The 72,089-nt window shown below is 36.1% G+C and overlaps 2 protein-coding genes across 2 annotated transcripts; both read right to left on the bottom strand.

Moving 5' to 3' along the window:
• Positions 1-24,521: 24,521 nt before the first annotated feature.
• On the bottom strand, positions 24,522-47,436 carry efnb2a (ephrin-B2a). Its single transcript, XM_056465335.1, has 5 exons — positions 46,590-47,436; positions 38,406-38,689; positions 30,746-30,838; positions 30,202-30,309; positions 24,522-28,530 (listed from the first exon to the last, which is right to left on the bottom strand). The coding sequence occupies exons 1-5, from the start codon at positions 46,700-46,702 to the stop codon at positions 28,127-28,129; spliced, it is 1,002 nt and encodes a 333-aa protein (XP_056321310.1). The 5' UTR covers positions 46,703-47,436; the 3' UTR covers positions 24,522-28,126.
• A 6,207-nt stretch (positions 47,437-53,643) lies between these two features.
• On the bottom strand, positions 53,644-64,132 carry arglu1a (arginine and glutamate rich 1a). The gene is made up of 4 exons (XM_056465334.1): positions 63,653-64,132; positions 60,582-60,807; positions 57,299-57,382; positions 53,644-54,851 (listed from the first exon to the last, which is right to left on the bottom strand). The coding sequence occupies exons 1-4, from the start codon at positions 63,931-63,933 to the stop codon at positions 54,687-54,689; spliced, it is 756 nt and encodes a 251-aa protein (XP_056321309.1). The 5' UTR covers positions 63,934-64,132; the 3' UTR covers positions 53,644-54,686.
• Between the last annotated feature and the right edge of the window lie 7,957 nt (positions 64,133-72,089).

The raw sequence follows: 72,089 nt of genomic DNA, 5'->3' as shown, positions 1-72,089 counted from the left end.
TGCCCTAGACGCTGCATTACAAACACCTTGCACAAGCGGTAATTTGTTTTTTGTAGTTCGATGCAAAGATGATATAAGACATTCATTCATTCCTTCATTTTCTTTTCGGCTTAGTCCCTTTATTAATCAGGGGTCGCCACCGCGCAATGAACCGTCAACTTATCCAGCATATGTTTTACGCAGCATATGCCCTTCCAGCTGCAACTCATCACTGGGAAACATCCGTACACACTCATTCACACACATACACTACGGACAATTTAGCTTACCCAATTCACATATGCCGCTTGTTTTTTGGACTTCTGGGGGAAACTGGAGCACCCGAAGGAAACCCACACGAACACAGGGAGAACAGGCAAACTCCACACAAGACATACATAAATATATATATATGTTTTTTTTTAATCTAATTTACATTATAAACACTGGGATTAAACTGTACTATTAAATATTAAACAGTGCTACCTCAGCAGCCCTTTGTGCTTTGTACCAAAATTTAATACAAGTTTAACAAATTCAGACTTAAAAGTCATCTGTTCAAAATAACTTACTCTTTATAACTGCATACCACATTCTGTATCATGTCCTTGTATTTTATCATCTTTCTATTTTTTTACTGTCGGTTTATTTTTAAATGATTGAATTGTGTATATGTTGTACAATTTTCAATTATTCAATTGTGTATATATATATGTTGTACAGTGACCTTGGGTTTCTTGAAAGGTGCTTTAAATAAAATGTATTATTATTATTATTAAGTTCCACCAGATTTGTAACAAATGGATGGTTGCCGTTACCGGCTTTTAAAAGCTGTTATGGACAGAGATCTTTCTTTTACTTATTCACAAAAGCCTGGAATGACATCCCACAACATCTAAAAACAATCCAACACTGAGACTTTTTAAAAAATCCCATGCTCGTCATCTGGTGGTCAAATATCGCTGTAGACACTGACATAGTAGCCTGTTCATCTTCATTTTGTATGCTTGATGATTGTTTCTACTGTTATCATGTGTTGATGGATGAGATGTTAAGGGTGTCTGTATGTTTTTATGTTTTGCAGAGCAAGAACCTGCTGAATAAACAGCATTCATGATGAGTCAGGCCTGATTATCTTTTAATCTTTTCCTGTTTAAAAAATATAAATAAATAAATAAATAAATAAATAAATAAATAAATAAATAAATAAATAAATAAATAATAACTTTATTTAAGATGTTAATGACTGTTAAACATACATTTTTTGAGAGGTGCACATCAGCATCGCCAATGGCCACGTCGAGGGCTGTGCGTAAACGCAGAGCTTGACGCAGAAGTATAAATCAGCCATAAGAGAGAGAGTGAGACAGAGAATCTCTCATTATCAGCTGTCCATTCCTCTGTTTTTCATTCACACAAAAGCAAAACAATGCTGAGATATTTAGGGCACACTTTACACAATTGCTCTTTTGTAAAACCTAGCTGCCTTGTGTGTTGTCAACTTAGCAACATGCCAATGCCAGACTCAAATTCAGCTCTGCAATAAACCGTAAGTCAGTAACATTGACAGACAGCTGCTTACTCAGACAACTGACAGTAGAACAGCTCAAAAGAGGTTAAAATGTCAACCGAAATCCTCAATGATAATTTCGTTACACCTTATTTTTGATGGCCCCTATTAGACATTCTGTTGATTATGACTAACTTTGTTACTTCATGTGCGTAATGCTTGCTAACACTTATTAGTCATTTATTCTTTGTTAGTTTGCAAACACGTCAACTTATTCCACTAACCTCAAAGTCGAATATTCTAATGATTTCATCAATGACACGTACAGTAGTTATATGTTATTATTTGAGAATCTGTAACAGTTTAAGCAAGTATTTTTCAAGTAAATTGCTCTTTGTAAGTAACATCAACATCAAATCAATGTGCCTTGTATTGTTGCTAATGTTCAAATGTGAGGCAATAATTTGTGAATTATATTCAAAAGTTGAGTATATTTTCACTAATGAACGGATGTACGCTTTAATGGGCTCAATCGATGAGATGAAAGTTGAAAGGATGAAAACCTCCCAGTAGACCAGATTAGTTTGAAAGCGCCTGTCAGCAGTAGGTCTCAAACTAATGCAACATAACTAGACCTCGGTGATCGATCATTAGCAGTCAGAGATATTACACGCTGCTCTATTGATTTACAAAAGCCACAGCACACACCTTTATAAGCATGTGGTTGTGTGTATGAGGGAGACACAATTTTGTTTATTAATGCTGGTGGTACATGCTTCATTGTTATCTATGGCTCCATGAAGAAAAGCGATAGAGGAGAAATGTTCGTTAGATTTCTAAAATGTTCTATGAAGGAAACAGGTCTTTCAGGAACTGATTACTGAAGTTCAAATATTATATTTTGGATGTCATTTACAGGGTTTATACACATTTTTACTACTAAAATTCCATGACTTTTCCAAGACTTTCAAGTAAATTGTCCTGACCTAATGTTTTATGCAATGTCTACATATGCGTGGTAAAAGAAAAACAATGCATGTTCAAATTTATTACAGCATACCGTAAAACACACAACAATCTATATATTTTCAATTTATATTTATATCTATGTAAGATTTATTTAGATTTGCTTACACCACACTAATAACGTGAGAGTATGTTATTGGCTAAGGACAGAAAACAATTAAATAACCTATATTCAATTACACAGATATTTGTTTTTCATGACTTTTCCAAAACTTTGTGGTTTTTTTTTTGTTTTTTCCAAAACTTTTCCAGTCCTGGAAAATGCCATGTCAAAATTCCATGACTTTTCCAGGTTTTCCATGACCGTATGATCCCTGCATTTAAAACATGAAAAGTCATTAAAGTAATTCCAGATGTTTTTGTTCCATCCAGCCAAAACAAACAGCATTTGTCAATCACCCTTCTTTAGTGCTGCCATGCCATCTGTGAAATCTAATTGGACCAAAGTCTTCCTACATTTATAGAACAAAAATCAAAAGTGGTAACACTTTACTTTGATGGTTCATTTGAGTATTAGTAGAGTGTCTGCTTAATATCTGTTGATACTGCTCCTTCAACAGACCTTTAACTGACTATAAGAAACTTAGCAAGGACATGTCAACTTACACCAACCCTAACCCTAACCCCAACCCTAACAGTCTACTTAGAATGAATGTGAGGCGACAGTGCTAACCACTGAGCCACCGTGCCACCACGGCAGCAATTTCCAGCCTTCTAATGTCCAACTTCATGAGCACACTTGAGTTGCAGCCTCAGTTGTTTTTAGCAGACACATGAAAGGCATCTATATGAGTGTCTCCGCTGTGCTCTACTTCTGCTGCTGTAGCTCATCTGCTTCAAAGTTTGACATGCTGTGTGTCTACAGCTGCACTACTACAGACCTTGTTGTAACATGTGGAACATGACATTTTCACAGACGAAACTGCTGCTAACTGGACATTTTCTCCTATTTCTGGCCACTCCCAGTAAACGCTAGAGCTGATTGTATGTGTAAATCCCAGTAGATTTTCAGTTTCTAGAAATCCGCAGAGCAGCCTATCTGGCCCTAACAATAACCAGCCTGATCCCACGAGGAAATGTAAGTATTTTATGTTTTGTCAGTTTACTGGCTAACTTGTATGAATTCGTACGAGTTCAGCGTTACCAAAATGGATGATTTTAAAATGGAGGCGTGGCACCTAACCCCACCCCTAACCCCAACCATCATTGGGTGATTATCAAATTGAACTAAATTGTACGAATTAGATTGTACGAATTCATACGAATTAGCCACTAAATCAAAAAGTTACGAATTGCCGTGAGATTGTGTTGCAATAACACCACATTCAAAGTCACTTGAATCACCTTTCACTGATAAAAAAATTTCATTGAATTTACTACATTTTTTAAGGTAAGTGGCTGCAAACAATTTATATGGGCAGAATTTAAACAAACAAATTAAATTGAGCATTAGTAAATTTAATATGTTTGTTTAAATTCAGTGTTTTCAACTACTTACTTTAAACAAATTGCATAAATTTAATGAATCATTTTCTCTGTGTTCTTTCCCATTCTGATAATGCTAAAATTGATCTTCAGCAGCTCATCTAGATCATTGCTATATGCCTAAATGCACTTGAGTTTCAGCCATGTGATTAGATCAGATATTAATGTCAATGATCAACAGAACAGGAGCACCTTAATAGGGTGAAAAGTGAGTGTATATATCATATTTATGTACATGTTCAAGAGAGATAACAATTTATTTATAAAGGTTCAATAAGCCGTTCTGTAGAAATGTGAAATTCCAGTTTACAGTTTCACACAGACTGCAGGTGTCATGACATCAGCTCTTTCACTCTCGTGCTGTAAATGAACTTGAGTTGTCTACATGGAAAGAGAAAGGCAGATGCTTCCATGAACACATGAATTACTGTGCAAAGCATTCAGACGTGGATGATCCTAATTCCTGACCACAAAGCTCTCTCTCTCTCACACACACACACACACACACACACACACACATGCACGGGTGAAATAAAAAGCTCATTATGTTCATGGACCTGAAGGTATGGCTGTATTCTCTCATCTCATCTCAAGGCTGTGAATATTAAAGGATTTCCCTCTTTATTTCTCTCTCTCTCTCTCTCTTTTACCCCACAGGCTCTGAAGTGGAAATAAATTGCAATTACGCCCATCCAGTTTCTTTTTTTCTTTCCTTATTAATTCATTTTCATGACAACATTTTATTGGTTTATGTGTGTGTGTGTTTGTGTGATGAGGTGTAGAAGTTCAGAGGGGCGGGGGGTAAGATATCGATCTTAACTTGAGAGTGATGCTCTTCTGATCTCTGCTGGGTTCTGGGCGCGCACGCAAACACACATACACATGCACACATGCAAGTACGCACATGCACACAAACACACACTCACTCCTGGGGTTGATTCCACAGTCCAAAGTGTACCCATGGCAACAAGAGAGGCATAAGACCCAAAGTTGAAACATAGCCAAGGGTCTCATTTGTGTGTGTCTGACTCTAAACATGAAAGAGAGCACCGTGAGCATGGTATGAAATATGAGTTTGTGTTGTAAATCATAAAAATTTATTTTGCAGCCATCCGCTCACCACATAAGAAACTTTGAGCCATCTTCAGGTGTGTGTGTGTGGTTGCGTGTCAGGGCTCCATGCGTCAGTAACAGTGTCTCATTAAGGCCAATTTTAAAGCAGCTGCTTCAGTTTTACCGTTCAAGTCTCCTGATGTAGCTAACACCCGTTTTAGCTATTAAGTGGCATTTCTCCAGCTGAATTTATAACGCTGGCGAGATGGAAATAAAGGGAAAATGTATACGACCCTATAGATTAAACTCAGCGCTTTTGAGATGCTATCTAAGCACTGAAATATAAGCTAAAGCTGGGAGGCATTACGGCTCTTTACTGTAAAGTTATTCATCATTTCGCCCCCTCCTTTCCTCCATCTGTCTCTATTCACCCCTGTTTGCATATGTATATTTCTGTTTGTGTGTGTGTGTGTGTGTGTGTGTGTGTGTGTGTGTGTGTGTGTGCACGCACATTTACAATGCTGCCCATTGTAAGACTGACATTTATAGCCTGGATTACACAAATACAAAACAAACTAGCATCTTCTCTATGAACCACGTGAGAGATACTAAAACAAAAATACAACAGATCAATATTAAATAATGCGAGAAAGGTGGAAAAATGAGGATGAGATATTGCTTTTATATAAACAAGAATAAACATGAAGTTCTACTAAGAAACTTACAAACTGTTTCTGTGCATTTATCTAACATAGTTCCAAAAAATCTGCAGCAAAATCGATCATCTCATGGAATCAATGTAGCGGTGACATTTCATTCATCAATGAATCCGTGTTCTTGAATAAACTGCTTTCATATTGACAGCAGAAGATCTTGGCTGCTTTGAATGGTCAAGATCAACTCAAGAGACCTTTTGACTAACAGGTTAAGCAACCAATCATGTTTTGTTTTGTGTTTTGTCATATGAAGAGCCATGGAAATGTCCCACAATAGCAGTCTGTTGTTCAACCAGTAATTCATACTCATCAACTCACAAACATCTCAATGCTTTTCAACAACAATGGTGCATCAGTCTCCAAAAGCATCACATGTTACGCTTTAGTTTAAATACTAATTCCCACTATTAACTAATGGCTTATTACCTGCCTATTATTAAGATGTTGGCTGTTTATTACTATTTATAAAATATGATCTTGTTCTACATCCCTAATCCTACACCTACTTTACTAACTATTAATAAGCAGCTTTTTAATGTTTATGGAGCTACATGTCATATTTAATGGTTTAATAATAGCAAGAATTGTACCTCAAAATAAAGTCTGACTGGATCCTTTAACTCAATCTTATAGAATCAACCATTTTAAAAGCAAAAAAATAATACATTTGTGTGCATGAAATGATTTTGTAGGGTGTATTCATTCATTCATTTTCTTTTCGGCTTAGTCCCTTTATTAATCTGTGGTCGCCACAGAGGAATGAACCACCAACTTATCCAGTATATGTTTTACGTAGCGGATGCCCTTCCAGCTGCAACCCATCCCAGGGAAACATCACACACTTATTCACATACATACACTATAGACAATTTAGCTTATCAAATTCACCTATAGCGGATGCATGTCTTTGGACTGTGGGGGAAAGCAGAGAACCCGGAGGAAACTCACACCAACATGAGAACATGCGATCCCCACACAGAAATGCCAACTGACACAGCCGGGGCTCAAACCAGTGACCTTCTTGTTGTGAGGGGATTGTGCTACCCACTGCACCACTGTGCTGCCCCTGGAGGGTGTATCCATTAATGCAAACCTTTAAAGTGAAAACAGCAAGCATCTGAAATTTTGAACCAAGATTTTTAACTAGAACAGACAGTTCTGAAGAACCAAACACAAGACTAAATCATCCAAATGCCATGTCAGCATCTGTTTCTTCTTTCCCACATATGCAGCGATATATGTGAAATCCCCTTCTTGTTCAGGTATTTAACTTTATCTTTCATCTAATAGATGTTAGAGGTCAAACAACTAGCTGAACTGGGTCTTTAGAGAAAGCTTCAGAATTCAGAAATACAGCCAGGCTTGAAAAATAAGATTCTTGCAATATACAGTCTTCAAATAAGTGAAAATATCTCTTTTAGATTCCACTAAGCCCCTCAAGCAAACTCTTAGATGTCTTTTCAATAGTTTATTTTTATTATTTAGATCTTTTCTTTATAAAATCCATTTTAAACAAATCTTTATGATTCGGGAAGAACAATTTGTCTTAAGGAGTGAATTATTCATTTTATTATTAAACTAATCCAGTATTTAGTCATTTGTTTTAATTAATGCTCATTGTCACTGATTTAAACATGACATCTTTGTGTTTTTTTTTTTTCAGATGGACTGCTGAAAAATGCAACATACACATCTCTACAACATCCTATAGAATTCAACCAGTCAAAGAACAACTTCAAACTTCAAAACCAAAGGGTTTCCAGTCATGTGTGCCATTGGCATCAGATGTTAAACCAATGGAGTGATGAGGCCGAGACTAATGATTCAATGAGTGCGTTTACATGGACACCAATACTCTGATTTTAATGCGATAAAGACAATACTCTGATTGATAGTCTACCAGGTAAAATCCAATTAACGTCAAAATTAAACTAAACAGAAAATTGAATTAAGACATGTGGAGTATGCCAATTTTAGTCGCATTATTGAAGTGCAGTACAGACATGTAAACACCTTAATCAAACTATTACCATCATGTAGCGTGGTGATCCATGTACTATAAGATGTAAAACTGGATCATGAAAGTAACAAAAAAAAAAACAACTCATGTACACATCTTAATCATATTATTGTCTTATTCAGATTAAGGCAAATAAATGGATTACTGATGTCTGTGTAAACGTAGTCCATGACTCATTCAAATCTGTTGAATTAATTATTCATTAACTCAATGTGATGAGTAATGACCTTGTTGCCACCTACTGACATGGCAAAATATCCTGCAACTTTTATATGAGGTTTGGCTTCTGGTTTACATTTTATGGACCTGAAAAAATAATTTTTCAAAAACAGATTTGAAAATGCAAACTTTAATAAATACATTTATCTTCTCCGTGTAAACTACAATGTTTGGCATATGTAAAGTTCAGTCTTTGTAAGTATGCTGGAGCACCCGACAAATAAAACAACATGTTGTCTGAACACAGCTTGTACATTGTGCGAAATTTAATCTAAAATGAATTTATAATCTTACATGCAAATTCAAATGCATTTAGATGCAAATGTGAATTTAAGTGACGATACATGATGAAGGTCATTTAACAAAACAAGTTAGAAGCATAAAAAACTTTCTACAATATCGATTTTGTTTATACCACTAGCAATCGGATTTAATGTAATCCTGCATTATAATTGAATCCTACACCATTGCTTTCCCACATGCAGATTGGATCTTCCACAGGTGTCCTTTCATTCCATTAGTGTGTAATCTAGTACCATCATCTTCAGCATTCTCTCTCTCCCAGTCTCTCTTTTCCTGGCTAATGTCCTGTTCTGTGAATCTTTACCCAACAGCCCTGACATTGTTCTCCTCTCCTCCTCTCACACTCATCTTTCAGAGCATTCCCTTGCTCCGTTCCTCTCTCTGTCTCTGATTGTCTTCAGATGAGCTGCCATGAGATGACAGACTGACAGAAGTGTGACAGGAGTATGATAGTGATGTCCATCACAACAAGAATGTGAGAAAAATTCAGTTAAAGGTTCAAAGTATCAAGCTTCAGAAAAATCTAACTGGTTTGCAGACTGAAAGGTGAATTCAAATACAGAATGAATGGAAGTGTTAATATTAAATATCTATTTATGTTTCTACGATTTCTTAACCAGAAAATGCATCATCCTGTCCGCTTTGATTTGTTTATCATACAGATTTGATAAAGGTCAACAATAGTGCTAATGTTTCTAAAATTATTCTAAATTACATTATATTAATTTTAAAAACAAGCTTTCCCGGCTAGGTAATTTGGCCTTTTTTTACTTTCACCTATTAGGTGTGCTATGCCCAATGATGCATTGTATAAATCACGGTATTAACTTCTCTGTTGAACTGTAAAAAAAACAAAAAAAAAACTGAAATATATATATTTTTTTAATTGAGTACAATAAGGCAGCATTAATCTCCTCGCAGTTCGTTTATTGAATGTTAAAAGTAGACAACTAATAACCCTAAAAACACTAAATAGGCAATTATATGGATGTATATTTAATATTCACAGCACTGTAGGGAATACAAAAAAAATAATCTCTTTTGGTCACTGATATGCTTGTGATACTGAAGTCACATTAAAATATCCAGCATAATGCTGTTTTCCTGATGGATAAAAAATAAAGCACAATGTCAAGCATACCTCTTACTCAATTTTAATCCATACAGTGCTCAGCATGAGTACACCCCTCACAAATCTTTCATTTAAATTCAGATTTTATGTAGGACGCATTCAAATATTATATATGTGCATATACATTAGATTAGTCAGTAGTGAAGCCAAATCTGGAGCTAATCTAAAAAAATAACTTACGATAACGATCCAAAACTTAGTAGCTTTAAATGTTATAGAAAAATATTAAATACAAATTTAAATTTAAAAAGATTTTGTTGAAATTTAGCAGTTTGTAATTTATTTTTTGCAACATTTTTCATGAATTTAAAAGTATTATCTTTCTATTTCTAAATATGTTCAGTGAATAAAATATTATTTTAATAAATATATCTGTTTTGTTCAAATGCAACAAAATATGACCTATATTCACAGAAAAATATATATTAAAAAATAGTCTTATTTGTCTAAAATAGTCTTATTTGTCTAAAATGGTCTTATTTGTTTTATTTCGGCTAGAATAAAAGCAGTTTTCAATTTTTTATGAACCATTTTAAAGGTCAAAACTATTATTAGTTAAGCCTTTAAATGTCACTTTAAGCTGTATAGAAGTGTCTTGACAAATATCTAGTCTAATATTATTTACTGTCATCATGACAAAGATAAAATAAATCAGTTATTAGAAATGAGTTAGTAAAACTATTATGTTTAGAAATGTGTTGAAAAAATTTGTTCTCTCCGTTAAATAGAAATTGGGGAAAAAATAAACGGGGGCTAATAATTCTGACGTCAATTGTACACACACACACACAAAAAAACCTTGTAATAAGCTGCCCGTACATTTTCTGTTATTTTACAGATTCATTTGTTTATATTTTTTCTTATACCATATATTATTTTAAACTACTAAAATGTTAATAAAAGTCCAACTGTAGAGTTGAATTTTCAACATCAAAAGTAGACAGTGCAGAGATCAAGGTCTCATTATGAAATTCACAAGCTAAATAGACATAAAACACAAAATAAGGAAACTGTTAATGATTTTTTAGTGTGTATATATGGAATAATTTTACTGTAGCATCATTATTTAAAGTGATTTGTTTCAGTTCTTTTGAATGGAAGCTCACCAAAACAGAAGTGCAACCCAGAATTTTAGATGCATAAGCTCTGACAGACAAAATGTGGATAAGCTTACTTTTTAAACAATGATATATTTTATTAAACTGACATTTTAACAAAATAAAAGAAAGGAAATTGGGTTCCAGTCAAGCTATTTGACTGTTCTTCAATGACCTATTACGTGTGTCATTTCTCAATAAAATTAACTCCCTAATTTTGCTCTCTCATGACCAACTCCACATTCTGTGGTACTGTAGTCTGACCATGACTCAACTTTTGCAGACGGGAGGAAACAACTGGAAACCTATTTTTTAGGGAGAGACTGGAGGTTTAATCTAACTCAACTTAAGATCACCATGAACAAAGCGGGCGTCATTCTTTCTGTAAGAAACACAAATCAATCAACACTTCTCACACACATCACGGAAATTGCAATGTCATGGACAGACCGCAATAACAGGGCCGATAAAAAAAAAGCAGAACTAGGAATGAAAATGAATTTACAGGTTTTAACAGTTAAAGCAGAGATTATTAATATAAAAGCATGACATTTAAAAACTGTGACGTTTATTAAGCACAGTATTTTTCTCTTTTAATGTGTCAATGATCAATTGCTTTACTGACATTTCTTATTTTTATCATGCAGGTGTATTTCCTGAAATGAGTAATTAAGCCCTGAGGAGGTCAAGCACATTTGAGTTTGACAGATTTTTTCCCACCCTGGTGAATTGAACATTTCTCTCTGAATGTCAGAAATCTCAGGTCTGAGCAGGTATTTGAATTGTATTCCTTTTTTCCCCACAACATATCTGCTGATTTGCTTTGACCTTCATTGAATACCGTGACTAAATCTAAATATCTTGTAGAGCTGCCCGGTTCACCTTCATTATGGATTTAGACTTTTCTGCCAAGTTTGAGTGTAAAGTAGCACATGGTGGTTCAAGTACTGCTGGCATACTATCCCTCATAAAAAAGAAAATGAGATCAATAAGGAGAGTCTGTTTACAGAAACTGCTCACATGAACTTAATTCCTTCCTTCCACTGTTATATTCATAATGCAATAGTTTCTACACCAATGCCATGATAACACTGTTCAACAAACACTTAATAAAAACAAAAATGCAGGACACTTTATAATAGTAATGATAATGTCACCTTTGCAACTTCTCACTTTTTAGTATTTAATATTATTATTTATTTATTTATTTATTTATTTATTCATTTATTCTTTAAGTGAAGTTTATTTATAAACTAATTGAGAGGATCGTGTGATTATGATTGTCCACGGCGGGTCCCGCATTAGCTTACACATGATTCACCAATCAAACGATTCCTAACTCACAATAAATAACCAGAGTTTCTTACCTCAGTATCTTCGTTTTGAAGAATTCCCCCTCCTACCCCTAATCCTTTCTAGATTGGGTGACACAACGGCCCAGGCATAAGCAATTAAAGTCCCTACTGAACCAGTTGACATTTCGGTGTGGATTTTGCTTGTTCTCTCCGTGTTCCTCCCACAGTCCAAAATCACGCAACCGAAGTAAATTTAACATTCTAAATTGCCATCATAGTTGAACACTTAGTAAGCCGTATATCTCTCTTTAGCCATCCCTTTATCTGTCATTAGCCAGGAATAAGTCAGGGAGTTCATCGAGATCTAACTTAGCTCAAACTTCCCTATTGCCCTGCTATTGGGAGGGAGCCCCGGGCTCGAGGATCTTATGAGCTCAGGACTCTCTCCCGGATCAGCATGCCAAACAAGTTTATTATTAATCATCAGCTAAGTGTGAAATCTTAAATTTTTCTTCGGTGTAATCCCTTATTTATCAAGAGTCCAACAATTCCGGCGTGTTTTACACAGTGGACGCCCTTCCAGGTGCAACACCCATACACACACATTCACTATGGCCAATTTAATTTATTCAATTCACTTATACCGCCTGTCTTTGGAATTTGTACTGTCTTTGTGGGGGAACGCATACACAAGGAGAGCATGCAAACTCTGAATATGCCAACTGACCCAGCTGAGAGTCAGTTGTATTCAGTGCTAACCACTGAGCCATCATGTCACCTTTATTTATATTTTATTATTTATAATTATTTTGTGTGCATAGCACTGATGTCTGTTGTATTGTCTCGTTTAGACTTTTTATAGCACTTGTAAACATGACAATAAATTACTTTTGACTTGACTTAAAATGATTTCACTTAATATATCATTCCTGTTTAAGAGCTTAGATTCCATTTATCCAGTATTCATCTTGAGTAAAATTTCTACTTTTTAGCAGTTTGAATCTTTCATTTTTTTCTGTTTTACTTTTTTCGATAATTCTTAAATAAGTTTACCTGTTACTTTTAATCAAACCTAAGTGTGATGTTGTTTATGAACATTCTATCAAATTTTCTATTATTTTCTATATAAATAAAAACATTTTTTCTTTGAAATATTCTGCTTATTTATTTTTAAACTAATTTCAATGTGTAAAATTTATGAAAAAAAAAAAAAAAAAAAAAAAAATATATATATATATATATATATATATATATATATATATATATATATATATATATATATATATATATATATATATATATATATATATATATATATATATACTTAAAACCATTTTTAAAATGAGATCAATAAACAAATTAACAAATAGATTCAATTTGTGTTGCAATGGCATCACTGTCCGTTTCCAAATCCATATTCAAAGTCCAAAAAGTGACAGATATCAGATAAACTAGATTAGATATCAGATATCAGATAAACTAGATTAGATATCAGATATCAGATAAACTAGATTAGATATCAGATATCAGATAAACTAGATTAGATATCAGATATCAGATAAACTAGATTAGATATCAGATATCAGATAAACTAGATTAGGTATCAGATATCAGATAAACTAAATTAGGTATCAGATATCAGATATACTAGGTTTCGTGAGGATCTTCCATAAAATTCACATCAAGACGGACACTCCCATCTCATGATCCCGATCTCATCTGAATCAGCACATAAAATCACACATTTTCGCTGCTCATACGATTACTCAAACAACTTTGCAAAACTAATCTCACCTAAATAGTGCTGATGTTTAGCTTTATTGTATCATTTATCAATAAATCATCATTATGGTTTTAAGTTCAGACCTGCTGATGTGACAAAAAAAAAACACAAATCAAGTGTCTCAGAGAAAATGAATTTGTTCAACTTAAAATACAGTTTTCGAAGTGAATCATGCAGTTTAAATGATTGCACACAGTTAGCTACATTTCACATTCATATAAACTAACTGCACTTTCATATGATAAACAGTGAGTATATGTGTGAAGAGTTCATGTATACGCAGATTGAGAGTAAGAGTTCAACAGGTCACTTTTTAACAGAATAAGTCCACACACGATCAAAGTCCTTAATGCTATCTAATCACAGAGGCGAAGAGCTAATTCGTCAATTTATATTTATGTATGCAAAGATCCACCGCCGTTATTCCAACAATGCAAATGAGCGGAGAATCAGTGTGTTAATGCAGATCTTTTACACTCAAACCCCAGCGTGGCCTTGAATCCCGACCTCAGCTTTAGTCACACATGAGGGAATTCTAGAAATAAAAATGATTTTAATAAATGCATAATTCTGCCTGAATGTGTCTGCGCTGGGGGACGGACAGGCAGAGCGTGTCCTGAGCGCTATTTGAGCGGTAGGGTGCTCTCACGAGGGTTTTTCAATGAAATGTTATGATTATTGTTGTGTGTGTGTGTCTGTGTATGTATGTGTGTGTGTTTGCGCATCAGCTGAAGTTCCGTATATAGCTGAAATGTAATTGCTATGGTAACGTTTTGATGGACAGCTCAAAGCTTCTTCAGTGACAGAGGGTGGGGTCTCTCTTGTGACACGCCCCATTGAGAGCTGTCAATCATTTTGATTGATAGGCCTCAGTAAGCTGAAGCTCTCTTGACGTTTGGTGGTTTGACAGTCAGTGACAGAGGAAGAGAGGAGAAGCCACAGGGGGAATGAGGTTGATAAACACTGGTGTTTAGTTTAATAATAAGCCTACATTAGGAGTCTGTGGAGCTGTGTTTTTGGGAGCAAATCGGAATATTCTCTGAGCACATTTTGAGATTGATTAATATAATATATAGTACTATTAAATATTGTTAAATTGTGGTATTGACATTAAATTAACTTTACAAAGTTATTTTTATATACATAGAAGCCATATTATATACAAGTAAAGTTTTATATAAATTTTGTGGAAATAAAATACCAACATATGGGTGAAATAACACTGTAAAAATGCAAGGTTCCACACAATTCCTCCATGTTGTCCCAACACAAATCGATTAGGTTCACTTATTCATTTTTACAACTTTAAATATAAAACAATTAAGTTGTCCAAAGTGTAAATGAGTTGCTTGAACAAGCAGCAAAATATATACATGTAAAAGAATATGATATCATATAAATGTTACTATATTTTAAATGATTAAAAACTTATCTTGACAAATGGATTGGTTGGCAAAATAAAGATTTAAAAATGACAATTAATCAGTATTGTAGATCTGCAATCTGTTGCTGAAATACAGTTTTTAGAAATATGTAAATACAAAAAAATGTTTATATTAGTTTTTTAAAAGGATACATTGTGATGCACTTCTATATTTAGTGAATACATATTTAAACATAGACTACCATTAAAAAGTTTGTAATGTTATTTTAATTATTCATTAATTCAGTCATTTTCCATAGGCTTACTCCCTTTAATTCATCAGGGGTCGCCACAGCGGACTGGACCGCCAACTTCATTAATTCATTCATTTTCTTTTCGGCTTAGTCCCTTTATTAATCCGGGGTCGCCACAGCGGAATGAACCACCAACTTATCAAGCATATGTTTTACACAGCAAATGCCCTTCCAGCTGCAACCCAGTACTGGGAAACATCCATACATTCTCATTCACACACATACACTTATTTTAGTTTAGTTAATTTAGCCAATTTAGTTTATTCAGTTCACCTGTACTGCTTGTCTTTGGACTGTGGGGAAAACTTGAGCACCCGTGGGAAACCCACACCAACACGAGGAGAACATGCAAACTCCAAACAGAAATGCCAACTGACCCAGCCGGGACTCGGACCAGCAACGTGAGGTGACAGTGCTAACCACTGAGCCACAGTGTGGCTGTTTTTTAATCATTCCAATAATAATTTCATAATTTCAAGGCTAAACCAAGGCTGCATTTATTTAAATTAAAAATAAACAAATTAAAATAAAAGTGGTCACACACACTGTAAAATGTTTTTACAATTATTTTACTGTTAATATTTTTTCTTCTGTAATATATTTAAGATAAAATTTATTCTAAAGTCAAAGCTGAATTCTTAACAGCATTACTCAATGGTCACATATTTACCCAGAAATCATATAAATAATTTAATGCTAAAGAAATCTTGAAGAACTCTGAAGAATTAATTAACAATGTTAGAAACATTGCTTATATTTAACTGCATTGCATTTTCCCACTATATTTTCATGGGTAGAAAATAGCATTTATTTGCAATATCTTTACTGTTAATCAGATTATTTTACACCTGCTAAATAAAAAAAATAAAGTTAAACGAAATTTAAACGTGACGTTTTAATAAATGTTTTCTCTTTGATAAATTCATTTTTAAAAATAAACCATATCCGCTGACCTCCAAAGTTGCTTTAAAATATGTTACCATTCACCAGTACTAATCTTTTCAGGTCACAAGGTAATTGCACAAAGTTACAAATTTGACAAATGGTGGGCTGTTCCTCAGATCCTATGGGATTGATTTTGGTGTATTTATTTAGTCATATTTAGACATTGATGTGTCAGCATATTTTAGTGGCAGATCATCATTTTTTACATTGACCAACCTGAAACTTCACTGAAAGCAAATACTGATTCACACACACCCAAAACACACCCAACGCACCTCTCACACAGGCCGCGCGCCCAAACACACTCGACATTTGTCTTCCATAGAGGAGGGCGTATGTTTATGCGTGTTGTCCTGTCCAGGTGCACAATAGCGGTTAAACAGGCTCAGGATTCAGAGTGAGGTGAAACACAACCAATGGCTATAAATAAAGACAGCCACGTTCCCTGCAAAGCCGAAAGGTGTGCCGAACACCCACATTCCAGACCTGAATCTCGGTTCATCCCAAACCGCTCCATTGACTCCTCTCTCACTATTTTACATTGAGTTTTGGTTGTCAAAAACAGCGGATTACTCATGCAGTGATGACTCTTGTCAAATGGGAATTTTGACATTGTCTATGTGTGTTTAGTGTAAACACTGACAAACAGTTTTGTCATGAACCACATGTGTACGGACAAGCTTTCAAGTTGAATCACAGAGCATATTTGTATGATATTAAAAATAATGTGCTTCGGTGTCACAAATGTTGACCGCGCTGCACCTCTGGTTCTCTTGGAAACAATACGGTCATTGTTTCCCAATTTGCATCCATCCCAGACCTACATTTAAGTCCTGAACTATCAACACATCCAGCGATAAGAGAACTAGACACTCCTTGAATGGCAAATCCCTCTCTAGTGATAATCCTATACAAAGACAGAATCAGCGTTTTGAAACAATAACATTATTATCTTACTCTCAGTTTGATGTTTGCTCTGTGTTCTTCCCCACAGAGACTTTGCCGGAACAAAGAGTTCAACGGCGACATGTGGCTCCTCCAAAAGCGTGCTAGTCGCAGTAATCGGCAGAGATTATTTTCGAGTGGATCTCTAGAGACTTCAAGCTCTCTCAAAGCCTTACACCATGTTTACACCATGACGTGACTAAAGACAATAAAACTCCAGCTCTGGAAGTCAAAAAACTCCATTCATTTTCTCCATAAGGAAATTGATGTTTAACAATATCTGGTTTAAGGCTTTAAAGACAGCCCGGTGTGAGCTCTGAGGATGTTAATCGATTATATATGCTTTTGTAGAACACATCTGTTCTGATTAATTCAACGTATTTTAAAACAATCACGTTTAATGGCTGAATTCAGACTGAAAACTACATTTTCCTTGATGCTGTACAGCTGAAGCACCACAAATAATGAAATCTAATCAATCCTTATGCTCTAAAATACTACGAACCAAACATAGTAAAGTTTTGTCCTATTTATATTATTGTAATACAACACCATAGTTTACTGTAGTAAAGTCAAAAGTATGCTACAGTATTTACCTCAATTAATCAGGTCACTAATACTATAGTATGTTGGAGCGTTCATTGAGAGTGCTGTCGCCTCACAGCAAGAAGGTCGCTGGTTCGAGCCTCGGCTGGGTCAGGTGGCGTTTCTGTGTGGAGTTTGCATGTTCTCCCTGCGTTCGCGTGGGTTTCCTCCGCGTGCTCCGGTTTCCCCCACAGTCCAAAGACATGCGGTACAGGTGAATTGGGTAGGCTAAATTGTCCGTAGTGTATGAGTGTGAATGAGTGTGCATGGATGTTTCCCAGAGATGGGTTGCGGCTGGAAGGGCATCCGCTGCGTAAAACAAATGCTGGATAAGTTGGCGGTTCATTCCGTTGTGGTGACCCCAGATTAATAAAGGGACTAAGCTGACAAGAAAATGAATGAATGAATGAATAATACACTTTCCTATAGTATGAAAAAATAAAGAAATAGTATTTATCTACTAAATTACCATAGCAATTTTTTCACATGGGTTTTGCAACATAACATCCATTTCTTTATAGATTATAAAACACATTCTTGTACCTTTGTCTTCTGTACAATTCAAATCAAAATCAAAACATTGTATTGTCGCAATTCTCCTTCCAGCTGGTTAGTTTTGGTTAGTGTCATTCATTCATGCATTTTCTTTGCTGCTTAGTCCCTTTATTAATCAGGGTTCGCTACAGCAGAATGAACCGCCAACTTATCCAGCATATGTTTTACGCAGCAGATGCCCTACCAGCTGCAACCTATCACTGGGAAACATCCATACACTCTCATTCACACACATACACTACCGATAACTTAGCTTACCCAATTCAACAATAGCGCATGTATTTGGACTTGCGGAGGAAACCGGAGCACCCCGAGGAAACCCACACGAGCACGTGGAGAACATGCAATCTTCAAATAGAAATGTCAACTGACCCAGCCAAGGCTCGAACCAACGACCTTGCTTTGAGGTGACGGCGCTACTCACTGTGTAGTGTTTAACCAAGATTTTTTTTAAACCCATATGGAAGAAAAATTCATAATAATAACAACAACAGACACTAATACAGTGTAATCTTGGCTATTCACATCCTCAAAAGTATGCATTTCTATGTAGGGTCGAGCAATTAGGCCAATCTCCCACTGGCATTCCATACATCCAAAAACAAAATTTTATTAGAAGTTGTATACATGGCATAAAATAACTAAAATACCAAAGATATTATAAATACAAATACAATATAACAAATAAACCTTTCATACCTGTTCTGTCATCAAACTTCCAGCTATAACTGTGTGACTGCTGCTCCAGATAGTAGTTGACCACCTTAATGTGCAAAATAGCTCCCTAACGTTTCAGTCACACAGGTGGGCTGCTTTTATTTTTTAAATAGCTTTGTTTTCAAGGCTACAGAAGTACAGTGACTACATAAACCGAATTTTTGTAATGATTTCATACTTAACATTAATTTTACTAATGTAACTAAAATATAACACAGATATCATTTAACAGCACACTGTATTTTGAGGAATGATGTTACTGCTAACAGTTGTAAGCAGTTAGTATTAAACTGACGAACACATTAGAAAAGATGATGAAACTTACCCGTATTTGAAGCGTTAAACAGGTCAACACTTTTCCGACAAGTTGCTTCTTCCTCGTGGAGAGCCCTTTTCGCGCCCTTTTCATTCTGCTTCATTTGTGCTGCTTTGCTTACTGTCCCTCTCCTCTTGTCTAACATCCGTTTTGCATTGGGCGCGCTCACGCGGATTGGACGTGACTGTGGCAGTAAATAACAAAGATTCCCGATCCCGTTTCATGATAAATATATTACTCATGGGTTTTATGTTTAACTTAAAGTTGTAAGTTGTTAATACAAAAAAATTGGTTTTGGTCATGGATCGTGTTTTATTATTATTATTATTATTATTATTATTATTATTATTATTATTATTATTATTATTATTATTATTATTAGTATTATTATTATTATTATTATTATTATATAAACTACAAGTGTAGGCTATTACAACCTTAAAAAACACAGTGTAGCCGATCTAAAATCTTATGAAATTTAAAAAAATAAATAAATAAATATACTGGGAAAATGATCTGATCAATAAATCATCACTAAAAAATGTTTTTATATTGCTTTAACTTCTTTCTTTTTTTATTGATACGATACAATATTTTTGGCATTTTTTTCCACAAACACTTTTTATCCTAGGTGAACACTATTAAATATAAATGCCAACAATCTCAGCATTAGCTTCACTTGCAAACCTAAATATAGCTTATAAATCTAATTTACCCATACTCAAGTTTTCTAAGTTCACCTCTAATTACCTCTAATAGCTAAGTGATTGTCAGCGCTAACACGCTAGCAAGTAATAAAGAGCTAATACTTGCTCAATTTTAGGCAACTGGTTTACTCAAGTTTTCAAAGTAGAGCCATATTTGTAGTTATGCTAAATTACTAAAAATGTGGTTTAACAAGAACGGTTTAAACAATGCCACAGCTAATCTCTGTTTCACCATTGAACAAGATATTTAAATCATGTTTCATCTTGTTTGTATGACACACAGATTGGATTTCCAGAAGCTTCTGCTAGTCATTCTTTTGAGAGACTAACTATAAATGAACCTTCAACTCATAACCTCTTGAAAATCGTGTTTCATGCTTCACAAAAGTAAAAACACTCTCATAAAGACCTCTTTGATTCATTTTCTACCAGTTTTTACTTCAAAAGCGCTAAAAGATATGGAAGAATGTGTAGAAGAGCGGTGAAGAAGCTCTCCTGAGTGCTGGAAGGAAGTGCTTTGGGGAGACCACCATGCAGATCCTACACCGATTCACAACATGGAAAAACAAGAAAGAGAGCAGGACGACAAAACCCAGCATGCAGTCAAAGAAGTGAATGTTTGTTCAGCCTGAACGATGATCTTCAGATAAACTTGAGGAGAGAGAAGGAACACACTTCTATAATCCCTCGCTTCCTCTTTTGTTTCCACTTAAATGCTAAAATACACATATGGTACACATAGAGTGAACTTTGCCTTAAATAATGACAACAAAGGACATGATAAAAATGACTATAACATTCAGCCTCGGGTGTTGACATTTGATAGCTGACACTAAAAACTACAATTGATTAATTGTGGTCTAAAATTTCAAGATATTTCTTTATCAAATGTTTCGCATATTCGTTTGAATGGTGGTTTTAAATTCAACTGTGAAGAAGATAGCGTTTACCCCAATTAGTCCTAATTGAATGTGATCCGAAAAATGCCATGTATCCGGAAAGTATTCACAGCGCTTCACTTTTTTTTTTTTGTTACAGCCTTATTCCAAAATGGATTAAATTTATTTATTTCCTCAAAATTCTACACACAAAACCCCATTTTGGCCATTCCTCTTTGCAGTACCTCTCAGGGTCTATTAGTTTGGATGGGAACCGACAATGTACAGCCATTTCAGATCTCTCCAGAGTTGTTTAATAGGATTTAGGTCTGGGCTCGGGCTGGGCCTCTCAAGTCATTCACCGAGTTGTTGTGAAGCCACTCCATTGATATTTTGGTGCTGTCAAGAGTCATTGTCCTGCTGGAAGATGAACCGTCGCCCCAGTCTGAGGTCAAGAGCACTCTGAAGCAGGTTTTCTTTTAGGATGTCTCTGTACATTGCTGCATTTATCTTTTCCTCTATCCTGATATCTATCCTGACTAGTCTTCCAGTTTCTGCTGCTGAAAAACAACCCCACAACATGATGCTGCTGCCACCACCATGCTTCCCTTTAGCAATTTTAGTGTCATCAGATCAGAGAATTTTGTTTCTTATGGTCTGAGAGTCCTTCAGATGCCTTTTGGCAAATTCCAGGCAGGGAGTGGCTTCCGCATGGCCACTCTACCATACAGGCCTGATTGGTGGCTTGCTGCACAGATGGTTGTCTTTCTGTAAGCAAAGAAGAACGCTGGAGCTCAGACAGAGTGACCATCAGGTTATTGATCACCTCCCTGACTAAGGCCCTTCTCCCCGATCACTCAGCTAAGATGGCCGGCCAGCTCTAGGAAGAGTCCTGGTGGTTCCAAACACCTTCCACTTATGGATGATTGAGGCCACTGTGCTCATTGAAACTTTCAGAGCAGCAGAACTTTTTCTGTAACCTTCCCCAGTCTTGTGCCTCGACACAATCCTATCTTGGAGGTCTACGGACAATTCCTTTGTCTTCATGCTTGGTTTGTGCTTTGACATGCACTGTCAACCCTGGGACCTTATATAGACAGTTGTATACCTTTTCAAATCATGTTCAATCAACTGAATTTACCACAGGTGAACACTAATTAAGCTGCTGAAACATCTCAAGAATGACCAGTGGAAACAGAATGTACCTGAGCTCAATTTAGAGCTTCTCAGCTTCAAAGCTTTGAATACTTATGTGCATGTGATTTTTCAGGTTTTTTATTTTTAATAAATTTGCAACAATTTAAAAAAATCTTTGTTCACATTGTCATTATGGGGTATTGTGTGTGGAATTTTGTGGAAATAAATGAAATGAATCCATTTTGGAATAAGGCTGGAACATAAACAAAATGTGGAAAAAGTGAAGTGAATACTTTCCAGATGCACTGTATATGAGGCAAAATAGCAGCATGACTAGTGTGGTCCAAAACAAATTAAAGTTCTGAAGAGGTTACTTTCAGTGAATCAAAAACATACTTAAGGTGAAAAATGTAAGTGCACTAAAAATATACTTAAATAAAAGTACATTTTAAGTATCTTATTGTAGTATTAAATAAAAATATACACTATAAAATACGCTAATTAAAAGTATACTTAAGCAGTACTTAAGTACAATTGTGAAAGTACTCAATAATATTTCAATAGATTTTTAGTAAAGCAATAAAGTGTACTGCTTCAAAAATATTCATCCATTCATTTTCTTTTTGGCTTAGTCCTTTTATTAATCAGGGATCGCCACAGCGGAAGGAACCGGCAACTTATCCAGCATATATTTTACGCAACAGACGCCCTTCCAGATGTAACCCATCACCGGGAAACACCCAGTGACTCTCATTCAGAGACATACACCACGGACAATTTTTGCTTACCCAATTCACTTATAGCACATGTCTTTGGACTGTGGGGGAAACAGGCGCATCCGGAGGAAACCCACGCCAACAAGGAGAGAACATGCAAACTCCACACAGAAATGCCAAGTGACACAGCCAAGGCTCAAATCAGCGACCTTTTTGCTGTGAGGCGACAGCGTTTCAAAAATATGATCCTAGTGTTTTTTTAAAGTATAATTGAAATGCAATAATTATGAACCTATCCTTTGTTTTAATTCATTTATATTTTACAGCACAAGCATGTTCTGATTCCTGAACATATTAATACTTTGACATGGTGATTTTTAGTGAATCAAAAACAGTCAGCACAGCCAAGATAGGAAATTCCATGATTCATGAGCTGATACTTTTTAGTGAATTCAAATCATATGGCTATATGCCCCATTTCTTGAACTCCTTTACAATGAAACTGTTAGATTCATGGTTAGATTCATGAACACGACGCATAAACATTAAAGTGGCCTAAATATATTTTGAATCCTGACCACAGAAGCTGTATTTACTTCAATGAATTTGAGATATAACGTGCATCCAGTGTAGTCCTTTTTGTTTGGAACTGGCTATTTTAATCAAACATTTACTGAGTAGGCTCTGTAGTTCGATTGTTGAAGATGTCTCATGACCCTATGCTTTAATGTGGATTAAATATATACAGCTAAACCAGAGTGGTCCAATTCACAAACTTATTATCTTTCTTGTGAACTAAAATATGTCCTATTAATGATTGAATAACTCATAGGTAGGCCCACACAGAATCTGCAGATTTCAAAAATTTTCAAGCCATCATTGAGTCTATTTATTTACTTATGCAAATTTGTGTACATAATTATTCAGTTTTTATATTAATTTTGGTAATGCTATTAAATAATATACAAATTCATATTAATTATTTCCAATAGTCATTAAGTAGATTTATTATTTGAGAGACTTGCTTCTAGATCTACCAAACAAGTAGATCTATTTGGATTTTCCTTGTAAACCTTAAATAAAAGTGTTTAAATAAATAAAATGTTTAAATTCTGCATAAATCTGCAGATATTTGACAACTTTCTGCAAAGAAATAGCAAAAAAAAAACATCAGCAGATTCTGTCTGACCCTCCTCATAGGTCACATAACACAATGAATAGATTAACAAAAATAGAATAAATATCACCAGAAGAACATTATATTGTATAACTGCAGATTAACTGTAATATAATGAACTAACAACACAAACCTTTTGCAAAGTGCTCTGTGAAAAGTGCTATACAAATACAGGTGACCTAAAATGTACAAAATCAATATAGTCTCTTTAACTGGAGTCTATAAGTGAAATGTTTCTGGATTTATAACTTTCATAGTCAAGTGATACATTAATACTATTGAAAACATGCCCAAATGAATCAGAGTCAAGTTGATACTTATGCCAAGCCTGATGGTATTACTTGAAGCCCTCTAGACTTTAGTATGTTTGTGGTTAAGCAGAATGATCAAAAGCTGAACAAGAATATTGTTAACAACTTGTGAACCAGACTCAAATGTGTCTGGGCAGGCTTTCATTCATGAATCGCAGTCATAGTTTATGTTAGGAGATTTGGCGGTATTGTAAACGGACAAAGCCCAATGGAATAAACATAAAGGAGAAGTGAAAGTTCCATAGGAAAAACATTTTATTGAAAAACATTTTCAGTTTGTAACAGACTGGTGGAATGTGTGCCATTTCATTTCTATGACTTGTATAAGGTTTGCACGTCCTGACCAGATCTTACTGCGAGAGAAAACGGCCGCATCGGGAAACGATAAACAGAAAGATTACAAGAGGTGGACAAGTCGGGGGGGAAAAAAACTCAAATGGTAATACTGAGGTTGCGTACAAACTGGGTAGAAAAAATCCAACAGAAACAAACAAAGAAGAAACAAAAAGAACTAATTAAATAAATATCTATGGTACACACGTATGGCACAAATATGCAGCAAGCAGTCAGTTTGGCAATTCTCTATCTCATTTTCATTCTTATACCAGATCGCCATTGGGAACAGTGCAAAAGGGTTGAGTGGGAGGGGTCTGACGAGTGCTAGCTAAAATACATAGCAAAAAATTCCAATTCTATACAAAACATCTTACTTAAGAGTTTATAAAAAACGATTTATTGGGTTCGTCGTCAATATTTACACAAGTTATTTACCAAAAAAATTAGTATGCTCTCTTAACTGAAGTGATTCATGTTTTTTTTTTCCTTAACTTTTTTTTTATTTGCTAGAAATGTGAGAATAAGGCTATCGTAACAACCGGGGATCCATATACAATACAAACAATAACATATTTACAGCCTCTTACCTACAGATGTACGGTGCAAAAACTAGAGTCTTGTGAACTCAGGGTGACCATACAAGCAAGGCATTTTACAGTGGCCCGAAGACACTTGTCCCTGCGTTGCGCAAACCTTCCGCCCACATCGGTGCAACATCTTACGCTACTAGTTAAGTCCTACCGCTCCTAAAATGTTACGGGAACGTTTGCAACCTGCTTGCCGGGAAAGTGTCTTCGGATTCGAAGAAACTAAGGAGATTGTCATATTTAGCCCATATGGGACAGCAACCAAACAGCAACATGTTTGTAGTTTTTTTGTAGTATGTGTGTGTGTGTGTTTGTGTGTGTGTTTTAGAGTTTAAAACAACTGCTCAGTCTTCAATATGTATGTGTGTGTGTGTGTGTGTGTGTGTGTGTGTGTGTGTGTGTGTAAAAGTGTTCATGTTTCACAGTTTACCTCGAACCTACAGCACAAAGTAAAAAATAAAGTAATAATAATAATAACACACTGGGGTTGTAGTGTTTTCGGATGCTGTATTGTATCATTTAATTTTCAGTGGTTAAGAACACTTTTCCATAGGTGAACGTATATCATCTTTTTTTTCTCAATTGTTATAAAAATAAATAAAAATTGCATATTTGCAGATTTTGTGGCCTCTTACAGAGGCACAAAGCTCCGATCACACAAGGCTTGGCTTCTCGGTGAGATTCAAGAACCTCCATGAACAAGTGAAAACAATATGGATGAACAGGTAATGTGCCACTGCGACAATCCACAGTCAGCCGGTGGACATCTCTCAAAGTCCACCGTAGGTGAGCGATTTCGATTTCAATGTGAGAAAAACAAAAAAACAAATGGATTTAACCGTCTACAGGCTGGCATTGCTCACGAAATAACGACACACGTAAATCTTCTGGGAGTTGCTGGTTATGGGATACGCTGGCCTCTGCTTGGTGACTTCCTCTCTAAAGCGCAAGCTAGGTCCACTTGTGACCTCCATCGATCATAATGTGTTTTTCTCTTCTTTTTTTGGTTTTCCCCTCCAGAAACCTCCCACAATTTGAGCCCGAAAGATCCCATTTCATGCAATTTACTACATTTAGCCTCTGCTCGTTCTCATCTGGTATGCTTGCTAACCCACGTCTACTGCTTTCCTTCCAGATTAAGGGGCCTAATTTCAACTCAGAGCACATCTGAGCTTCATCAACTGAGACAGGCAGGCTGGAGAAGTTGGTTTAGTCAGGACTCAGTTAGACGTGCCCTTCCTTTGGTCCGTTTCTGGCCCTTCCCTCTCATTCCTTTCGGCTATTTTAAAACCCAACATGCTGTTTTCCCTGAGGGCTCCTTCCCAAGCCGCCCCTTCCCTGGCCATGAGCGCATGTGCTTTTTGTGCGGGTATGTATATGTGTGTTTGTGGTCGAAAGGCAGCTATTCGTGTCGGGATCGATGGAAAAAGGCAAATGGCGAGGTGGAGGAATATCTGTAAACGAAAAAGAAAGTTGCATAATGTGCAGATTCGCCATAAATTATTCATATTCTTGCTGTTTCACACTGACTTGTCTGCATGCTATCATAAAAATGGGTTCTATGTGCAATCATTTTTATCTAGAGCTCAACGAATCCATAAGAAAAGGCTAATGAAATCTTTTGTTTCATTCTAAACGAAAAAATCGGGATGTGATTAGATGTTCCTGTGCTTCTGAGCAAAAACAATAGAGCACTTTTCCACTGGCCACCGGTGAACGAGTGTATGTTTGTGATGGCAGCAATACTAGAAAAACAGGAACCTCTGCAGCAACATGGCTGGGAAAGGCGGCCATTTTGTGTCAAAAATGACAGATTTTGCTAATAAGCCATGAGCGATTTGCTCCCTGCTATCTCTGTCTGTTTTGATGCATTTGTACTCCATCGGGCAAGGTGTTGAGGCTTTCAAAGTGCTGCTAAAGTGTTCATGTGAGTCCTCCACCTTCCCAGCTGTTAACAGGACAGCAACTGTACCAAATATTGACGTTCTCTCATTATTTGTCTCGTTTTTTTCCAGCCTCGACAGCAGATGTATACGAAATGAAATGTGAGTGTGTGTGTGTCTTCCACGCTACTAAACGGCACATAAACCAGCACAAAAGGATATCTATGACGATACCTATTAATCTTCTACCAAACAAATCTGCAAAGTGGACTGCACTGGGAATGACAGAAAGAAATGCAAGTAAGACGAATGACCATACAAAAAGACTTCAAGTAAAACATGGTGAGTCGTTTTGTAGAGGTGAGCAAATGAGGAGAGCTAACGTAAATGAAAACAGTACGAGTGAACGTGCAAAAACAGATGATGTCCATTCAAATGTCCAACACTACGCTCCGAAGAGCATCCTCAATAAATCCACTTCCTCTGACCAATGGGCTGTGTTCACTTCCTGTTTTGCGACAGATCAGCCGATCGGCCGAGCTAAATAAACAGCTCAAGTTCTTATTTGTGGTTGTGTGATACACGCCGCTTCTCTTCTCCATCTCCACATGTTGTGTCCTTAAGGGAGATGATGTAGTGGAAAAAAAGAGGAAGAATCATTTTCTTGACCTCTCTTTTCGCGCCCACCCCCTCAACCCCCCTCTCCCCCGTTCGTCCACACACGCTACCTCGTACACACACTATAGTATCCATTATAGTGCACATCAGTCCCCTCGGAGGGTTTCCGTTTTTGTCATTTGTCGATTAGTTTGTTTCGTTTTTGCAGGTGCAAGAGCAGCGAATCAGGAGTGTCACTCCACCATCAGCAACATCTATACTGAGAGTAATAATATTGTAAAATAAACAAGAACAAAATAAAATAAGAGGGGGCAGAACGAGGGTGAGCTCAGGCATCGATGCCGCCAACAGGGGGTTCATCGAGGGGCATGTGAGGGGTTAGAGTTAAAACGTCTGGGAAAAAATAGCGTGTCCATTTTCACACCTTATAATAGATGTTTGCTGGGCTCTGTGGCGGCATTTCCTGTACGATGTAAACTGGGTGTCCGTAATCGCCGCTCACTTTCTCGTAATGCGGGCAGAAGACGCTGTCAGCAGTCCGCAGTGGGATGATGATGTCGCTCGGCTCTGAGCCGTTGTTGTTGCCGCCGCTGCCGCCCCTCTTGGGCGTGGCTAATGTGCTGAGTGACAACGTGGTGGCGTGTTGAGGAGAGTGTTTGCGATGACGTCGACGATACTTCAGAAGAAGAAAAACTAGCATGATGATTATGATGATGACAATGACGCTTGCTGAGGCGATGCAGGCAAAAAGGGCCACCTCTGAACCGATGACTGATGAGGATTTATTTCCATCTCCCTTATCTTCTCCATGATGAGATGCATCTAAGAGGGAGAAAAAAAAACAATGAGAATTTAACAAAAGAACTAGAGCAGTGGTCCTCAACCACCGGGCACCATGTAGATCAATTGGTACACCACACTACAAATTATGAATTATTTCCATTTTATTTATTATCTTAGTCTGAATGATCTGTTATTTTAAAAAGTCTTTTATTTTGAAAAATGACCATTTTCTCTCGCTTTCATCACGGTCAGTTGAGCGCCCTAATAAAAATAGTAAGAAACACACGTCTTTGGAAAGTTTCTTTTCCAAGGGGAAAAGGCCCAATGGAGGACCCACGACAGCCAAGGAATGAATCCGCAACCCATTTGTCAACAAATCAGGTGAATCCACCATGTCTGTGCAAGAAGATCAACTGCTGGAGATCGTGAATCACGTCTTTTCTAGAGTTTGCACAAGTTTATAGTTTTCAATGGAGGTGCGCGGCTTGCGAGCACAATCGGCGTGGCATGCTCGTGCCTTCCAGATGCACCCAGTTAAATGAATCCTTTGAGCGCACCGCGAGTCACATGACAAGAGCTGACCGATCAGCTTCAGCTTGTATGGAATATACACATTTCGGTAAGACTAATTATCCCAGACAAACAGAACACCCAAACACTGCAGTGCTTTGTTATTTTCTCCATAAGTAAAACTTGTATCAGAGTGACAGCAATGTTTTGTCAGCTGGTCATTCTCTGAGAAAACGGTTTATGGTTGCCTAGCAATCAACAACCCCCCCTCCCCCCTTTCCGCTGTAAAATTGTCAAGCGCTGACTGGTCCATGGTGATAAAAAGATTGAGGACCACTGAACTAAAATATTTAGAGCCGTAGATGACAAAACTGCTGAGCGCACACACACAAAATAATCGTTCATTGGTGTGAATGTGCCTTTAGACTAGAGACAGGAACTGGCACGCTCTTGAGTAATTAAAAAGATGCCTTGACACTAAATGAAACGTCTTTTATGTATGGTGAAATAAATTTACATGTATTTATTTGCTAGATGCTTTTATCCAAAGGAGAGAAAACACAAGCGATTGATCATAAAAGAGCCGACGGTATTAGCAGTGCTGTGAAAAACAAATTTCAAGACGAAACCGGAGTACAAAGCTTGAGCAGAAGTGCAGTAGAGGAAAGAAAGATATTCTTTATTAAGAACTGCCTTCATCTAAATAGCTTAAATGAATTAGTTAGGCGCTTGTTGAAATCGTCAGCTTTCTGAATGGCATTTTGAACTCTCTAAAATGCATATAAAGGATATATATCATCTCCGAAACAGTTATGAAAAGCTGCGGACAGGGTGACCATTGGATTTTGGACTTCACTGACTTCGTCCAAGGATTGGCAGAACAGATGAGCAGCTCACACTCACACTAAGGCTGTTGTACAAGTGCATTATTACACCTAAGACTCCATATGTCCATATGGTTCTACACAGAGGGAGAGAAGTTGACTTCTACAAATGAATACGTTCCAGCACCTCCATCTTGCTCTGTCACATTAATAGTTTGCTTGTCAGAAGGATTTTATGAGAACGAATCAGTGTGTATGCCATTGTGACAGAGGACTGGCACTTGCTCAGCAAAAAAAGCAATGCAATGGCAGGGAGACTGATGAATCAGAAAGCGTCCCCTTAAAGGTGTGTGAAGTGATAAAGTAAGTGACGTACCAGGCTTGTCTAGTACTTCATTCGATTTGCTGTCCTTGCCCCCAAAGTCAGGGTGTTTGGGAGGGTAACTGGTAGGGTAGTCTTTGGGGGAAATGGGATCAGAGGGGTCTGCAAAACACAGATAAGAAACACATTCATCACTCTGATATATGTACGCATTTTCATGTGGAGAGCTATTACTTTCACGCTGCTCAGCGAAATAAAAGTGTGCGTGTGTGACTGATAGCAGCCCTGAGTGTCTGTGTGTGTGCATGTGTGTGTGTTCGTCATTAACACACAAGCTTCCATGATTAATCTAGTGACCTTCAGCATGCGTCTGTATATTCGTAAGAGAGCCAGAAACTCAGTGGCTGGTGTTGGTGGGTGTGGCTTATGTTAATTACTAGAGATGCCACTGGTGAGGTGATTTATGAATAATCACTATTAATTACAGTGCAAGCGCTGCATCAGGTTCGAAGTGCTTTGCTATTGTTCTACACCCCCAAAGTAAAACACTTATTACATTCTCGCATACATTCAACAGCAGGGTGAAAATAATACTCACTTTGTCCAACCTTCATGATGATTTTCATCGACTTGGTTTTACACACCCCTCCTTCCTGATTATCCAGCCCTTCCATTGTTCCATTAGATGTAGCTGGAAGAAAAAAGCAAGAATTTTAACAGGCATACTATCAACATGTGCTGCTATTACACTTACCGGCCATTTTATTAGGTACACCTGTCCAACTGCTTGTTAATGCGAATTTCTAATCAGCCAATCACATGGCAGCAACTCAATGCATTTAGGCATGTAGACATGGTCAAGATGATCTGGTGCAGTTTAAACCGAGCATCAGAATAGGGAAGGAAGGTGATTTGAGGGACTTTGAATGTGGCATGGTTCAAGATGGTCTGAGTATTTCATAAACTGTGATTTACTGGGATTTTCACCTACAACCATCTCTAGGGTTTACAGAGAATGGTAAGAAAAAGAGAAAATATCCAGTGAGTGGCAGTTCTGTGGGCGCAAATGCCTTGTTGATGCCAGAGGTCAGAGGAGAACGGTTAGACTGGTTCGAGCTGATAGAAAGGCAACAGTAACTCAAATAACCACACATTACAATCGAGGTATGCAGAAGAGCATCTCTGAACACACAACACGTCCAACTTTGAGGCAGATGGGCTACAGCAGCAGAAGACATTAAAATCTCTGAGAAATATTTACAGTACCTTGTTGAATCTATGCCACGAAGGATTAAGACAGATCTGAAGGCAAAAGGGGGTTCAACCCGTTACTAGAACGGTGTACCTAATAAAGTGGCCGGTGAGTATGCAAACGCATAACTAGGGCTGATCAAAGGCGATACAAGCTATCTGATGATGTAAATGCAATTTTTAAATAACTGATGAATATTCATACAGCCTTATAAAACAGTCGAGTCTCTTTGCTCAATCTTCATAAATCATGTAACTAAACTTTAGTAGTCCCAAAACTGCCATTTTGAAACTCAGCTTTGCAGCGCAGGCCAAAATTGTGTTTGTTTTGGTGTTGCAAGACGAAATGTTCAAGACCCCCGCCGAAAGTGTGCTGTTGCTCTTTAACAATTCAATAGGAAATAAGAAGGATTAAAGGAATAATAAAAAGCTGATTTTGTTCACCAGCAAGGCAAAGGCCTCCAGCACAAGGCACAGTTGTTAATAATTTAGTGAATAAGGCATGGAAAAAGAGCGAGAGAGAGTGCTATTAATGAATGTGAGGTTTGGAGCGTGTTTAAGAGCGCGTAACGCTTTAGCCACAGCAGATGTTTGTCAAGAAACAAGCGAGTGAGAACAAAATAGACTAAATAATTAAAAATAAACAATATAGTCCTCCATTATTTGAACAGATGTTGGACTTGCTGCAAAAACGGTGAAAACTACTTTTATATGTGCAACACAATTACAATACGCGGAAATCAAATCGTATTAAGTCATGTTTTATGTCATTATTTGCCACTAAACAAACTATCAGCGGTATTCTAGCCACTGGTTCCATCCCAGCAAACTATTTTGCGTTTAATAGACGTCTAACAGAGATCTAAACGTAGACAGCTTGGCAAAAACAAGGGTAAACTTGGGCTGGCGGGGAAAATCTAATAGTCGTCAAATTAAAACAGATTCGACAGATTTATATGTATAGTCATACATTTCTGTTTATTTGATGACTAGTCTAGTTTTCGGCCTATATGTCTTTTAGATTTTCACTGACAGCCCAAACTTAGCCTTGTTTTAGCCAAGATGACTATGTTTAGATGTCTATTAGACATCTATTAGACATCTTTTAAAAACAAAAAATGCTCCCAAACAGGCTTTTAACCCAAACAACACAGCTATGCCATGTATGTGTGTTTGCGCGTGCATGTGTGTGTGTGTCCGTGCCCGGCAGGCTTGCGGTCTATTGGGTCAGTAACACAGAGCTAACGAGCTGCCAAGGGCTTAACGTCTGGTCAGCGTCCAGAACAATGTGGCCTGCATTCAGAGAAAGAGAGAGAGGACAGGGGAGGGCCGTGGTGATTTCGGAGTCTATGAGGCGCCTGTCGCCCCATCATCACTTTTTTCCCCCCAGTGCTGCCACTTTGATGAAGCGGATGGAGTGTGTGTGAGTTTGTGTGTGTGTGCCATGTGACGGCTCTTTCTGATTCAACTTTTGTCCCTTTATCTGTTTGTAAGGCTTGCAGCATGACACCATCTGACTCTCTGTTGGTTCGCTGACCTGTGGCTTTTTAGTGTTGAGAAGAACACAAGCTCATTACATGTAAAGCTCCTTAAAAGCTTGCGTTCCTTTCAGTGCGTTCATTTCATAAATCAAGCAAATGAGCCTACACAACCACACACACAGACTAAAGCAAAAAAACAAAAACATCAATAAACAATTATCACATGATGAGCTCACATTCCAGGTCAACAGAATACACAATGCTGCATAACATTTAGTTTTAGTATCAGTGACTGTTTGAAAGCTGATTAGGAAACGGAGATACTTCTGAAGAACTTCTTCACAGAAGAGTTGTAACCAAAATAGGCAACACACACAGTCAGATCTAATCATATTTCAGTTGGAAAATAATTCATAGTTACATAAAAAGTAATATAAAATTAGGGCTGCACAATATATAGTTTCAGAATCGATATCGCAATATACGCATATGCTATAGTTACATCGCAGGATCTGTAGGCCTGTAGATGTCACGATATCTATTTTTTGTGGACCATTTTGACACTATAATAACATCATAATGCAAGAACCCTCTTTCAAAGAACACATAATATTTTATTCTTAAGAATATTCCATTTAATTATAGTCATTTAAACAATTTAATAATTAGACATTGGAATCAGAATTGGAAAACGCATATCCTAAATAAATAAATAAATAATAATAATAAATGTTAACAAAAAGGTGCAAACTAAAAAAACTAGAAAAAAAAGTAACAAATCTATTTTCAGTTGTCAGGCACCCCCATGAAATATACTATATTAATTTATAGTGAATACTATAGTATTTTTTAACTATACTGACACTGACACCTCCAATAGAGATAGAGATGTTGGGCAATCAACTAAAATGTGGTAAGAATTGTTTTTTATGTATGGGCGATATATATTGCATCACCAAAAATTATTGCGGACATGTCCACGTGTTGTGCGATAAGTCAATATATTGATTACTGTGACAGGCCTAAGTATCTGCAAAGTCCAACCAGTATTATAATTGACCAGTGGCCACATTTGAAAACATTCATGATTTGTGGAGTTATTGCAATGTTTAACTGTAAAGTTACCAAAACATGTGTGATTTTATAATTAAAGTCAGTTTAAAATATTCAGGCATAAGAAATCATTACAATGTACAAAAAAATTAGAGCTATTCATTTAATCTGGTGAAATTATATATTCAGTATCGCAATATATATCATAGAAAAATAAAATATCGCAAAACAAACAAGTAAATAGTCAATTATAAATTTACATATATATGATTTACATATACCACTATACATATCCCAGCAAGCATTTTGCGTTTTTAAAAGATGTCTAATAGATGTCTAATAGATGTCTAATAGACGTCTAAACATAGTTGTCTTGGGTAAATCAAGGTTAAATTTGGACTGTCAGTGAAAATCTAATGGACGTCTAAGAATAGGGCAAAACCAGACTAGTCATCAAATAAACAGAAATGAATGACTACACATATGAAGTCTGTCTAATCTGTCTATTTGACCACTAGTCTAGTTTTGGGCTATTTTTAGATGTCTTTTAGATTTTAACTGACAGCCCAAGTTTAGCCTTATTTTAGCCAAGCTGCCTACGCTTAGATGTCTAATAGACATCTATTAAACACAAAATAGTTTGCTGGGTATATAATTTCTATACAGTGCAGCAGTAAAAAGGCTTGTGTCCTGATTCTGAACTAGATAAATGTGTCAGTGTGTTGCAGGAGGTCATAAAACACCCAACACTGACACTCGTACCTGCTTAGTGAAACTCTATCAAGCTCAAACAGGCTGCGGGGTATGTAAAGTCCTGCCATGACAAAGGGCCAACCAGTGAGACAGGACCAGAAAATGACACCGTGCAGTTGGCACCGAATATTTACAAACATTTACATAGTATTATATTTAAACTTACATTCTTATATTCAGATTTAAGTAGCTGTATATATAAAATAAAACTTTAGTAATTTAGTAATGACAAATATACAACAATAATATTAATAATCATAATAATTACTATTATTAGTAGTATTATTGTTTATTATTATTATTATTTTGAAGTTGCAATGCATCTACTTTGATGTTATTACTTTTAAACGTTAACTATCCAGATTCAAGCAGCTCTACTTTAGTAATGTTAAATATATACACAATAACAAATATACAACAATAATAATAATAATAATAATAATAATAATAATAATAATAATAATAATAATAATGATTACTATTATTACTATTATTAGTATTTATTATATATTTAATATTTTATTTATTATATATTATTATTATTATTATTATTTTGAAGTATAGCAGTGCATCTATTTGAATGTGATTACAAGTAGTGATGAGCTGTAGCTGTTGTTGTGGAGTTTGACCTGATCAACATGGCGTCAGGGTCACTGGGGAACTGCACTCAGGCCAGTAATGAGAGCTGACACACAAACATTGCACATCTACTCTAATAAGATATGGCACGGCACCTCAAAAAGCCCTCAGTGTCTTTGAAAATAGGCAAAAAAACAAGTCTCTCTCTTCACGTCTTTCTCAAAGTCCATGATGCTGTTTAACATTTATAATATTGCCAAACCATACACATTACAGAAATGGCAAAAAGGAAGACTAATAAAATGGAGGGGGAATGTTAAAAGATTAAAACTAGAATAGATTGCAAACTCGATGTATGATTTAATGTCATAAGTCATTTCACACTTATCATTAATAAATGTTCATTATTGGTAGTGTCTGCTGACACATTTTCCCTCAGGCAACGGCACAACGCTACGTAACCAGAAGCTCAGGGGCATTGTTTTAATTTTTCATCATCTGTCAGTATGAGGAAGACTTTAAAAAAATGATTTGTGAAATTCTTTCTCTCTGAAACGGCAACTCGTATAATGTTTCTGCCAGTCCCAGGACACACAAAACTTTCCTACTGTTATATTCAATTTAGACAATGGATTTTCTCCGAGAATAACCAGTCACAGACGGTCTAAAATTGCAATTTATGAAACAATAATTACAACAGCAGATGGAAATATCAGTCAAAATCACCTATTTTAGATTCTACTCACTTTTCTATTACTTACAAACTATTATTCCATTCTTCAGGGGCAAAATTACCAAGCACACCTCTAAGATTTACATAGATGTTTCTGCTTCATTCAATTATCACATCTTTTTGCAGGCTGTTGTTCCTTTTCTTATGAAACATTCCTGTTCTCTCTCTCTCTTTCTCTCTCTGCCATATTTAGATCATGTATCTCTCTTCTGGCTCCCAGCTCGAGGGCAATCTGTCAGACCAGATCACATCAAGCTCATATTCACACAGTCGCACACAAACACAATCATATCAGAGTCATCAGCATTAGGCTGCAGATGAACAATAGAGGAGACTTTTGAGAGTTTGAGACGCACAAACACACACCAGGGCTCAACAATAACGCAATAAAGATAGACGATGACCTGAGGTCAGTGTCAGTTGTAGGTCAGCTGACTGCATGTTTGTATCACGTACATATTTTGAAACGGTGAAAGTATATTTATATTCATCTGTCAGATAAGTATGATTTATTTTATTATTATTTACATTTTTAATTATGCTTACCTGCATGTTATCTTTATGTTCAGACAGCAGTGATCCGAAATAAAACAAATAAAACAGTGATGTGGTTAAATATGATTACAAAGAAATAACTATGTGTCTATTTTGGCGGTTCATTCCGCTGTGGCGACCGCTAATGAATAAAGGGACTAAACCGAATGTGTTTATTTTATTTTTTATTTCAAATATCATTTATTCCTGTGATGATCCTTTAGTAATTGTTCTAAAATTACGATTAATTGATCAAGAAGTGATTATCGATGTCGAAAATAGTCAGGATGCTTCATTATTTTTGGAAACTATAATTATATTTTCAGGTTCTTTGATGAATAGTTCAAAAACAGCTATAATTTATTCATTTATTTTAACAATACAGAAGGTTTTCTGTCTTTTTTTAATAACATATGTGCTTACTGAGTGGAAGTATTAATTTAAAAACGAAACAAACAAGTACTATCAAAGACTGTAGAATACACAAGACATGTCCCTCATATTGTTTTCAATGAGGAAAAGTGTAACAGTTACTATGGCAACTGAAGCCCCGCCTTCTAGTACATGAGCCAATCAGCAATCAATATAGTGTGACGATTCTCCAGACGTGAGTTTACATTTAGAACATTTAGAAATGAAACTAAAGATGCAGTCATTGTTTAATTTTACTGGTGATTCCTAATATGAAATTTAATCGTAAGCTTGGCAAGCAATTCTGGAGAATTTGATGTTTCACCATTCAAACATAATGCCATTCAAACATTGGCCATGTACAAAGATGGCCGCAGAGTAAAATGACTTGCCTTAAAGGGACTTTGGTACTATAGACTTTTGAATGGTTCTATATATATGGCTGATTACCTTATTACTGTGAAGAAAGAAAATACTATAAATCTAAAAACTACTGGGCCAAAGAGAAGGAAAAAAGTCCCGCACACACACACATACAGACATTTGGCTTGCTGAACACATTTACAAGGGACCGAAATCACCTGATTGGTTTCTGAGCAGATCCAATTGATAAAGACAGAGTGATTAAACTGAGCTATTAGGATAAAACTTTTTAATTAATGACTTATCGAATAAGCCCCACACACACACACACACACATGCGGCAGACATATGTCTCTGTGCTTTACCACTTCACACACACAGACAAATCCAGCTGTACACCAGGGCAATTATCATCTACAATGCAGCAAAATGAACTCATTTCTCTTTCTCCACCTCCTTTTTCTCTCTTTCCACAAATTAGAGTCGTTTAAAAGAACCTGAGAGAGAGAGACCAAAATAAAGGAGAAGCACATTTTCCCAGAACTGCAGAATTGGATTTTCTCCTTATGCTGGAAGTGAGCACTGTGAGAGAGATGGAGAGGACGGCTGAGGTCTGGGCGATGAGATTGACGGCGTGTTTCAAAGCAGCCGCTGTTTATGTGTGTGCGTGCCTTATTCCATTTGCTAGATCCCTGCACTCCTCTTCCACCTCAGCTGCTGTTTATACAGCTTGCTTTGAGCCTGGTGAGCCAGGTGAGCCGTTATTGTTCTCGCAAATGTGAAAATTCAACCCACATGCAAAACGATACGAGGCAAATACGAGAAGTGGTGTGTTTGTGTACAAACGCACTGCACTGGTCCAATGCCACTCACAAACAGAAACTTTCCGTCTGTCTAACTCTGGAACTAACAATCATTCCAGCTGTTGTAAACAAACACAGGTCGTATAAACGCGTCATTATTTGCACCGCGACCAACTAAAACATAACTAATGTAGTTCGCGCCACAATGTCAACATTTCCCGATACTCGAAACCACATAAACAAAAGTAATTGGCCAGAACAGTGCGGCAAATGGTGGTTTACAGATATCATACTCACAGATAATGTAGTAGTCTTTCCCTCTGAAGAACTCCAGGCCCCAAAGGTTTGGGCTGAACTCCTGGAATTTGAGGGTGAATTTGACGTCCTGGTCTGGCTTGATGCAGTTGAGTAGAGGCGTGTCTGCTTTTGTGACCTGACAGGACTTTAGCTGTTCCAGAGGAACCATATAGAGTTTATAATACTCCACTCCTTCCATTGAACCACCTTCCACACGTGGGCAAACTATGTCCATCTTATCCCCAATCTGCGGATACAGCACCAGACCCTGTCCCGGCACAAACCTTCAGGAGAAAAAGAGACAGAAAGAGAGAGTCAGACACATGGCGGATGATGAATCACACTCGCACTGCTCTCTGGATCAAAAATGGATCATGAAGCATGGTGTTGATCAATAATTAAAAGAGGGTGATTAATTATTCAGCTGCGATTATAAAGGATAAAACAGGTTCTGAACAACTTGCTGGATCATAAAAACGGAGGAGAGCAAGCGAGACGATCTGAAACTGCATGCGCAAGTGTTTTTTGCAGGGGTTTCTTGTAAAGAAAATGGAGCAGTGAGAAGCAGACAAAGGTGTTGACTCACAGCTCATACTTAAGAATAAAAGCAAATAGTCTCTCTGATGCCAAGCACTCAAACAGCGGCGCTGCAAAGAGAAGTGATGTCATGAGAAATAAGCTGGAAAAGCGCAGCAGCTCGCATCAGGCGACGCTCCCAGCCATGCGCCTCCAGGGACTAAAACAGGAGTAGCTGGGAAAACTGCTCCAATGTGTATGTGTGTGTTTGACGTGCAGCGGGTAGCTGTCAGGACTATCTGTGCGACAGATCTAGCCACGCAAATCCTCTCGAGCCGAACACTGGATCGCTATCTCGCTCATGTCTTATCTCTATGCTAGCTTATTTGAAAAGCCGAGAGCAGTTTGCTCGCATATGTGTGTGCTGTGTTGGAATATTTGCCTTGGGATTGTTCAAAAGAAGAGGGCGAGACTCGTAAATTCCCCAAGTAAAACATGTTCACACCTTAAAAGTTTACACACACAGTTTAAGTGAGATGCAATTTAGTGCGATAAAGTCTTTTTCACAAAAATAAAAATGCTACAAAAACATGATGCCATAGAAGATGTATTAACAACAATGGCATTAATCACAATTTATTAAAAATCTGTTGTTATTTTGGAAAATTGAGCACTGAAATGGTTTATGGATGTTAAAGTTTCTACATGGAACCACCAAAAATAACCATAATTACATAATTAAATAATTAAACAAATTAATTACCTTTAAATGAAAATAGTCTGCTTAAAAAGCTAAATGTTTTTCATTTTTATCAGACAACAATCTTGTCTGCCATGGTTGTTTTAGTTGTCAAGTTCGCCAATAGATTGAACATGTTTTTGTATGAATAATCAACTAAAACATACAAATCGGCGACAGAAAATTAATTTGTTGTAGAAAAAAAAACACTTGAAATTTAACATGAAATTACACTTTTGTTTTTCTTTACATTTTAACTCTTTCCCCCTCCCTCCCCCAAAGCATCCAAATTCAGTTGAACAGGTAAATGTTTTGTTATGCATGGGCTAAGGCAAATAAAATACTGTATTCCACATACAAAAATACACACATATACACATATCAATCAATTAACCAGTAGCGTGAGAGGTATTTGCTTGAGCCATTGTATGGTTTTGTTGCAAAAATTGTTTAAACAGATCCCAAATTTTACGGTACTCCTTTAATTTGCCCTTTATCCTGTAGGTGATCGGTCTGACATTTTTAGTTGAAAACTATATTTTGTAAACAAACCCTGGGTTGTTTCTAGGCATGGGCTGGTATAAGATTCTGACGGTATAATAACCTTGGATAAAAATATCATGGTTTGACGGTATTGTGATGGCTGCTGTCTTCATTGATTTTAAAAACAAAGATTTTCTACAATTTAAAATGCCATCTTTGGATATCTTTTCTGCTGGAGATACTGCTGTCCTAAAAAACAAAGCAAAAAATTTTTGCGGTTTTAAAACCTTGACTTTTCTAAACCGTGGTATACCTTGAAAACAGTTATCGTCTCATGCTAGAAACAACTAGGCATGAGACGATAATCATTTTCAAGGTATACAGCGGATTGAAAAAGTCAAGGTTTTAAAACCACCAAAATGTTCTGCTATCCAGTTCTTGTGTAAGATTTTTTATTGTTTAAATTTTTGTTAGATTTTTTTTGTTGTTTTTTAGTATCTTACCAGCAGAAAAGATATCAGAAGATGCCATTTTAAATTGTAAAGAAATCAGTGTTTTTGAAACCAATGATGACAGCAGAAGTCAATGATTTATTTGAATTATTTAGCCTGACATGTCTACTGTTCCAAAATATCTTAAATGTTTCTCAAAATAAAATTTGTTTGTTAAAAAAAGTAAAAGTTTTTTTTTACCCAGACATTTAAAAGAACATATATTAGAGCAGTAATCACAAAACCCTGAAACTGTGATATTTTATTCAAGGTTATCATACTGGCAGAAACTTATACTGGCCCATGCCTAGTTGTTTCTAAATGAATTAGAGGTAAAATGTACTTTAAAGTAATTTTTAAATTTAACCAAATGTTTGGCTTTGTCCATATTTGACCAAAATTTGGACTAGAACAACCCCTTATTTTTTAGAGTGCACATGCTAATTCTATTAACTGGGGAAACACAATTGAGCAGTGAAACAGGCTATATAGGACAAACGCACCATAACAGTTGTGATACACTTGATTGTAGCCCACAGTCAGTCATTATCCTAAACCACAGGGTATACAAGGTCACCCCACAGCCCAACACACACATTCCACTATTAAAAGGGTGTTTAACATGTCTGTATTTTACAGGAGCTGCTGTTAAAACGGTCTAGTTTTAGTTTTGAGTAGGTAACAGGGTGTAAAACTGGGGGCAGTTGAACAAATAAAGCCAGAGGTCAGACTCATGTTTGTAAATGGCTTTAATCCTTGTCTAAAAGACACACTTTAACCCCCCAACCTTAGCCTTGGTGATGCTCCCAGTGGTCATAAATATTCCGGGACATGTGAATGTGAAAAAGAAAAGGATGACAGAATAAGGGTTTGCACACGTTTAACACAGACCGCTCATTCTGTTAACAAGACTGCAGCTGCACACAGAGAAGCCATTAAGTCAGAAAAATGTGTGTGTGTGTGTGTGTGTGTCTGTGTAAGAGCGAACGGTCAGGGCATGTGCAGTACATCTAAAAAGACATGGTCGTGCCACTCGAGGACATTTCTCCTCCGTAATTTTATTTGTGATCCAAACGTATCCCCTTTTATGTTCGTTTTTATTCGCACAAGGCATCTGTTTCATCTTTACTCTTTGTCTTCTTCCCACTGACTCATTCACTCAAAAATCAGATTGAAATATTCAGTTTTGGCAGCTTTTCTAAAAGGACTTTAAAATCAAGCCATTTAAATAATGTTGGCCTTAGAAAAGAGACGAAAAAAAAATGACTAACAGCGGCTAATGGGTAAGACTTTCAGGACGCTCTCTGGTAACTTAAACACAATAAAAACGATAAAACTAAAGCCGAGAAACAGGTGGGTTTAAGGAAAAGACCTTTTATTTTCATATTTTATATCGGCCCTTTGCTGAAGGACTTCTAAGGGTCAACATACAGGATCATTTGCTTAAAACGAAAACCAGCCTGTCCTGATAAACTGATAAAACCGTTGAGTATTTCCCCTCCAGTGTTTTCATATATCTCGCTTTCTTTAACTGCTGATTTTGCATATGAATCTTTGTCCATCATCGTTTTTCTCCCAGTTAATCTCTATCTGTGTGGGCCGAGCTGTGACACGGTGACAGCAGTAGTCTAATCCTGCCCCAATAGGAACACGGCGCTTTAACCCGAAAATCTGAAACAACACAGGGCGACGTGCACAAATGGGCGGAGGAAACGTAAGCTGTTTGACTTTCAATCATCAGACCAATAAAGAGGTTCATCAGGCATAGAAAGACACAAACAGAAGACGCGGAACTAATAAAATGAACAGACATCTCAAGGTTTAATCGCTCCATCATCTCGGGTGAGAGGCCAAAGCGACCAGACAGGCGCCTTATTCCTTTGTCACCCAATATCCCTTCATTCTTCCCGGTTTTTCTCAACTATTCAAGATGTAATCACAAAAGACCTCGTCGTCACATTTCAGAGCAACACACATATCATTTTAAAAATTTACTTTGCTTTTTTTAATCTCTTTGTTGCAATGGCTAGACGTTGCACTTTTCCCTCAGTCCGTTCCTTCTCCTTCTCTCTCCAGGGTTTCTGCAAGTTACATCAAGTCAAATCTAAGACTTTTTAACACCCTTTTAAGATTAAGAATTATATTTTAGACTATTACAGGGCTAAAGACTAAGGATTTTTGCTAATGGCCTGGTATTATTAAGTTTTTTTAATCTGTTTATTTTTATTTAATAACATTTTAATTTTAAAAAAATAATAAAAACAATTTAATTTGGGAATTTGCTTTAAAAAATGTCTAACCGCTGTTGTGAATTGTGTTTCTTTGCAATAACAAATTTAAATCTAAAAAAATTAAATTTTGTTATGTATTGTTGGGCATTGGATGGATGTCGGCCAGATTGAGTAGCTTTACTTGGACAAAGCAAAATTAAGACCGGTTTAAAATGATTTAAGACCTACAACACAATACTTCAGTGAATTCAAGGCTTTTTAAGGCCTAAAATTTAATTTTTGACATTTAAGACTTTTTAAGACCCAGCGGACACCGTGTCTCTCACAGCGATGAAGCAATCCCACCCATCTGCTAATTTGGAAAATGATTAACTCAGCATCTAAATCATAACAGCCTTTCGCTAGCAGTCTATCATGAAGTTCCTGCGCCCCTAGACACAGAAGGGGGAAGGGGTAGTTATTATTCATGGCCCACTCGTCCTCTCGTTCATTCATGCTGTATCTGCATGTGTATGAAGCCATGGATGTGCCCCCATCAGATCCCTGCTAAGCGATGTAATCTCCTAATGAAGAGAAGGGGGAACCTCCTTTGGCGGAAAACGTGTAGAGCAGACAGCTTTTGTTTCTCCACCTTCCACAAAATGGATTACCAGAAGGAACAAGAAAGAGGGGGGTGAGAGTCTTTACATGCCTGATTCAACTGAAGTAAAGCAGTGGAGGGGTAAACAGCAGTGCAAACTAGACTGACACACATTTTTGAAATGGGAAGAAAAAAACAACAGCTATCGTGCACACACACTCACACACTCGCTCAATGATTCAGTAGTGGGAGTTGGTGACGGTTGTCTCATGTACAGAAGGCCATAGGGAGTCGAGTACAGATTTTAAGCACGCTCCTTGCATTATGCAGAACTGATATTTTAGATGAAGGCACGTCCCATAGCGCTGCTCGATACTCATAAACATAGTACCTACGGGATTTCTCTGGAATCATTGTACTTTGTGTTTGAGTATTCGTGTTTCTAAAATGAAACTGGAGTCGATACAAGACGTGAGTCAGGTTCTTCAGTTCATCAATTATTGAAAAATAAATTCATATTAAAAAATGATGCAGCAAGAAAGATGAAAATGCAGGAAAAAATAAGATTCCTGCCATGTCCTGACGTTCTGCTCTGTTTATTTTGTCAGGTGTTAAAAATACAGCCGCCAACGCTTAGAATGCTATCAGTGGCATCACCCTTTAGTCACGCTCTGCGAAGAACTATACATCGAACTGCTCTGAAAGAATGGCAGAAATGTGCGCACTGAGTAATTCTGTGGAACGGCGGAGAATGAGGCCTGCATATTTACAGCGACCAACAATGGAGAGGCACGCCGTTAGAGGTCATTTCGTGGACCATCTGGGTCTCCATTAATGAAGATGTCACAATAGATATCTACAGGCTGGCGACACTTCACAATTAGTGTCTATGTTGCATTTACAAATCAAATGAATTATAATTCTTTGTAAACTAATTACATAGCATTACACAGTACTTAGTCTACTATATAATTACCCAGAGACATAAATGTTAATGTAAAGTGTAACGAACTTGGCTTACTTAACTAATATATATATATATATATATATATATATATATATATATATATATATATATATATATATATATATATATATATATATATATATAAACAGTGAATAATCTAAATTACTTCCACACTTTTTGATTGCCGTATTTTCATATTTAATAACAGCTCATAGCTGGATAATATAATTTGTTGAGCGGATTCACAATAGTATAAAAAGTAATAATAATCTTTTAAAAAATAGTTTTTACTGTATAAAAAAAGTATTTTACTCTATAAAAGTTTTTTTTTCAATATGTGATTAACTGTACATATTTTAAAACTCTGTAATAAATAAATGTAAATGTCCAAGACTTTTTATGACTTTTAATCAATCATCCACATTGATCAAAGTGGCATATTGAAATTAAAATTACAACATTGATTAAAACATTAGTAATTTTAAGTTTTAAAGTTCCCTATATTAAAAAACCTGAAAGAATATTTCTAGCAATGAAAAAGTAGGTTAAGTGGAGTGGGCCGGTGGTCACCAGCACATTCAGCAAACCTGAATCTCTCAGTGTAACACGTCATCCTTTTATTTATTAATTTATTTATTTATTTATTTTCTGGCCTTCACAACAGAATATCCAACAAATACAGTGAGAACAACGCATATTTCTTGCGAAAAATATCAAAGATAATATGCAAGGAAGCCTAATTTAGACCACAGAATTATTGCAATTGGCTATCTTTATTATTAGCTGTTTTCATTTATTTTATTAAGTTCAATCAATCAACAAATAAATAAATAAATAAGCTAAGCTAGCCAATCTTTACCGAAGTTCCTCTAACCAATGCAACTGCAGCGCATTCTGTGAAGAGCAAAGCCTTTTAGATCAATTACACTCTTATTAATTAACGTACTTAAGGACGCTCGCGACGGCGCCAAAGGACCTCAGAAGCCGCTCCATTACCTGTGCATAAAAAGACTGCGATTATCAGCACAGGCCACCTGTTATGCGGACTATCTGCACCCTTGCCCCGTACATGCAGGGGTAAAAGAAAGGTTTCTTTCTCTGTATGAAAAAAACGGGCCGAGAGCGAAAGTTGAATTATTAAACGAGCATAGATAGAGTTTCTGCAAGAAGCGCTCCAGACTCCCGCGCGGGCACGAGACCCCTTCGGATTTCAGCGTTACTTGATGTTTCCATGTTTTAATGCATGATTCAGCGCCGATGTGCTTCGCGTGTGCCCATCTTTACATTTTCACTACTGACTTCACAGTCACTGGGGAAACAGAGACGCCTTTTGAATACGACTGCTTTTAATGTTTAGGGAAAAGGTATTTAATGTTAGGAGATTAGTCAAATTTTAAAGGGAAATGTAGGCTGACGTTACACACAATTACTCTGCTAGGCTTGTTCATCACGCCTAAAAACTAGAATAAACAACAGGAGGCATATTTTAAAAAAATGTCAAAAAATATAAATCTTAAATATCTAAACACTGTGTACTAATGTCTGCTAGTCTGCCACATGATTGTGATGGTGAGAGTCACAAACATTTCTGAGGTAACGTAAAGGAGTTTGGGCCTAACGTTACGCCGCCCAATACATATGACTGTTGGACATTCAACCAACATTTGTACAACTAGCGTTTCATATTTGCCTATATAAACATGGAATTCAATTTTAATAAATTCCTTCACTTGTTTTGTCGACATTATTCCGTGTCATGATCATGAAACAACTGCAGGACTGTTGTTACAACCCCTCTCGAGTTGTCCGGAGGTCCTGTCCGGCCATTCAAAACTATTATTTTTAACATCACTATTACATATTTCTGCCTTAAATATAAAAGTTACCACGAGGAACTATTGATAACAGTGAAAGGAGGCTTGATTAATATTAAACTCCTGAACATCTGTGATTGGAAACAACGCGTCACTCGCCTCAGCTCGAAGATCCACATCAACTGCTAACGTTTATCATTTTTTATTTACAGTAATGCTAAGTGAACGAGTTGTCGCCATACAAAACCATTTACCCTGCACTATTTCACCGACATCGCCCTCTTTCAGGGTCTAAATGTCGCTCTAAAGCTGTGGGAGAGGGTTAGATGTGTCTGACGGAGCTTTGCCGCCTCGCGCACTTACTTGGTGTTCGTGGTGTTCCAGTATATGGAGTCCAGGATGAGCGCGCGGGACAGGTTCACCTTGCACGCGATCACTAAAACTCCAAAGTAATATCTCCACAAAGAGTCGCCCATGGTCCGTCACGACCGTTACGGTCAAATTCCGTTTCGCGGGAATTTCTAATTTGAAAAAAAAAAGGTCTTGTGGAGTGCTGGCTGTGACAATCCAAACTCAATATCCCCGTTCCTGGAGAGAAAGTATAAAAATGCTGAATAGGAGCCCGGTTAGAAGTGAACCATCCCGGTGGGAAGAGCTACTCCTCTATTAGTCCTGCTCAAGATGAGAGAGAGCAGCACCGCGGACAGCATGCAGTTTCTCATTCGGTAAAATAGCCTGTACGACAGACTGAGTGAAGCCCTCTCCGTTCAGCCGGCCGTGGGCAGCACGTACATTCCTCACAGGAAGGCGACCCTTGTCGTCGCCGCCGTGGTACTTGATGTCCGTGGAGACATGAAGTTAATCCCCCGGTGTGGATAACAAGCCAAGCAGGTACCAATTCCAAATGCGAGGTATTCCGTATAGGCAAACGAGGGGGGTACAAGAAACACCGGAGTTCCCAAAATGAATGGAAAAAGATGAACAAGAATGAAACAACTGTAGCCTATTGGAATGGAGCAAAATAATAAGAATGGCTAATGGTTGAAAATAAAAATAAAATAAAATGAAGCGATGAAGTCAAATGAAAGTTCTCATGGGTCGCCGTGGAACCCGCACAGTAGCAGAGAACAGCTGCGGCTCGAACCCTGCAGGTCCGGATTGAAATGCTGTGCGCGTGAATTGCGGGACTGCTCCGGTCTCTGCGCGAGTCTGTACTGCAAGTAGCTGCGAGCGTCTACCACGCGGAATATTTGTCAGAGCGAGTTTTTCGCTGGCTCCTCCCACCTGCTCTCTCATTGGATAGGTTTAGTCGAGGAGAGAAACCTGTCAATCAAGCGGTCGCCCGGCGACTGGTCGAGCAATGAGAGAATATATCGGACTTCAGGTCGCCAACCCAGTTTTCAGTTCTCGGGGATTAATGACATTTATGCATTTCGAAGAGAACTCGAGGTAGAATCTGTTTTAGAAACACCACTGACTATTAGGTACTAGAAGGTACACACTATACCCTACTACCTACATTCATTGTGCATCATTAGAACTTTAATCAAAATTTGTTATTTTTATTACATCATGTTTTATTAAAAAAAATATTTGGTTATATGTGTTCCTCTGCTTATGCAAAGGTAGATTCCAAATCCCGCCTGGCCAATAATCTTAAAATAAAGGCATGTATTTAGGTTGAGGTCGACAGAAAGCGCCTGCTGGAGGCGTGAGGGATTCATTCAGCAGTCAACAGTGCCCACTAGCGGTCATGAACAACCAAACTCATGCTTTCAAGTAAGTACATTTAACTTATTTAAACGTTTTTTTAGACATGAAATTGATTAAATGTTAATTACAGCAATTTAAAACCACATTTGTATTAGTCAATATGTAATGTCTGACCAAATGTCACAATTATTCACTTCATTTTGTTCAGAGTAAATTATGATAAAGGCCTAAGACGACAAAGTTGCTGTGCGGTCCAATGTCAAAGTATATTGATTATATTTATTTTTGCAGTAGATTTCTTTTAAATCACAAACACATTTATCTATTTGTATTTAATTAAATTTAGAAGAATATAAAATTATATTATGATAGTATAAAATAAAATATATATATTATGATAGCAAAAGCAGGTAAAACAAAATATGTAATATAAATAAAAACAAATATAGTATGATATAAAGTGTTTTATATGATAAACTAAGCATTCTATTATATTATGAACACATTTAAGTTTAATTGTAAATTATACTATATCCTAAATATGGGATAATTGTTGTAGCCTTATTCAAATATACTTTAAACTGCTTTGTAAACGTCTTGTTTGCACTATATTAATTACTATCTATATTATAGTCTGTTATATTATAATCATAATTAGCATATTGTTAATTGTTACTTTTTAAACGGCATGACTAAACAACTTAATGAAATGCATTTACGCCATGTCCGGCTTTAAGCAAACAGCACGTCTAAAACTAAATTAGAAAGCAAGTGTGAAGAAAAGCCGGTGTGAAAAGCATTCACACTTTCTAAAGGCTGTAATTGAATCAGCGTATATTCACTGATATCGGTGTGTATTGCTGTGCTGCTTTAAGAGACCATCAAACGAGCAGATTCCACATCGAAGCCATAATTATCACACTACACATGCTGAATACACAGACTGAAGCATTACTGTGCGTTAATGAAGCGCTTTATTAACGCGTTAACTCAAAGAAACGCCGATTGCCTGATTATGACGTCTGTTTGTCTTGGCATAATGCAGGCTTGATGTTATTGTGCGACATGAAGACATATTTTGTCAATATAAAGCACAAAATTGCAAGTGCAAAAATTAAATAGGCAGTCTTTAAACGCTTTTCAAGCACCACTTTCAAAGTGCTTCAAAGGTAATAAATTATTTACTTTGTGCAGTATTGTCTGTTTCTGAAAATGCTCCCACACTACAAAACAGAAGCAAACAATAGGACGAGCAACACAAGAAGTCATCCCAACGGGAAAACAAGGAAACGACGATTTCCCGAGCTATCATAAAAATAACCATCGCAGTTAAGATGTCAGTGTGTCTTGAAATAGAAGTAAACGTGCAAAAGCAAGCATAGGTTTGTCTTGGATTTCAGCTATAACAAATATCGTTAATAAAGTTTGAAAAAGTTTTGCTTAAAAAACTAAAAAGATAATAAACGCGAAAAATCGAGAGAAACGTATAAACATATTAAATAAACCTATTGTTCGAATAACTTAAAACAACTTTCAAACATTTTGAAACATCTATCTATCTATCTATCTATCTATCTATCTATCTATCTATCTATCTATCTATCTATCTGTCTATCTGTCTATCTGTCTATCTATCTATCTATCTATCTATCTATCTATCTATCTATCTATCTATCTATCTATCTATCTATCTATCTCTCCACATTTACTAATTTATTTTTAAAGTCCAAAGTTGAGCATGCTGACATTAATACAGTGTGAGAATAACTTAATTTTCATTAACTAACATTAATAAAAATACTGAAGGAAAAATACTACTGTAATAAGTGTATTGTTCATGTAAGTAACAGGGGTAGATTTAGTGAATTGGGGGCCCAAAGCAGTAAGTTCTATGTAGTTCTAAAATGCCCAACAGTCCTAAAATGCACGCTTGGTAGTTTTATTCATTTTTATTTTGCTGTTTTTTTTCTTCTTACATCACTCTTATAGTATCTCCTTTTCCATATTTTATCTAAATGAAATCTCCACATTTTAAATGATTAGTTTTCTTCAAATGAATTCATAAGTAAAAAATAAATAAATAAATAAATCTAAAATTATAAATAGTTCTTAAAACCAAATCTTTACCTGGTGTGACTGCTCCATGACTAGAAGTGTAAGACAAATTTGCGTAGATGTTAATATTTTATTTGTTAGACCCTCACTATGCAAATAAGATAGAATATGATGTTATGTGTATAATTTATACTCTCTCAGAAATAAAGGTGGTACCTTTTCGAAAGGCACATATTTGTACTTAAAGGGTCCTTATTAATACCTCAAGGGTACATACTAGTACCTAAAAAGTTCAAAGGTGTACTTATTGAAATTTTTAGGTGCTAATGTATATCTTTGAAGTACCAATATAGACCCTTTGTTCTTAAATATCTGTACAAGAGCTGTCACCACCCCAGTGACAGCTCTTGTACCTTTATTACTGAGAGTGTACAGTGCTTAGCATAATTGAGTACACACCATTTTGAAAATGAAGATTTCTATCCATTTCTCAGTGAAGCAATGTATTTTGCGCATTTAAACAAAACAGATTTATTAGATATATTTATTAAAATTACAGTTTAGTCACCAAACATATTTAGAAATTGAAAGATTTTACAATTAAATTCAAGCAAACTATTGAAAAAAATTACAACAAAGAAAATTTCAAAAATTTTAGCTTTTCTTGATTTTTTCCTCTTCTTTTTTTAAAGCTTGTATTTAATATTTTTTGATAAGATATAAATTTGGGTGTATTAGTTTTTGAGCAGTAGGTTGTTTTGTTAGATAAGCTCCAGATTTGGCTTCAGTACTGACTTATCTTATGTATATGCACAAATATAATATTGTATAGCTTCCTATTAACAATAATAATTTAAAAGATAGATTTGTGAGGGGTGTACTTATATATGCTGTGCACTGTACTGTACGTAGGTATTTATTGGGGGCCCTCAAATTTCCTGGGGCCCTAAGCAGTTGCTTGTTTTGCTTATTGTTTAAATCCACCCCTAGTTAGTAAATACCTTAAACTATAGCTATAACTAATGAAACCTTATTGTAAAGCGTGATGTAGGCTGTTATAATATATGTCCACTATCAATTTAAACATCTAAACGCTCCCTAGCTTCATCATGACACTGCGTAAATGAAAAACAAACAACGCTTCGCACCTTAAAGATAAACTCTGAACAAGTTCTCAGCTTTTTTAAAACCACAGGGAAGCATCGATGTTTATTCAGTTGCACGTGAATAATCTCACGGTCCGTGGGTTCCTCGGAGCCTGGCGTGATCAAACACATTAGACTCAGGAGAAAACACACCTGCTGGCCTCCCTGCACACACAAACAACAGTCAAACGCGCGCATTCCGCCTCAAACTTTACGCATCGCTTCTGAGCAGATCAGAACAGCGGTCAGAGCTACTTTGCTCTGTGTTCATGTCAATAAAGGAGTTGTTTAGTTCAGCGCGCGCGCGGCTCGATCCCACGAGCACAGTTTCAGCGTTACCCCCATCGTTATCAGTGCTGTATTGTTAAAGCTGACAGTGACTAATACACGCCAGGCTGCATCATGCGGGACCGTCAAAAAATCGCACGTCTGTAACTGAAGAGTTTGCCAACATTTCCATTAGTGTATCACAAAGGCCACCTGAGACATCGAGTAATCTCAAGAATATGATCAGAAGAATCACAAATAAACAAACACACACACACAGGCACTTCAGTCTTCAACTTGTAGGACGAGTTCAGTTTACAGCACTGCTTTAAAATCACTTGCCTATTGTTTAGTGTTATAACATCATGGCATCAAACTTAACTTTTATAATATTTACTTGGTACTTAACTCCATTACAAAATATGCTTTTTTTAAGAATAACATTTTGCTTTCCTAGTTTTATAACACATTACTGGATAGACTTCCCTATCATAAAATTTCCTATCATACCTTTCAGCATGGAAGAGACCTTCAAGTATATTACTGTTGAGAAATGGAAATTTGCATATCTTTTAGCTCAAACTCAAACCATTAACACCAAATGTAGAATACTGCAATACAAATGGATGACGAAGACTTACACCTGTAAAATTACACCGGATTAACCCTAATAATCCAGACTATTGCATAAAATGTAAAGATGAAATAGGAACTCTGTTTCATCGTACTGTATATGGCATTGTGGAGAGCTGCTGTTGGTTTGGAAGGAGGTGCTTGGTGTCGTCTGTGAAATGGCCGGAAAAATATTTCTTTGTAACCAAAACTTTATTACATATATATCCTAAAAATGTGTCAGTAAATGCAAACAAAAAGAAACGTATAGATTTCAGCTTTATAAAAGCTAAACGTGTTGTAGCTTCGGTATGGAAAAATACCCAAAGACCTGTTCTTGCACAATGGATAAAGGAAAAGTCTGATAATCTTGCCCTTGAAAAATTAAAGGTAAAGCTGAGACATTAAAAAAAAAGTGTGGTCTCCTTTCAAGCGCTTTTTAAACAGATAGATAAAAATTGGATGTCTTTGGAAAGATGACTGTAATTTAAAATTCAATGTAATAATGTTTTATTTTTTTTAATTATTTGTATTTTTTATTGTATTGTATTTTATTTTATCATTTATTTTAAATGTAATTTTTGTTTAACAAATGTTGGGGTGGGAATGTTCATTCTGAAATATTAAGTTAACATTCTGTACTGTTTGCTGGGTTTTGTCATTTAATTAAAATCAATAAAAACAAAGTTGAAAAAAAAAACTATCATTTTGTTTCAATATTTAAATATTAGTTAGGGTTAGTGCAATATTTTTAAGTGTGTGCAATATACTCTAATAAGTGCAATATTTAAGTTTCTTCCAACATGTACAAAGCTATTATTAAAATCCTGAGTTGTATTTGTTAACTTTATTTAATACCGTAAACTGACATGTTTTTTTTTACCACTGTTGACAGATTATATAATTTAGTACATGTTCTGGCAATATAAGATAACTACGGGTTAATCTTAGGATTGCACTATTTTACAGTACACACACTCAACTAAGAAAGTACAATGTCATTTACAGTATTCAAGGTTGGTTCTAGGAAAGTACCTTATTACCAAGTTTATATGATGACTATGCTAAGTATGTAGTATGTGCATGCGAAACAGGACTGTAAAATAAAGTACAACACTTTTAGTTTCTGTTAGATGACACATTACCATTACAGACATACATTAACACATTATGGTAAAAGCTTAACCAAAAACACTGAACTAAATATCTGTCCAAAAAAATCTTTAAATAATACAGTAGTTCTTAAGTTTATCATCAGAAACACGAGACAGTTTTTCCAAGCAATGACGTTACTATTGCTTTTAATGAGAGCAGTTTTTTGGGGGATTGTTCTCTTTTTGCTTTACAAATCCCTTAATATTTATGCACTTTAAAGATTTTGTATGATAATTACATCAATTTAACATTTAATTATGCAGACCAAATGTAACCATAACACTTCAGACAAATTGTGTGTTTTTTTTTTGTAAAACAATGATTCACTGGTGTCTTGTGAAATGTATGAAGGATTAAATAATGTTTCAAATTAAGCAAGAGAGCATGCAGTTATTCCCATAAGAGAATATCAGAGCTCAAGACAAACAACTTTGCGGTTCACCGAGAGCACAAAAGACATGATTCAGGCATTGTGTTGCGTTGATGGGATTTATTGGTCAACACACTAAATGTCCCAGTTCACAAGGAGAGGGGTAATTTACCACAAGACAAGAACACCCTCTAGCATACACTCATACACCCACACAAACTCGCTCACACACACACCCTAACTAGTCTTACCTGTGACTCCCGCTTTCCTTAAGGTACCAACAGAGCACTAGACACATTACATGGCTTTGTAACATTGTAACCTTTTTTATCACTGTAATGTTTGTATTGTGAAAGTTCTCATCACTCATATCTTTGTTTTTTTATTTTATGTTTTTAAAAATGAGTCATTTAAATAAGATGTATCAAAAAAGGTCAAATATGATCTAGGTTACAATGCTAGAAATGCAGCTCCGATCAGGTGATTATGGGAACAAAGTGTTAAGCAGCATTTTAGGAACTCAATGGTTTGAGGGGTTCAATCCACAATCTAAAAAATATGAAAAGCACTCGCACTCCTGCACAAACGTTCACAAATAAACAAAACCAAAAGCCTGCTAATTGACATTTCCTAAAACATGTTGGTGTACTTCCCCTCAGAATGCTAGAACAGTAGTTAAATTGAGGTTGAACCAACAGAGCTCCCAAACCACTGATATATTTTGACCAAGCAACCACGCACACTCACACACAAATATATTTACACTTTTCCATTCTTATTTGCTTGCCATTAAAAGGGAAAAACGCCCTGTTTTTTTTTAATGCGCCTTCAGCGTAACGGTGTCAAATAGCAATACAACACATTGAAGAATGGCAAATAATAGCAGCCAATTTGAAAGTCCGTGGTGGTGCTGAAAGTCAGATTTTGATGCATGAGGACCCAAATGTTTTTCTTTTTTGAATTCCTGGGATTATGAAGGGCAAATCTTGAGGGCAGAGCACACAGGGCAGAACTCTCTTTGAGACTCTGATTCACTTCAACATGAAGCTCGCATCCGAAGAGAAGAGAGGAGAGGAGAGGAGAGGAGAAGAGAAGAGAAGAGAAGAGAAGAGAAGAGAAGAGAAGAGAAGAGAAGAGAAGAGATCACTCAGTAGCTTTGAGAGAGAAGGAGAGACGAGGTCGGGACTTGCCCTTCCCCAATATCATCTTCTGTTCCTCTTTCTGTTGTTTCTGCCTCTCCTGTTCAAGCTTCATGCGTTCCTCATGGATTTTCCTTTGTTCTTCTACTATACGTAGCTGATCCTCAGCCTGTAAAACAAAACACAACACATAAGCAAAAGTGACTTTTTCAAGCATTAAAAACAGTTGTCTTTGAAACCTAATATATATATAAGATTGCACTTTATTAACTATGGTATGTACTACTACAATGGTACTTCCGGGAATCCATTTGGAAATCTTAGACTACAAATTTCAGACAGGGCAGGTTCCTTTACCACTACGTAAGCTGGAAAAAACACTTCAGTCTTCACAATGACTTAACAGTGATAAACATCTAAATAACTCAAACAGATGGGGAGAACAGCTTTATGGTAAAAGAAAACCCAGAATTCTAATGACCTTGGAAAGTATTAAAATAAAATCAAAAGAATCGCCAATAAAGTGAAGAAAAAAATAACTCCTCGAGAGGCTTTAACTCCACTGGCTTGTTCTCTGCAATGGAGCCTTTTTCATTCATTAATTTCCATGACAATTGCTGTTTACTATTTACCAATATCATTTCATCAACATTTAAAAGAGATTGCACTCACAGAATGATCACAGAATTATTAACTATTACAGGAATTTCAAAGACATCTTACACTCTATACATTAGTTTTTGCTGCTTGTTTAAATGAGATATTTAAAATGTGGTTGAAACAACATTTCTTAAGGTTTTTTTGGGGACAACTTAATTGTTTTATGTTCAATCCACTTAAATTTGTAAGAATGATTGAGTTAACTTAATTGATTTGTGTTGGGACAACATGAAGGAATTGTGTGAAACCCTGCATTTTTTACAGTGTATATTACCAGCTACGATGAGTTTTTCCAGTATAGCAAATATTTCAGGACTGCAGCCATGACATCAATACCCAGAAGACTAATTCACCACCAGTGTTGCCAGATACAGCAGACTCTTTCCAACCCAAAAGCTGTCCAAAACCCGCCCAATCGTTCAAATAAAAACACCCAAAATATTATATTTATATTTAATTTATTAAATCTAAATTAACCTAGTTACTTTAAATGTCATAGTTTTTTAACCATACAGCAACCAACACAAGCAGTCACAGAACCTCAACATAACTGGATCACTTCGAAACACTGCCCCCCTCACCTACACACTACACTTAATGTTGTGCAGATTACGTTACCTATTAGTGTATGTTTTACTTTCGAATTCAGGGAATAAATTCATCTTATTTGCCGATTTAAATTCTTTTGAACATAATTAGGTGCTGCTATGTTTGTTCTTGCGGTCAATTGCAGAAAAAATGATCGATAGAAGTGTTATGATAAATCGCTGTGTGTTTAACTGCAGGCGCTGCGTGAAGCACGTGCACGCGAGGGCAAGTCAGATTTGTCTGGGGAGTCAGGTTTTGATACAACTTTCCATCAGCTCCTCTTGCAGGTGGGCCCATCCGGTTTGCAATATGCACTGGCCACTACTAACTGAATGAAGTATAAGCACACACTGTTATGTTTTGGTAACTAAGTTGCATATAAAATTTTCGTTTCAAAACGGCCCAAATTCTGTCGACCTGACAATGTCATTTTTTTTACCCGCACAATCAAATTCAAAAACGTCCAATCTGGCAACACCGTTCACCACTAATTCCTTTTAAATATTTCTTAGGGTTTTTTCTTTTTTATTGATTAATAAGGAAATTCGAGCACTTTTGTAAACAAAACTAAATGATAATTTGCTGTTTTACTTACCAACAAGACCCATAAATACTCAAATTTAAAAATGTTACGTTTAAAATGCATGCTTTTAAGTAACTAAATAAGTATGTTTGGGGTTAGGAATGTGTAAAATTTGTGGTCTACAAAAAAAGTATCCAAATATCATCAGGTTTCAGAGGTTTTTGCTAATTGTACAAATGTAACTTTAAGAAGTTTGAAGACCGATTAAGCAAAGCTTAATGAATAATTTGAAGAAAATGATACGTCAATATGTGCTCTACGATAATTTATAGGGAGCAGACAATTAAATGCTTATGGACTGACTAACTCTGCTCCATTATACTAAACTATGGAAATAGGTTTCATTGCAACTCATAGCCACACTGCGGTTATCAGATATTTTATTGTTTTCCACTGGAAAGATTTAACGATTCATAAATCAAGATGGATTAAATTGTGATGCAATCATTCATAGTCTTAGGTTCAAATTATTATGTTTTTAATTTAATGCATCTTGATTTGAAGATGCTCCTTCAATGTATTGGAAGACAAAAAAGAAAACTGAAGAATTACATTCATTTTTTCTTTCTACTAATGTATTTAGCATTAAATCCAACATTTCAATGCAATGACTTGAAATGATCTGCTATGACATAAGATATCCAAATTTCTTTGTTTATTTTGCAATAATACGGCTATTGTGAATTATTTTGGCCCCATAATTGTGTAGTTTATCATTATGGCATTTGTTTCCTGTACTTCAGAATAACTCCTATATTTTGTCAAAAAAAGACAAAAAAAAGTACCAGTTTAGCCTGAGCATCAGCAATCTTTCGGTTGTTTTCTTCCAAAATTCTCTCAAGCTCCACTCGTTTGGATTTTTCTTCCTCCTAAAGGGGAGACATGGTGACATGTTAGCAAAGGCAAGCACATCCACTGAAAGAAGTCCCCATAAACTCACGTTGCACACTCAAACATGTCTACACTTGCACAAACAGGTACACAGCGACACTCACACACTCTTTCACCCGCTCTCCACATTTCGATCTGCAGATTCAAAAGTCTGAAGCTAACCTCTATGTATGCAACAATGAGCAAAAAAACCCACCCACGGATGCATTCAATCACACCTTTAATCCCCGCCACATTATTTAGACATCCAATCATTTACACATTCATTAACATCCATACACAACAGGTATGTAAAGACAACACATCGACAACTATCGCAGAATCTCATTCGTTTGCAGATGAAAAAGGAAAAAAAAGATTAAAAAATATAGTAAAATCAGCTCGTTATCTCTCTCTCTCTATTTTTATTCTTTTTTTTAACTATCAGCATCCATAAGCAAGAAGTTTCAAAAAGAAAATGAGAGAGACAAAGAAAGATTAACTCAAATAAAGGAGAGAGTGAATAGTAGTGGCTCACCGATGCTCGTATACCTACGCCTTTCTCCTTTGACTGTGTACTGTACCTACACAACTGCTGATTAAAGGGGGTGAGTATTTACTGCCTGGTCCCGTGTGTCCCGTCCTGGACAGCGCAGCACCTCCCCTTTAAAAATCTCTGAGCTGCTAGCACGAGCTAGTGCTCTTACACAGCAACACCACATGCAGTATATATAGCAAAGTCCAGGAAAAGGAATTATGTTAATCATACAACATTACCGTGTGGGGACGTCAGGCTATTAATGTTAAACGCTGTTAAAGACTGCAAAAACACAAAGGTGGGATCATTCGTTAGAGGTGTTGGTCTGAAAACAAAAACAGTGATGTGTTGGCGTCTAAGCTCAGTGGCTTGTGTGTGTGCTGTTGTTTGTGTGTGTGTTTGCATGGGTGTGTGTATGTGTACCCGTATGCCAGCACTCCTGAGGAAAAGCAAATCGTGAGGACACAAAAGTACATTTAAAACACTGCACTTTTAATGACGTCAGAAGAACGGAAGAGTCAAAGGAAAGTGAAGTTACAAAAATAAATCAATATAAAACACAAATGACAGCAATGAAGGAGCAGCAATAGTAAGGGTGGAGCGTTTCGTGATTAATGTTGCAAATGAGGCTAAAATGTGCAAACGCTAAATCTACAATAACACAGATTCATTTAATGGTTCAGTACCAGGGCTACAGATGATGGGCACAAATCTGAAATGTACAGAAGGAGGGCACATTTCTAACCCTATTAGTGCTGAGCCACTGGATTTTGTGTGTGCTTGTGGAAGGGAATTAGTTTCCTGTTCATAACTCGTTGCGTCTTTACAATTACAGTACAGGAACCCTCCTTTACGATATGGGTGGAATTACAAGCTATGGATTAAGCAAATTAACAAATTTACGTGCGGTCTAGTGGCCCCAAAGGGTCTTGTGTGTTTGGAACAGCCGAAACAGCATTATGTCTTGACCTCTCAAGGTGTATAATGGTGGATGTTTACACTGACAGCTCATGAACAAAAACAGGCCTGGTTTGAACGCAGAGTGACCTTTTTAACAAAAGCGTTTTATTGAAGACAAACAGTTCCATACATAGGTGATAGTAAACTCATAAAAGATAGGAGTAAAAAAGGAGGAGGGTAGGGGTAGAAAATAAAAAGGAAAAGAAAAAAGATGGGAAACGTAATACTGGTCCATCACAGCCGTGGCAAAACGTTCACTTGAAACCCCCAAGAGTGCACTTGAGGTGCGTGTGATTCAGTCAAGTCACGTTGAAGTATTAGGAATAAAGTACAGAGTTATTCTGTGCAGAGCAAACTAAGACTCAATCATAAAATCCCCTTATATAAGCACCCAATGAAATCATTCCCCACGCCCAAATTGCACAAAATTTTCTTCTGTTTCTCTGACTGGCATTTCAATATCTAAAATAATTTTAGTAATCAAGAAACATGTCTAATTGTTGCCCAATTAAAAATAAATGTATTAAAAGCTTAGTCATTTTTATTTGTCATATTTCATAGGGATGCTCTGATAAATCGGCATCGGCCAATAATCACCTTTCAAGACTCAATCGGTACTCACTAATCTGGCTGATCTCATGAACCAATCACAATTGTTTGTTTATGAGTTTACAAGCAGAGGACACATAAGCACTGAAATCTCTGTACATATCAGAACTGAATGTTCTGCGTTTTCAACAATATTGCAAGTTTGTTAGTTCCTGGCTGGAAATATTAGGGAAATTAAAAAAACTACTTGAATATTTAATAATATAACTTATTGTAATATACGTATTGTAATAAGCAGTAGTTTAAGGCCACTTCCTTTTAGTAAAGAAGTAATGGATTTATAGGTGTGCATTTTGACTCCTTATGCGCTCCAAACTTCATTGAGACATGTTGAATTTTTCCTTCCATGATTTGCAATGTTTCCAAATTGCTTTATTAGTGATTTTTCTTGCCAATTTTTAATGTTTTATCTATTTTGTTCCGTAAAGTTGCTTCTGACCATGACATGATCACACTAAATGGTTATAAGTGACATGTTTAAGGAATTATATGCAACATCTTTCATTTATTCTCTGACATATTCAAGATCTCCACTTAAGTATCATACTTGGACTGAAAAAGTGCTTAATGCATTATAAAGCTTGAAGCATCAGAATCGGTACTCAGTATCAGTCGATCACCATGACAAGGAATCGGTACTCGGTATCGATGCAAAAATCCTGATCGGAGCATCCCTACTATTTGAACTTTATTTTGAAAGGTTGTCATTCGCTGCATGCAAAGTATGAGGAGTTATTCACTAATAAACCAGAAACCGCAGATGTTTGAAGTAAATTACAAGCAAATTGAGTGAACAGTTGCACTTTTGGACTTCCAAAATGTTATGTTTTCTCCATCACGGTAATAAACGAAGTATTAAAGTTCCCTAAACAACAGCTTAACCAGTCTGCTGAAAATATCTTACATGTGCTTAAAAAAATAAGCATTACTATTTACTTTCACTGCCCATTCTCTAGCAAACTACTCATCAGATGCATCTACCCTGCTGGTCCTGCAGTGTCTCGGGGGTAAACAAGTGTCAGGTTGTGGCACGGCTGTGGACGTGTGGTTTGCGGCTGAGATCCGCTGTGTTCCGAACGACCGAGCGTTACCTCTCTGGCTTTCTGGGCGTTCAGTTCAGCCTGCCTCTGCCTCTCTAGCTCCTGCAAAAGCTGTGCTTCCATGATGCGTTTGGCCTCCTCCACTCGGCGTAAGACCTCATGCTCAATCTCATCACGCCGCTTCTCAAGTTCCTCCTCCACCCGTCGCGCCACAAGCTCCTCCACACGCCTCGCCGTCTCCTCTTCGATCAGACGCTCCTCGATCTCCTGCTGGCGACTGTGGAGGATACCAGAAAGATAGCGTTACTTAATTTAACAATTCCATTTTAATATGTAATGTTATATTTTGAGTATTTTATTTATTTACCATGAACAGACTAAAATGAGGGGAAATTCTGCTATTATGATAGTTTTTTCCAATACATTTAATTAAATTTATACATTTAATTTATGCTTAAAATGAAATTAGTTTTGTTTTTGTTTTTTCAAAAAGGGAAAATTTACAAAATTTCAACAAATAATTTATTTACAAAAGATTTTTTAAATAAAAGCTGGAAATTATACAAAAAATAATTTAGTCATAAAATAGTCATAAAAACAAGCACTATATACTAAAAAATACCTGTAGGTTTTGTATATAATATTATACAAAAAAATATTTACATATTGAACATATCATATTACATAATATTACATTTTATTTACATACTAAACATATTTCGAAATCATTTTATGGATTTAGTGTGCTCTAATAACCCTGATTTGCAAGAGGCTTAGCTGGATTGACAACCTTTACCTAGCTTAAAATGCTATCAAAATTTCACAACCAAATGTCACAAACATTACAGTCTGCATTGCACAAAAGTACTGAGCCCTGAGGAGGAAACTGATACTGGTAGGGTTGACCTGTGAGATCTGCACAATTCAGAAACAAAACGAAATTATAAACCCATAAAGCAAAGTCTGTCAGTCAAAAGGATTCCTGAATACAAAAGCATGTTTCAGCTTTATTTACACTTTAAGCATGAGTAAACCATTAAGCAGAGCAAGCTGTCACACCTGGCCTTAAGATGCAACACAAAAACACAGACACAATACTGAATCAAGTGACCATAACATTGCCCAGAGCCAAAACAAAACAAAATCTACCAATCTTTTGATTTGATTTCAGTGTCATGAAACTCGATCCAGGGTCTCTCTTTGAATTTTAAAACACCCTGAATTCATTTACAATGTACTCAGGGTGAAGATCAAGCCTGGGGCTGCTTCACTTCTCTTCCGGTTCTTTCACTACATCCCCCCATTTTCCCTTCTCTTCCACAAGCCTCTTAACATTATACCGGTGGTCTCCAATCATAAAGGAGACATGTCAACAATCTGTAATGGTTACAAAGACGTATCAGCTAACATGGGCAGCAGATCTCAGTGATAAGATGACCTGATGTGTGACAGCTGACTATGAGAGTCCAAAGAGTGATGAAAGTTCCCTGAATACAGGCAGGTAATGTGACACGTCACTTTTTTGGTCACTGGCTGAGTATATTAGGTTCTTATCAATAATAAACAGTCTGGCTTCTTGAAATGTAACTGATTGAAAATTTATTCACAGGGCCATTTTATAGAAGTGTTTAAAAGATAATTCCAGAAAATCTGTGACATTTGCGACAAAGAAATGATAATTAAGACAGAATTGTAACACACAAATTTGTTATTTCAAAACATAATACTATTAATTCTCACATATATATACACACACACATATGTATGAATGCATGTATGCATACGTGTGTGTGTGTGTGCGCGCATGTTTGTTTTTTATACAAATACACACACACACATTGTATATAAATTGTATATATTTTTTATATACAGTGTATTTGTATATAAAAAAACACACGCGTGCACACACACACGTATGCATACATATATATGTGTGTGTGTGTGTGTGTCTGTGTGTATATATATATATATATATATATATATATAATTATACATATATAAACACACACAAACACACACAGATACATACACATATACATATATATATATACATATATATATATATATACATATATATATATATATATATATATATATATATATATATATATATATATATAATTATACATATATAAACACACACAAACACACACACATACATACACATATACATATATATATATACATATATATATATATATATACATATATATATATATATATATATATATATATATATATATATATATATATATATATATATATATATATATATATACATACACACATATATATACATATATATACATATATATATATTTGGCCTGTAGCAGGACTTCATGAAACATTAGACAAATATTACATCCTGCAGTTTTGCATATTGTTCCGGTATAACCTCGGTGTTATGCAATAGTTTTTGCAAAAGTATACATAATTTCATAAAATACAAATAGTTTTATCAGTGTCCTCAATTTCCTGTCAGCTCAGTTAAGTTTATCTAAATAAATAAATAAATAAATAAATAAATAAATAAATAAATAAATAAATAAAAGTGCATTTCAGTTACATCACTTGCAGGAAGTTACATCATCTCTCAACCAGGATTCAAGCAACTCAAATGTTTCTCTTCCTCTTCTAAAATGTTTTATGGTTTATGAGGTTTGACATAGAAGAGACATCGGGCAATGACAATACTGTTAACATTTTAAATGTGAATATAAAAACGATTATACAACTTTAAATAATCGGTTTGAAATGTATATATTTGACACTGTCAGCCCCGTTATTTTTCCATAGCTTTATGGTTTTGACATGCAAGTGGTTTTAACACGTGTCATCCATGTCACTTTGGTCAGGTCCTCTAAATATGCCAATTCTGTTGCTATCATTCATTTCATACAAATTATCATTTGAGATTGCATTCCTGGTTTATCTATTTTAATTGTAAATGTATTGCATTTGGACAAAACAGATGTTTTTTTGTAATCCTATGGAAGACAGTGACCAAACTACTGCGTGACAACAATTACACCGATCTCAGTAATGCCATTGGCACATTGCAATTTCTTTACATTAAGCGGTCTTCGTTTCATAAACATACTGACAAACGTAAATAATCTTACATCTTCCTCTGTCTCTCTATCTCTACTCTCCTGTCCTCCTCTTCTCTCTTCTGTTTTTCGTCGGTGTGTCTCTTGCTCAGTGTCCGGCCGAACATGTCTGTTCGGTCGGGTGGTGAGCCACCTCTGTCCCTTCTGCTGCCGGATCTTGAGCGGGACCGTCTGTTCCTCTTTAGCTCCTTCGACCTGCTCCTTTTCTTAGATTTGGATTTGGAGCGGCTCCGTTTGCGGCTGTGTTTTGAGTGTTTGGACCGGGACGAGCTGCGGCTCCTTGAACGTCCCATGTTTTGCACAAATAAATCTGAATGACGCACTAAGAAAAGTTTTATGAATGCAGCACTATCTGCGAAAACTTCATGCAATGCTGTGCGTTGGTTAAACGTAGAAATCCTTGATATAACCTCGTTTATTAGAAGTGTTTGTTGCTTTCTGCTCCAGTGAATCTGCGGAATAAAACAATATGGCGACCGCCTTCAGTCTTCCTTTTTCCCAGAATGCAACGGGCTCGGCTTGTTCCGGCTATTTTCGGGTTGACAACGAGTGAAGGACATGAGGAGAGAGAAGTGATGAAGCAGAAATCGAAGGTATCTTAATATATATTACTGTTGGTGACTGCGAATAACCAGCTATATGTTTGAAACAGCATATAACACTATATATATATATATATATATATATATATATATATATATATATATATATATATATGTATATGCGTGTATATATATATATATATATATATATATATATATATATATATATATATATATATATATACACACATATATATATACATATATATATATATATATATATATATATATATATATATATATATATATATATATATATATATATATATATATATATGTATATATATATATGTATATATATATATATGTATATATATATATATGTATATATATATATGTATATATATATATATATATATATATATATATATATATATATATATATATATATATATATATATATATATACACACATACACACACACACATCTTAACTTGTCTGTGCAGTTTTGTTGCATAAAAAAAATAAAATAATAAATTGATGCAATAAACTACAGCCTCATGATTTTTATGTTATTAAAATAATAATAATTACAACAATTAAACAAACCAAAACGATGAAAAAGTAAGCTAACCACTGAAATCTGAATGCTAGGGTATATGGCTACAAAATCTGTTGACCATAATCTGTCATAAGCAAATGATTCCATGGTGGATTCTGAAATTTGGTTGTGTCCCAAATGATGCATTACACCATAAAATTATGTACTGACCACTTTGAGTCTTTATGAATTAATGAAGCATTCTGTTCAAATTGGAACTTAGGCCACATCCACAATTGCATACTCCAATAGAATGTGAAAAACAGTATGTGTCCTCCTGAATAGTATGCCTGAATTCATACTATTCAAAAAACAGCAGGTGAGAAGTACCCGAATGACCTGTATAGTTTTGGCAAGATTTTGTAGTACGTATAAAATGTCAATGCGAGAGAATTAATAAATGCTGAGTTAAGCAATGCATAACTGATGCATCATGATAATGACAACATGACAGATTTAGTACATACATTTTCCATTCCCAAGACTCATATTTATACTATATACGTAGAACACACTTTTCCAGCGGTCATAAAATAAATTCAAAATTAAATGTCGAACCTACTCAAGTAGTGTGTAATTTCAGGTGCAGTTATAATCTCTTACCTCTGAGAAACAATTCACACCACTATGTGTACTATCCTTCCACCATCTTAATTTACTGAGTGATCAGGGACATATATGTTCATGTACAAAAAAGTAGTAAGTGAAAGAGACATTATTCCACACTAAACTGTTATAAGGTACTTTTTATGTAATATGGTGCCATAACATTGTCTATTTAATTTTATGAGTGCTAATTCCACAATAGGCAGTACTGTTAATTTTAATCACACTGGAAGTCAGACTCATTGCGTTGTGGGAAACAAAATTTCAGTAATCTGAATTATTGTGGATGTTTTGGCTAATGTAGTAAACATATAATAGTATGGTATTCTAAACAGTCCACTGGGCTTGTCCAAACATATTCTACAGTTAATTTTTGATTGTTTCTGGTGATTTTTGGAGGTGGCTGAATGGATACACATAGCAAAAAGTCTCAAATGGAATTTAGAGTTGTAGCAAAATTAGCTGCATAAAATGGATAAGCATGCAAGTGGGGTAAATTACAGCAATGTACAGTAAATGCAAATTTGTAAATTACAGGAAGTAATTGCTTTTGGGTGTGGATTCTTGTTTCGGCTTGCTACTGAATGAATTATTAAAGCACATATTAGAATTAAATTGTGCAGATGTAACATATGTAACACTACATTTACAACGACATGGTTAGGTATCATTCTACCATGCCATTCAGAAACAAAGTTTCTTGGCCAATTGTTTTTCTATTCTGCTGGTCCTTTTTTAGCACATTTTGTTGGTTTCCTCAAGAGATAACCTTATCCTCTGTATGAAGACCAATTTATAACTTACTCTATTTTTGTCAGGCCCATTTGCTGACAGAACGGTCATGCTAAGATTAGGTTCAAAACCATTCGAACTCCAGGGGAGAACTGTGACAGGCAGTTGCTTATTCTGAAAAACTACAGGCTAAAAATATTCAGCCAGGGCTATTTTAAAGTGCACATGTGCAAAGCCATAGGGACTCTAAGAACTGGAAAAGACATAAGAATGAGAAATAGGATCAAACATTTGAAACAATCTTGGGTGTATATGACATTGCAACGCAATTTCTTTCATGATTTTTGCTATCATTATAGTGAGAGGAATAAAATCACATTTTATTTGCATAAAACTGATTGATAGGGAAGCTGTCATTTTGCAATAGTTTTATCTAAACCTCTACTCTAATGGAAACAGATAAATTTAATCTTCAGTTAACACTATTTAATGAGAAAACTTTGTACATTGTTAATTGTAAATGTACTCTCAGTAATAGCATGCTCTCTGTCTATAGATGACATGACAATAAATGTATCATCAAAAAGTTCATCTTTATCTTCTCTTGTGTTGACATTTAGGCACTTTTATGGGTTTTGGGGTTGCAGCTATGTTTCCAGGTCATTGGTCACACCCAGAGATGCCCAAATTAGGGCCTGTTGTGGCCAAAGTTGCCCATGGTAACCTCTGATGTGGCCTACTAACCAATCAGAGAAGCGATGGACAAATGATAGGGAAGATTGGTGCAAATCCCTCAAACAGAGATCGTCATTTCTAATTTTACATAAACTTTTGTTTGTTTGTTTAATTGCTGCGCTACAAAAAAATGAAAATAAATGTTTTAATTAAATGTGAATTAATCAGATATTTTAAACCCTAAAACACATTTCATTATATGTTGATATATATATGTATAGCATGTTGTTAAAAATACTTTTAGGACACGTATTTCATATTGAGTGAAAATGTATTCTTTTTGTATGTGTGTGTGTGTGTGTGTGTGTGTGTGTGTGTGTGTATATATATATACATACATATTAGCCAATAATTTATATAATATATATACTTATTAATGGGTGTCACGGTGGCGCAGTGGGTAGCACGATCGCCTCACAGCAAGAAGGTGAAGGTCGCTGGTTTGAGACCTGGCTGGGTCAGTTGGCAGTGTATGTGTGTGAATGCAAGAGTGTATGGGTGTTTCCCAGTGTTGGGTTGTGGCTAGAAGGGCATCTGCTGCATAAAACATATGCTGGATAAGTTGGCGGTTCATTCCGCTGTGGTGACCCCTGATGAATAAAGGGACTAAGCTGAAAGGAAAATGAATGAATAATTATTGATACGATTAAATATATTTTTCCATATATTTTTAAATATCATTTAATTAAGAAGTTACCATCGCAACTTTAATGTAATACAGTTTGGTATATTTCGCTTTGGCCTACCACCCTCAATCAAGTTTGGTTTTTGGCCCTTCATAAGAAAAAGTTTGGGCTTCCTTGGTCACACCTATCTTTGAGCTAGGTGCAAGATAATATCTGCTAATTTGGGAAAAACTTATGTTACCAATATAATCCCAAATGTTGATTAACTTGGTTTATTCATCATTTAAAGAATTTGTTCAGAGAATTAATAACGTTTTGTAGTGTTCGGTCGGTTTTGTTTTTATGGTCATTTGGGCCAAATTGCAGATGGAACTGGGGATTTCAGTTTGAGTTGCTGTTGAAGTGGATGTTCCAGGTGTAGCTTAGCATAAGCTATACTAAAAAGAGAACATTTTCACTTCCTAAAAAGCATGATGATAGCATGGTACATTACTTTACTTTATTATGCACACTGTGGAATATTGGTTTCGCACATGACCACATAATACATAAACAATATATATGATAATAGACGAGGATTTTCAATTTACTATTGTTTTTAGCACTTGATTCGTGTTCATTTCACAAAACCATTCTCCATTGTTTGCCAGAGGAAATAAACAGTATTATATGTGTCTGACGTGATCAATAAGCAACAAACTAAATGACTTACTTCCCATCTGCTACACTAAGACCAACTTCATTTTCTTTCCAGTGAAGCAACGTCATACAAAAGGCAGACGTCACCGCTACCTTAGGCCAGATCACTCGCTTTCAATCGGGCCATTTTACAAGTCTCCAACATATTAACCTCGTCTTTAAATGATTAGTTGAGCAGTATAATGCTGCTGCTTTTTCCCGCTCTCCCAACATGAATGGCCTTCATGCTACTTGAGTTAATGAAAAGTCGCTGCGCTCTTTCTTCCCCCTTTTTTACTCGTTTGATCAAAGATGGCCTCTCCTCTCTGGCTAACCTCTCCTTCAGTTGGCCGTAGCCTCTGTCTCTTGAGGGTGAGGGCACTTAACAAACACAGGATCCCACCGCTGGGGCACATTGTCATGTTGATGTCCCAGGGGCCCCTACACAAAGGGCCATTGAGGAGAGGAAAGGAGAGAAAGACCTGAGACAGAGAGAGAGGGAGAACAAGGCTCTCAGGAGGAGTTTCTTTAACCCATCATGCAGCGTGTGTATGTGTGTGTGTGTTTGTTGAGAGGGGGAGGGTCATATAGCAGCAATAGCTCCAGTGTTGTTGGTCACTGGACTGATCCTGGTCACCGACTTCTTAAACGTCTCCTGGGGTCGAGTCTGCAAAGAGTCACCTTACTGTGTGTGTGTAGGTTCATGGAAATTCAAGTAGCTTTTTAGTCCGACAGGCTTGAGCTGTGTGTTAATTCTTTATAGCTTTCCTTAGGCGCCATTAAAACAGTATATCTGATGAACATTGCATTACCTCTGCACTTACGTATTTGATACATTTCTTGTCCTAATAACATAACACATCCATTGTGCAGCTTGTAGAGGACGTGTGCTGTTGTATTAGCTTGCTTTAGGAGATACAATAGGCAAGTAAGTCCCACAGACATATGGAAAGAAGAATGTAAAGTGTTTTTTTTTTTTGCTTTAATTACGCTTGATGTTAAGATGCATTTTAGTCGACTGGATCACAAGTCGTGGGACAGTCTATATGGATAGGCATATGTAACGGAATCTTCTGATTTAGTATTATGAAATTGCTAAATAATCTCACATAATCTCTCAGTCAATTTCTCAACCCAAAAAAGTCTTGGGGTTATACTGGATGGCATGCTCTCGTTTAGTTCTCAAATTAGTAATATCTCACTTTCTGCCTTTTTTTTTATTTGCGTAACATTGCAAGATTTCGCCCTTCACTATCTCAACAAAGTACTGAAGTGCTTGTTCATGCTTTGGTTAAATCAAGGATTGATTACTGTAACTCGCTTCTCTCTGGCATTCCTGATAAACAACTCCATAGACTACAGTTAATTCAGAATTCAGCGGCTAGGTTACCCGCTCGCATACTTTTGATCACATAACTCCAATTCTCTTTCACCTGCAATGGCTCTCTGTTTACTATTGTAAACAATACAAAATCCTCCTCTTAACATACAAAGCTCTTCATAACCTGGCCCGCCATTATCTTTCTGATCTTCTTCATTTGTATACTCCTTCATGCTCTCTGAGATCATCTTCTGCTGAACTGTTATCTGTCCCAAACTTTAAGATGAAGTCATTTGGTGAAAGGGCTTTTAGTTGTACAGCACCAAAGTTATGGAATTCCCTGCCTAATTCTCATCTAGCTACGGTATAACACCTCCTGTAATGTTCAAGAAATAGTTGAGAGTCAGGTGACGCCTGCTTGAAACATTCAAGAACATGAGCATTCACACTATGAAAGCAGTCTGATCGAATGCGATTTTGAAGTGGTTAAAATGTTTTAGAGCCCGTTTATAGCTGGATTTTCTGTTGTTCACTTGTGAATGATGAAATTCAACTTAATACCACGTGGAAACAAGGCCTATAGGTTCCAGAATCATTATATATAGGCTATAGTAAAAGAACAATATAGTACAATATATATAAGTATAATATGTATGTATAGGACACATATGTATTTGAATATGTAAAATATTGTATTTTGTGTTCTAATTACTGCAAAAGGTAACAGATTCTTTATTTATATATTTTTTTGTGAATTGATGGAAACTTTTCTTCCCTCAACAATGGAATTTAGAACAAGTGCAAAATTTATACGGCTAGAAATCACTCTGGCTAAGGGTACGGCTTTAGATTTACTGATTTGATTCCAGTATACAAATTCAAGAGGAAATAGAAATAAAAACATTTGTTGTGCCACATTTAAAAATGGAAAACACAGATAACCCATGTCTCCAAACAATAAATTACTCCAACAAGTAATTAATTTTAATTACGGTTGGCAACACAATGTGGCGTCTCATATATCATGTATATTGATGAAGATAAATCTCATTCACAATAGAGTGCGACCATTGGTTCGAACCAAGTCTTTCTCAGCAATTAATGCTAAAAACTCAATGACGTCACCTTGTACCAACTGGTACACACATCCGATCTCCATGCTGGAATTTACACAATGATTGCATGGCCGTGACGCAGCTTCAAAATTTATTTTCAAACCGGAAGAACGAATTTGCTCAAAACAACGCAAAAATAACAAATTTTCATGAGTTAGCTAAATATGAGTGTCCTAATAGTGTTTTTAGCAATGTGGGACATACAGTATGACTATCAATATCTCAAAAGAATGGTGTTTCATGACCTATTATAAGATTGATTTGATTTAGTTATGTTTATATTCTTTGGAAATCTTTCGCATCAAATTAGCATTAAATTAAAATGTTAAATATATATAACTGTTATTTTAAATTGTGCTAAGCTGTAATATTTCACATTATAACAATTGTTGCTGTATATTTGATCAAATAAAGTTTTGCATCAGTTTTGTCTTTCAAATGCATTACAATGCCAATGAACTAAACTTTTAAATACCATGTATAATTTTGTATTACAAGATATTTTATACCAGAAACATTTTTTCACTGGTCAAGAAGCAACCACCCACAACACACAACAACACAGAAATTAGTTTGGAAAGAAAGTTTTGCATGCACCTTCATTTCTATGTCAAATCTATTTAAACTGTTTCTAAACCATTAGCACCAGCAAACAAAAAAGCAATTCTATGTTTCCCATAACCACTACATCATCCATTGTTTAAGCAAACAGGGTGTCCCGCCCCTGTCATTGAGTTGTTCAGCGCTGTTATGTTTCAAACAAACAGATTGCAGGTCCGTTTGGTATAGCTCATGCTACGCTTCACTTTACATAAGTGATAAAAGTTTAAATGTGGATCTAATCCATAAAATCCATTAGATGTGGCCTCTGTCATTGTAGACAGAAGATAGAGTTAGTGAGCTCTCTCTGACACCCTCTTTCATAATAAACGGCTTTATGGATGGAGGGCTTTGACAGGACAAACAAAGAGGTCACAGGTCATTTCTGCAGTATTGGATTGACCTGAAAGGTGATCAGACACAGATGAAATGTACAGGTTTGCCTCTTTTTCTTTTTTTCTTTCTCTCAGTTACTGGAGAAAAACATTTCTCTCTTCGTATTTACAGAAAATTTATTTTAAAAGGACAGTTCAACCAAAAAATTTATTTACTTATTATTTACTCCTCATTTGGTTCCAGATCATTTGTTTTTCTTCCCAACATAATCTCATGGCAATTCGTAACTTTTTGATTTAGAGGCTAGTTCACATTAATATGTATGATATCATTGGTACATTTAAGTAAGATTTGGCCATCCCCCAACGATGGGTAGGGTTTGGGAGCACGCTACGTTTTCCTACCTATAAATTCATACTAATTAGCCACTTTTGTGACAATACATAAAATAATTACATTTCCTCATCAGATAGGCAATGGCGGTTCTAGACCAGAGTTCCTTATGGGGATGTGGGGTGGGGGCGTTAGGATTAGGGCTGACTTTAACATACATCAC

Source organism: Danio aesculapii, chromosome 9, assembly GCF_903798145.1.
Source record: "Danio aesculapii chromosome 9, fDanAes4.1, whole genome shotgun sequence".
NCBI classification, from domain to species: domain Eukaryota; kingdom Metazoa; phylum Chordata; class Actinopteri; order Cypriniformes; family Danionidae; genus Danio; species Danio aesculapii.
This window is presented reverse-complemented; position numbering and strand designations above follow the sequence as displayed.

What these genes read in the sequence shown, in the direction of transcription:
- efnb2a (XM_056465335.1), bottom strand. Translation starts at nt 46,702, where the DNA reads ATGGGCGACTCTTTGTGGAGATATTACTTTGGAGTTTTAGTGATCGCG. An exon ending in GAAAGACTACTACATTATCT is followed by an intron (nt 30,839 to 38,405) that starts GTGAGTATGATA and finishes TTTTTCTTCCAG; the next exon opens with CTACATCTAATGGAACAATG. An exon ending in CATCATGAAGGTTGGACAAA is followed by an intron (nt 30,310 to 30,745) that starts GTGAGTATTATT and finishes TGTGTTTTGCAG; the next exon opens with ACCCCTCTGATCCCATTTCC.
- arglu1a (XM_056465334.1), bottom strand. Translation starts at nt 63,933, where the DNA reads ATGGGACGTTCAAGGAGCCGCAGCTCGTCCCGGTCCAAACACTCAAAA. An exon ending in ATAGAGAGACAGAGGAAGAT is followed by an intron (nt 60,808 to 63,652) that starts GTAAGATTATTT and finishes TATCCTCCACAG; the next exon opens with TCGCCAGCAGGAGATCGAGG. An exon ending in ACGCCCAGAAAGCCAGAGAG is followed by an intron (nt 57,383 to 60,581) that starts GTAACGCTCGGT and finishes TCTCCCCTTTAG; the next exon opens with GAGGAAGAAAAATCCAAACG.